We start from the raw sequence: 72,089 nt of genomic DNA on the forward strand, positions 1-72,089 counted from the left end.
AAAATGATAGAAGTAGCATATGTGTGGCCACCTCTGGGTATTACCCCACTCTAACTCCAGGCATCCTGGGGCTTACTGGGACTGAACCTCCTTTGTCTAATCCTCGGTGCAAACAACAAGGCCTGAATGACTTTAAATCCCTTAGGTATTGTCATTTTGTCCATAACACTCTGTCTTGAAACTATCTCACTTGTCTATCTGAACAAAACATTGACTTCCTTGTCTCCCTCAGTGTCTCTGTTAAATAATACACTGTTTCATTGAGCGCCCCTAAAGGCTTGGAGCATGTCTGTACAAGACAGGATTTAAATCATTTGACTTTTTGAAGTTATGTTTCAACACATAAGTTTCAATTCTTTTTTATTTACTTTATCTTGTTATAACATTTGCTGCATGTTTGATGTTAAAGGCAGGGTTGGTAATGTTCTCCAGATGCACTTTTTAAGATTTTGATGGAAATTGTCTTTAGGTCCTGACAGAAATGAATAATTAATTTGGCAAGAGGCAGAGGCAAAATCATGCTAGTTTTTGAAAATTACCAAATTACCAAAATTGCCTTTTTTGTTTTGGCTTCTTGCAGCACGTGTTCCATTTGCATCATGTTTCAGTCTTTGAATTTGTTTGGGACTTTTCATTTGCATCGCTTTCAAAAATGCTGAATGTGTTTCTTAATGTTAGTGGTGTTGGACCCTTGCTGAGCTTTTGCACTTGTTAGCCACCCTAGTGATCTGGTTAGTAATCACAAAACCAAAATATCAAGTAAAAACACAAGAATTATTAAAGTGTCATTCATCTCTATTTTATTTGCATGCAAGTAAGATTTCTAGCTATATGTGGTGGACCTAAAAAAGGCTGAAAGGTGTATGTTTGGCTAACAGAGCTTGTGTACGTCAAAATATCATGGATCAGTTTCGATAAAGTGGGTTATGTTGTTAATAATGTTAACATTTGAAATAATAATCACAAGAATATTGTCAGTGTTCTCTTCCAAAGAATATGGCTTTTGTCTTGATAAACTCTTAATTTAAGGTGTCATATGGTCCCTTTTGTTGGGATGATATCATTTGGTAACTGATTGATTGATTTATTTTAGGAGAACACAAACAAACAAGACTACTGTTTACCTGTAACAGGAACTGTGTCATGAAAGAGACAATACCCAGGTTTGGATAGTTTGGTAGTCTACTCATTCCAGCCCTGTCTCGACTGCCACTCAAACTTAGCCTAGTCCCTCCACTCCACATCCGAAACCAAGGAGCTAATCAGCTTTGAACTGAACTGTCTGGCCTCTGTAGTGCCAGAGTTTTTGACAGATGCAGGTTTGCAACTGGGATTAATCATCCGGTACTAAAGTATCTCCCTGGCTGCTGTTAGCATATGCCACCCAGCCCATTGATTTGGCCTGTCTGTGAAGGCGGTGCTGCATTATTCTACTTAATGTACGAGGAGTGTGGTGGGCACTGGGCCCGTCAGTGTAGACCAATCAAACTGGGCTCATGCTAATACCGCCTGCCAGGCCTCCCTCAGAGAGAGCCTGGCTTTAGGGAGCACAGAGGAGGACTCATTCTGCCGGAGCCATTTCATCAAATAGGAGAGGAGAACTGTATCTTCAGGTGATCTCAAAAAGCTGCCAGACAGTTTGACAGAAAAAGAGAGGGCGAGACAGAAAGTAAACAAGCCAGCAAGAAGAAGACATGGGACAAGAAGATAAATGCCTCTGATGAGAAGATACATTGAAATATAAGTACTATTGTACATAGATTGTCTAATCCACGGAATTAGTTTTGTGTGTGTGTGTGTGTGTCTCTAAATTTCCAGTAGGTGTGACTGTGAGTATGGCTGGCTATCTGTCTCTATACAGTATGTCAGCCCTGTGATTGACTTGCAAATAGCCCATCGTATTTATCCTGCCTCTTGCCAATGACAGCTGGGATCAGCTCCCCGAATGGGAAAAAGCAGCAAAAGACTACGCGGTTATGATGTCATGATTATTTTTAAAACATAAAACTGAATGCTTTTACATTAACTTCATATTCTGTTGGTACTGGACAAACTCTTGAACACTTTCCAGTTCACTTCAGCATTGTGTAAGTTTTCCTATTTTCTAACCTGACCACTGCCCTGCCAATGATTCATTTAAAGAAACTCCATGAAGAAGCATGCTGTGTTGTTTTTACATTTTATTAATAGCAACATCAGAGTACTAAATGTACAGAGGACGAATTCAATGAGAATCGCATTTACAGTGCTTGCAAATACAGAGCTTAGTAGTACAAGAGTAACCAAATCAAAGTTACCTGGAAATCGAAACGTTTACCAATAACTACAAAAGGAAAAGATGTGGTTCATAAGACACAAAATAAAAGTTATACAACACTTAGTCGTCTCAGTGACAGACTGGAGTCCCTTTTGTGTAGGTGTGTTATATGTGTGTTTGTGTTTGTATATACTATAGTCATAGGTTTTATACAAAAGTTAACAGAGGTACTCATTGATATATTAAACACAAATATAAAAAGTTTAAGAGTCACAAAGTACAAACTCTTCATTTTTATGGCAACAACACAACTCGAGTCAGATTCCTTCATGGGAGCTATGGTTTGTGATTGTATGTCAGCTCCAACGAGCGTGCCCCCAACCCCACCCCAAAAATCTAAAGTTATATTGTATAAAACATACATCACTAGGAACAGTATGTGTGATATGAATGATTTTTTTTTGACACCTCTGTCCACTCCGATTTTGATCAACCCGCAGGAAAAAAAACCTCAACCGTGGATGGATGTTTGTCTGCTATTCCTCTTGTTTCTTTGCTTTGTTTCTCATTCTGAGGACCACACTCTCTTCTGAATGCATCACACAGCGTTGGGGAACCTCTATTCAAATCAAATGCTGAAACGGCAGATTTGGGTCATGCAGCTATAGTCTGCATCTGGCAGAGGGACCATGGGAGAATTGAGATTTTGCAAACAAAGTGTTGTTTTCCTTTTCATGTTTCTCATTTTTCAAGTCTTTGACTATATTGACAAGCACTGACAGTGACAGTGCCTTAGCTCTTGTACATAGAAAAGTAAAAACATGACCCAAGAGGAGAGTCGCAGCCCTCCACTTTAGATTACAGTAAGCGCACAGTATGTGATTTTGTGAAACAATGAGGCAGAAGGGAAAGAACTATGGATTTCTAACGGATGAAGAATGTATTCAGTAATAACTGTATCAGTTTATATAGATTCTCTGCCCTGTCTCTGTCCTTTCCGCTGACTTCAACTTTACATTTCAAAACCAATTTTTTGTTGTGCTGAATCTTACCTTCCACAGCTGTTTAAAAGCAGTGATAACATCTGCACACAAATAAATGGACAGATGCAGGGCATTCCCTCTGGCTGTGATTGAGGTTTAATGGCTGTTGCCAAGTAGCTGGACATAGCCAGCTTGTTGTACTCCCCTTAATTACTCCTATTTCAAGAGGTCCCATGCAACCACACAGATCTGTCTGGGTGCATTAGAGTGTACTTAACCCCCAGGGATAGCATCACATAAATAGCACTAAGAGACATCCGCCGACCATTTGTTTGCAGTAGTTAATGCTCCTCTAACTGTCCACACTGTATTTGGGGTTTTTGTCTGGCTTACAAACCCCACCAGTGATGAACAGCTTACTTTCTAACCAGTGAAGATGAGAAACGTAGTTTTGGGTATCCACGGTAAAATGTTTTACTCTTCTTACTCATCAGATTTGGGGGACAAAATACTCTTGAAATGGGCACTTTTTTATTATTTTCTCAACCTGAAAAATCCAAAGCTCCTACAGATATGCAAGAAGCTTTGGTCAAACTGAATGCAAAAGTCAAAGGCCCTGAATACGCACACAAAACGTTCAACATCTTTCGAAAACCATTTGAAAAGAGGCCTCTGAATGCAGAACACGTAACCTCTCAGCTTGTGGCCTTTTTTTTCTTTTTTTTTTTAACTCCTGTGATGAAACAATCTACACTGGAATTCATGTTGAAATGATGTTTGAGAACAGACATTAATTTGATTCCAAGCCAACCATGAAAACAGCAAAAGCCAAGATGTGATCCCAACATCTCCTCAAACCACTCAGCACTCATTCATTCCAACTGATAATCACTCTCTGAAGTCTCTGAGCTACTGCAGCGTCTACTGAAGTATTATACTGGTTAGCTTGATATATAATACAAGAACTGCTTGAAAGTGCAGGTAGGAAGCTTGGCACAAGGTTAGTTTTTTTTTTTTGTTTTAAAAGAAATACCATTGTACACATGTAAACAAAGACACTATCCCCAACCTATCGAACCTCCCCAAAAAAAGGAGAGGTCTTGAAAAACACACCTGTACACAAATAGAAGCAAATATATAGAAAATACATTTACATGTGTGTAATATACAGTAAGTTTTCATAACCCTCTGACTAGTAAGATAACACTCTTCATTCAAAAAAATATATATATGTCAAAGAAGCAACTCCACAGCCTGACACACACTGAGAGGCTGAATCGGTATGGGTCATTCATGAGAATGGTTTTCCTGTTGTGAATGGGCAAAATCCAAAGTTTCTGCACCACAGTGTTTAACACAAGCCGTCTCTGAACCTCCTGAATTACTCACGTCTAAGGGGGGGGGGGGGGGGGGACAACCTGTTTTCCTGAATCCTTTATGAAAGTAAGCCTAAAACCCCCTGTAAGCCAAATATTGGAGATCTACTGATACACCCAAGAAAACACCATCTTAAATCTTTACATATTGCTGTCTGCAGCCCCAAAAAATCGTTTACAATTACAGAGGTTTTCTTGTGCTTTGTACAAACCCACAGCACAATAAAAATGTAGACTCTTAGGTGGCTTCCTCAAAAAGCTTCTTCGCTCAAAGATAATCTGCCTTCCAGAGCTTGAGGTCGATAGAAAAATTATCAGTGCTAGAAGGCTCTTTGATGAGCTTTAGTGTTCTCCCTGACCAAAGAGTTATCCCACCTTGACTTAGGAGATAGTTAAAACCAATTTGGCCACGTCTTATTGGTTTTTCATAATCCCCTCCTTTCTTCAGGAATACATTAACATGGTACAAATGTTTCAGGTTTTTAAAAGAACAAAATTGAACTCTTTCTCCTTAGTTTGATATTCATTTCCACTCGGTTTCCCTCAGCACCAATTAAAACCTTTTGATTTGTGCACAACTGCCAACTACCTGGCTGTGATAGCTGAAAGTTTGATATGCTAGAAATATTCCTCCCAAGAATTGAGTAGAACTGGCTCTTAAGAGATCTAACACTTACTACATGTTTTGGTATGGGGGTGGGGGGCTTGCATTAGAACACATGTTCATAATGTGGGACACTCATTTGCTGTACCATAATCACAGATTCTTCATCATTCACATCATCAGAACTGAGAACAATTTCAGAAGCCACCTTCAGAAAATCAGTAAGTGTTCTTTCTTATCTGACTGTCCTTCAGACATTTAGGTTTCAATATTATGTATCAAAAGTGAGGAGGGATATCTACCCAAAATTTAATTTAAATTCGAACAATTCAAATTATGATTCCAGTTGTCTGACTCTGAAGCTCACACTGAATCCACTCCACTCTTTTAGAGATCAAGCTCAGATCTGAATCAAGACCCCGTCACTTATCAAAAACAGCCAGAGCTGGACAGACCTGAGGCAGTATGAATGTCCTGTCCAGCTCCATGCAGTTTGCCCTTAGTCTGAGCATGAATTTTCTGCAGTGGGATGTGTTGCAGCAGTGATCCTGCAACAAAGTAGCCTTTTGTTTGTCTTGTTATTAAGTGAATCAGGTGTAAATCTTAAATAATAAGTAAGTTTGGCTGTGCACCATGCACATGCAGGTGGTTTTCTTAGTATTAATCTCAGCTTGGATTGGAGTTTTAATGTAAAGCTTGGGTAGGCAAATTGGAAGAAGCTATTAAGAGTACGATTTTGAGCGCGCCTTCACAGGAACAGCCACCAAACACAAATGTAGGTGGACTGCATGGACACCGGCGGGGATCGAGTCACTGATCGAGCATAGTCATCAGTGCTCATTCTGGGGTCACACCACATGTCTGAGCCGTGTCTCCAGTCACCTGCAGAGCTGCTGCTGAGCTGCTGCTGAGCTTAACACTGAATCTGCCTTTATTTATAATTGTAACGTTTAATCTAATTTAGGACAAATTACCTTTTAGCTTAGGCAGATATCTGAAACGGATACATGCAGTTTTTCGTGTGTTTTCTAAAATTCTTAATTAATTCTACATGTATAGTCTTTACCAATCAATGATACAGTGTGTCTTCAGAGAGAATCATGCAAGGTAATACAGAATGGGAAGTTTATTCTCTCTTTGTGCTGTGCAGCAGCAGCAGTGTCTGGACAGAACACCTATGCCAGCTGTGTGGCCGCTCTGACCTATTATGTTGCACGCAGAAATGAAAAGCAAGAGGTTTTGGGACACGCTACTTAGTCATGCACAGTGGAACAAGCTCAGTCATATCCTACTATCTCTTTCTGCCTTCTTTTGTGACTCGCTGTTGAGCTTTAATTGGAGAAGACTCTGGTAAATGAGCCTACAGGCCCCGTGCACGCAGGTAGACTGGAAGGAAAATCATTCCATGTAGGCTAAATGAAATGATTGAACGGGGCTTATTACAGGCCAGCCAACCATACTGTTAGTTTTACTGATTGCTGTTCAGATTTAAAGAGAATTTTACAAATGTAACCAAAAATGCTTCTCAAATCTTTTGCCTACCCTCGCTGGAACAGTGCTGGATCCTTAGTGCTTTGGACCTCTACCGTAAGGTCTGTGGCAGACTCTTGTGTAAAAAAATAGACTTAACTTTTCTGTTTTTTAAAATGGGACCAATAGAAACAGGCTTTTAAAATCAACACTTCAATAAAGCATATACCGTGTCTTTTCTCCATCTCTCCCCCAACTAATAGAATAGTGCTTCATATAAATATCTTTTACACACATTTCTTGAAACTATTTCAAAACATATTCAAATACATTAGTCACATTTTTTTAATCTTTCAAATTTCTTTAAAAAAACAAAACGAAATGTAGTTGGAGTTGATACAGGGTTAATATAGCACTCATTAAGTCCATAAGTTGATGTTGAATCTTCCTGCTATCCATGTTGTGGCACATAGTGGCATTATTGGCACATTGTTCAGAAATACAGTTCATAACTTCCATCCACAGCAGCTCCGTGGATTCCTTTTCCAAATGTTAAGTGTTTTTTTTTTCTTGAGACGTACTCAAAGTCCACAGTCTTGCTCCCCAAATCCTGTAAATATACCTATATATAATCTTTAACTAAATGACTGTACGTTCCTGGAAATATGGAGTGGCAGCAATGTGGCTGCTCCGCTTGTCATCTCTAGAAAAATAAATATCTTAACCAGTGTCCAAAGAGTGATCACACTATTTTACAAAAGACGCTGTTGTGTGTGTTTCTTGTTTCCAACCCGATCCTGTGGAGAGAAAAACGCAGAATTATAATGGATACACTAGAACCAGTCTGCTTTCCCGTAAATTAGCAAGGCCTGAAATAGATGCAGCCCAGGGCCTTTCTTGCACTAGAAGAAAAACCTTTCCTGTATTTTTATTGCCTGCTTTAACACACATCATAAGCCGAGGCATACATTACATTTGCAGCACAATGGTAAGTGATCTTGTGTCTTTAAAGACATTGGTAGCATGCAGCATAGAGAGGCGAGATGACTAAGACTAATGTGTGTCCAGACAACGTTATGGTGCTCTCCTCTCTCTGCGCTACCTGCAGGCAATTTATTCCTTTAAAATCTGGGTCAATAGCAGACGTTACATCTCCCCTCGAGCCTCCACCAATAACACTGTGGGGCTGGAGCATGTGTTTAACTTTCACGCTTTGAATTTCAGATGCAGGCCATTCTTGCATAATTAGCCTTGCATAAAAAATATGTCACAAGTCAAGTTTAAGTGCCTCTTTACTCGAAATATTCAATACATTATACTGTTGGGGAGAGAACGAGAGTGGGTCATATATTACAACCGGAATCCCTATAGTTGGATTACAATGGAGCACTGATAATATATCTGCTCCATTATCTGAACTTGAGGCCTCTGATAATGCCCTGGCCTGGATTTCTCCGTCCTTTTTTCTCATCACTGGAAAGCAGCATAATTATGTCAAATGTAACAAACATATGCCAAGTTTCCGTTTATTCCCAAAGTGGGGCAGGTGGCTAAGGCTCAGACGGTGATTTGCAAGACGACAAAGTGGCACAGTACCCACCAGCGTGTGTATGGAGGAAGTCTCTTCCACCCACATGAAGTGAACAAGACCTTTAGCTCGTCAACATGAAATCTCGAACCATTTTTCGGACACGAAGGCCACAGGAATCAGTTGTCTTTCAGTGGGGGAAGGCCTGCAGAATAAAATGTAAGAGGTTAGAGTTTAAAGTGGACTTCTGTCTCAGTTTGATTGGTTGGTTAATCAATGACATGAAATTAAACCTGAGATGTTATTATTACAAAAATTAAATCAACACCATATCCTCTTGGTTTTCCTCTTTAAAAAGAGACATCCACTTTCTTCACTAATTTATGAAAGACAGACCATATGCTTGCACTCCAGTCTGGTTGCTATGGTAATGATGATAATGGAAATGGTGACTCTCTTGTTCCAGAACAGTATCAGTAAGTACTGGCTGCGAGAGATAGTTAAAACATTTGGCAGCAGCCCATTGGCTGACTGTAATATCAAGATTTTGACTGAAAATAATAATAAAAAAGACAAATGGTGGCACACAGCAAAATGAGTTTCATAACTTTTTTTTCAGAGCAATTCATGAAGTTAAATTTTGGTTTTACATGACTTATAATTAAAGATAAAATGGAACAGTAAGGGCCTGTGTCCACTAAGCATGCAGTTTTTTGACGCTGCACTCACAGCGCCCACAGTTGAAAACAGTTGAACTTTTCGCACTCTCATTAATGTCACTTCTCCCTAACTGAGAAATCAATATCAACAAGGGGTGGGACTACTGAAATGAGATTTTTCTCAACAACAATAGCGGTGAAGCTAATCTTTTCAAGGGTACATTTCCCAGGTCTAGAGCAGCTTCCAATGTCAGGACAGGAGTCATTTTAGATGTAATTTATTTTCTTCTTTTCATGTTCATTCTTCAAAAGAAATTCCTTGGATAAAGATAAATATTAAGCACATGGAACTATTAAAACAGTCTTCACAGTCAATACCAAGGGAAGTTAAATTTTGTCACCTAGTAACAATGAGTGCTGATGAGATGTGGGCGATGCAAGTGCAGAAAGCACAGTCAATGGACAAACTATCCTCAAAGATAGAATACTTTTGCTTTTAACAGTAGTTAAAACAACACAGTTAAGGATAAATGAAGAACATCATTTGCTTGCATTTGTTTTATGTTCTGTGTTTTCATTTCACTTGGAGGTAAATAGAACATTTCCCCCCTCATAAAACAATCATAATTTGGAGACGCTGATTCCTTAAAGGGATACTTCACCCATTTATATGGAAGTTTTCTTCATGTGATACAATATGACGCTTTTTGCATCACATGAAGAAAACTTTCAAGCAAAGAAAAACACATTTTTGGATTTCTGGATTCACGACCATTCAACACTACTACCATGTTTCTAATGATACACAGCTTCATGTAAATGGGTGAAGTATCCCTTTAACCCAATTGATCGATCTGTGTCACTTCACTTTGATTTTTAAAAGATTTAGGCCATTAGACTCTAATTATATTTGTGATAATAACTGTAGTAGACACAGATATCATTATGGAAAAGGGTATTTGGATTATAAATGCTGGCTGACTGCAGTGTTTTTTCGAGTGAGCATCCACCCTCTGCAAAGAGTTATGGGTCCTGAGAAAGCATACCTGTTTCCGTTGTAAGTGGTTTTGTACACAGGCGTCTGCTGGATCATCTCATCAGTGTAAATCGGCACGGCAGTCCGGACACACTCATGTGAGCACTGTAGGCTTTCGTTGTAGGCAGTGAATATGTCCACCTTGCTGGGAACCCGGGCTGGGGTAAAGTCTGTCAGGTTTTGGCAACTTTCTTCCTGCTGGTGGATCTTGCGCTGATGGCTATTGTGGCGGCCATTTCCTGACTGCGCACAGCTACAAAAACACGCACCAAAGAGAAGAAACAAACATAAAATCATACCTTGTACCTACAGTCTCCTCAAATGCATGTTTTACAGAGTAAAGGAATCTTTCCTACCAGTTTTTAAGGACGAGTGTCGTGATCAAGGCTGCGATAACCATAATGAGAGACACAGTGATTGTGATTATCTGGTGAACTGCCAAACCTGCGAAAAAGACAAGAATGAAAACAAAAGTATGTGGTTACAATCATTTCTGAAGCGTTTTGAAGTGTTTTAAAGCTTCTGTTGCTCACATCAGAGAGTGATGCACTCGTCTTGTCTTTTGTCTTCTGTACTTTACGAACCCACTACACTCTACAAAGCATCGAGGGCAGCTCACTTCACTACCCCGAACAATTTTGCTCTTCAGTAAATATTGATGACATCCTCAGCCAGTGCTTTTCATAATTGAAGGATGATATAAATAATTCCATTACAGCATAGCCAACTGTAATGGATAACCACATCCAAGTTTTCTCCAAGTATACCCACACCACTCTTTATTCTTAGGGATCAAGTCCAAATCCAAATGTTTTTAGTAAATGTTTATGTGTATCAAACAGGATGTAGCTCATTCAAAAAGTAATAAAGTACAATAACCTCCAACTCTCTAATAGGTGGTGTTCATTTTTTTTTTTTTTTAAGCATTTTTTCACCTGAAATTACAGCTGTGCCTTTTCGCTCGAAGGCTTTTATTGCAACTCTGAACTGAGAACAAATTACTGGATATGTTAGATCAAAAAGCTTTTTGATCAAACACAATCCTGATGGGTAGTCTAAACTCTTTGAAAAAGGTAGCCTGGTAATGAATGCAGGAAAGAAGAATGAGAATAAACTAGTGCACGAGTAGTAAAACTGGGTAATGCTATTCTTGAAAACAGCATGGGAGACCAATTTAAGACAATTTTGTTTCTATTTTTTCTTAAAATGTTTGATTATTTAGTAAAAAAACAACAAAAATGGGGACAATATTTAGACAAATACTTCATCTGAATAAACAGCCAATATAAAAGGAAAGAAATACTGAAAACATGGGAAATAAAACGTGGGATATCAAATAGAGAGGAGCATGTCAAAATTGTGTGGCCAGGGGTGGCACACCTTCAAATTGATGCCAGATGCCATCCCAAAGTCTTTTACCATGATTGGCTATTTGCCTTGTCAGAGGTGGGACTTGTGTTGAAATCCACTATTTAGACTGTAGATGTCTGTTTGCAATTTTTGAACTACTGCAAATCAACATATATATTTGTTTGAGTCCTCCAAAAATTAAGATTAGAAAATGTGATTGTCACCTTTATCCTATGTAGCATAAAAATGCAGCATGTAGCATGATTAGTGCAGAAGGAAGGGGGTAAATAAATGATATTCATTCATGTGTGTGCATACAATCTTCAGGCCACCTCTGGGGCACAAGTCAGTGTCCCAGTTAGGCCACCCCAGTATTAAAAGTCTGGACACGCATCTGCAAACATAATATTTTGGTGTATGAAATGCTAGATCTGAATATAAATGGCGTAACACCAAAGGCACTACTTCTTTCACTCATGTCTAACTTCATCATTAACAGAATTTGCCATTTATAACACCTTCTTTGACAGATTTGGGTTAATAATGTGAACTATACCATCAGTTACACATCTGTAAACTGTTATGGGACTGAAAAAAAAATGTGATGATGAACATGTTGTCTCTTTATTAAGATAAACAAACAGCACAAGCCTCTTCAAAGCTCTATTCCCATTTCTGAGTCATCCAGTGAGAAAAAAAGGCACTTTGACTCCTTCATTTCCATTTTGTTAGCCAGCTGCTGTTTATTATTTTTCCTTTCTGCTCAGCATAGCTTCTAAATTACAGGGGTTTTATCTCTAAATATCTGCCCCTTTTATATGTGCAGTGGAGTTACCAGTTATAAAAGCAAAACATTGTACTTAAAGGTGTTAAACTATAACAAAGTTAATAATTCTCTGTGTCTCTGTCACACACTCTTAGGAACATATAGCTAGCTCATGAACTGTAAATACTTTTGAATTGCATTGGTGTTGTGTGATTCTGGAAAGCTTTAAGCAGCCAACTTCTGTATAATCGCACATTTAACAACAGCAGTACGAGCCAAATCTTCATAACTTTCTTGTTGTCTTGTTTCACAAAGCAAAGCCATAATAATATGAGTAAAATTGCAATTGAACCTACACATGAGAGTGGATCAAAGCATCCCTGCTTGGCCCCCTTGGTCTTTTTGACAAGTACAAAAACATTTTCTTGTTTAAAATATTAAGAGTTGTGCATGCTGATCTCTCACTTTTGCCAAAGAACAGTAATCGCAATACAAAACAGTTCTACATGTCTAAAATAAGGATGACTGGGAGACTATTAAGCTGCATTGTATGCTTAGTGTGTTGTGTGATGTGTGGGTGAGTGGCAGAGTTGAAAGTGGCTCAGACGCAATAACACATGGCAGCCGGTGACCTGCTGCATGAAGAAAAAAAAAAAAAAAAAAAATACAGAGAAAAGCTGCCATGATGAAAATACCCAGGTGGACCTAATACACCTCACTTCTATATCAGCCAGCTGCCAAGCCGCTGATCCAAGGCAATTTGTCTTTGGAATGCTCAAAAGGAAGTGCTGCCCCGTCATTTTGGAAAAGCACATAGTCTCGCCTCTGCCTGCATGCTGCTTGGACAGCCTCCTCTTGGATAATGAACTTCAGTTGGCAGGCCCATGCAAAAGGCAGGCCAGGTCAACCCTGGATTAATGATATCTCTGGCTGTCTCAGGAAAGCTTTACCTTTGCAGCCCAATCAGAGTCCCTGCCACTGCAAAGGCAGATTAACTTATCCTTTTCGTTTCACTCATATCCTCTCTCTATCCTCCATCTTCTTCCTTCCTCTCTGCCTGTCTCCGGCTGATATCAAGGCTGTTAAGTTAAAAGTGTTTAGTCATAAATTAACATCGGTCCAACTTCAGACATTAACGAGCTCGCCCCTGACCTTAATCATAAGCTTCGGTCTGACAATTGTTCCATTTTAAATTGATGTTAGTAGGAAATGGGGCTCTGAAAAGTCAGGAGATTTTATATCAAAACCTTCTCTTTGGACATATATCCTGTAAAGACATGCTCGAGTTTCTAATCAAAAAGTTGCTATAATATCACTTTCATATAGATAGGGTTAATGTTACGTTACAATATGTAATGTTGTGTTAAGATAAATCACATCATTTTTTCTTTTGTTATAGAGTGCTGTGCAGCGTTGATCTGCGTTGCGCTGGCTTGGACTGCGTTCTGTTATGTTACGTGACATTGTGTTTTGTAGTTAACAGTATGTAACATAATGTTTGTTGTAAAACCTGCTCTGCTCCTGTCACTGTAAGTGACTCCTCTGCTGTTGGATGAAAGGTAGAATATGAAGGTCAAAAGAAGACGGGATGAAGGTGAGGGGTCGAGAAATGCTGAATGAGGGATGAGAGTAAGGGTGGAGGGCTGTGGAAGCAGGTTAAGGGCAGAGGAATGAAAGGAGGAGGGGAGGGCTTAAAGGATGAACGGACAAAGTTAAGGGTTGAGGGCTGTGGAAGAAGGTTAAGGGTAGAGGAATGAAAGGGTGAGGGAATGAGGATAGGGGTTAAGGGATGAATGGACAAACGTAAGGATGAAGGGATGAGGATACTGGTGGAGAGATGAATGGTTGAAGGTAAAAGTTTGAGAGATTAATACAGGAAACTGCAGGTACAACTTGAAGAAACCAAAGGTTTAGAACTCCTGGCCGAGCTTTTCTGATATTGTTTAGAATGTTATGAATGCTGGATGATGTAAGAATCACATTTGGTATGGTTTATCCCTTTCTAAGTGGGTTTAACAAGTATTTGGGTAAACCAGATTTAAGGATATCTGATGTATGCTGTTGATTGCATCATTATGAAATGTTGAAATAGAAGATGTTCAGAGGCAAAGGTCAATCATTTTCATTCTCTTATTTCATTCCGCTATACTTTTGCATGCTGAGAGACAGCACGTGTGTCACAGTTTTGAAAGAAATTATCTTTTTTCTGTGTAGATTACTGTAACATTGGAAACTCCAAATTCCCTTTATGTCGTAATACCGCCATACCAATAAAGCAAAATCAAACATTAATTCAAGCTGACATTTGGAGCCAAATACAAAAAAAATGTTCCTGGTGAAGCTCTGAAATGGAACAACAACATTTCCTGGACAGTACATTTAAAGGTGCTGGGATAATAGTCCACATAATGACATGCTGACAAATGTGACTGCAAAGGCAAGATCTAATTTTGTCCAGGGCTGCCAGTTAAAGGCATGGAAATCAGCCTGTCTTATACGCAGTGTCCAAGCAGTCAATTTAAAAAAAATACTTTTGGTAAGTCACCTTGCTTTACAGATACCCTCATAGATTTTGTTTGGTTAAACCTGTTCCCTGGCTGAGAGGCAGATAGAAGGGGACTGAGACGAGAAAGCATACTGAGAGGAGGGGACAGCTAGCTTGTGACCTCATCGGCTGCAGGATTTGAGCCCTCACCACATCTCACAGCAAGAAATAAATGAGATTTGGACCTTCATGGCCATGACAGTTTGATGAACACGTCAAAGGAAAACATGGGGGGTAAATTAAATTCCTCCTTGCTGCCTACTTTTAATAAAAGATCTCCAGCTTTGACCCAGAAGCATAGCCTGGAATAGCAACTAATGTCTGATTTGTAGTTCCTTTAAAAACTCATCAGAATGTTTCTTCCACCTTTGCCACCTATTTAGACTGAACAGGTCACAGATATGTTTAATAAAGCTTGATTTTCTTTCTGTCTGCCTTTCTCTGTCTCTCTTCTCAACCATCTAAGCAAAGTAACACATGCAGGCTAGTCCAGTTCTGCTCAAGGTTTCTGCATGTTAAATGGAACTATTTCCCTGGTGTTGCCAAATTTTGCTCAACATGCAATTTATTGGGTCTCCTCACATAAGAGGATGAAACGTTAATTTCTAACCTTAATGATTTTGCTTAACGTCACTACCACTGATTTGTTGATGACACTTTTCAATTAAACCTTTTCTTTCACTAAATGAATGTGTTTAACAATCAGATGAATAGCATGTGCTATGCATGATTGGAAGACTGTAATGGATCTTGACAAGAGAAATCCATTAAACCATTTTTTCAAAGCAGCAATTTCATGGGTGTTATTGTTTAGTGTTCGGCAACATTATGGCAAACAGCTTACACAACAGAAGAGGCTAAATGGAGGAAGAACTTTCATTTTCCTACTATGAGATGTCAAAATGTCTTGGGTGGAAAAAATCCTGTAAATATACAACAGGTAGAAGAAGAACAGCATTAACATTAGCATTAGCTTCTTACTCACATGGAGAAACCATGAACATCCACTTCATGAAAACAGACACTTAAATTCATATGACCTATACACTTTAACAATAAAAGTCATAAAATGCACAAGTGATTTTACAAATAACAATTAAATACAGTGTAGACTCTATAAAGAACTTCAAGAATGAAGCCAAAAGATTCAGAGATCTCCTTGCTGACAGGCTGCATTATAGCTAATAAACCCGCCTCCTCCATGTTAACAAATAGAACCATGGGAAATTGGAGTAGCAGGTTAAGCAGAGTAGAGAAGCAAACTTAAAAAAACTATCCAAAGACTCATTAAACTTTATATAAGCATGACATCTGCTTCAAACCACCAAAGGAATCGGTTCTGCATGCGTAAACGTGTGCTTTGGTTAGCAGATGTAGGGAACATTAACACTGCAGCAGAGTCTCTAGAGTGCAAGGCTTCCTCCAAATGACATCATAAATGCAATGTCAGCACGCGCCGTGGGGGTATTTTGGCTTTAACTTTCACAATATAAGGAAACATAAGAAGATATATTGTCAACATTGGCTGTATTCAAAATACAACATTTTGTATTTTGAATACAGCCAACCAATTTAACAACAGCCGTTACAGCCATGATGTACAACTGCTTTTTGGGGGGGGGGTTTTAATTTTATATATTTTATATATATATTTACACCTATCTAAACCATTTTTTTCCTAATTGCTGGGTCAGGACCCGAAAATGGGTTTCAATCTGTGCCTGTGTCAAAACATGTTTATTTAGTTCTGTTTCTTTTTTCTGGTAAATGTATTTTACTGTCTGAGGCCCAAGCTGCATAATTTTCATTGGAGATTGGTATGATAAACTTGGGTAGCGATTTTACTTAAAATAGTTACTGGCGTATCCTGAGGCCACAACAGTGTTCTACACTACAATCCATTAACAAGAGAATTGCTTCTTATTTAGTATGTATGTATCTATCTGTATGTTGCAGTAAGCCATATCAGGTATCCACTTGTGAAAATTCATTAAGGATTAATAGTTGCCACACCCACAGAGTGTTGGCTAAATAGCTTCTTATAAATGTAACGCATGGTAGCAGCCTGCAGATGTTGAGCCAGCAAACCCCTTCACACAATGCACAATTGTACGGGCGTATTTAAACATGTAGCATGATCCTTCTCAGACAAGGCATCTGAGCAGGTCAGGTTGTTGGAAGACTTCCGTCAAAGGTGGCCTGCTGATGGATGGAAAATGCCAATTAACTGTGGTGTCAAAGTGTCAATCTTGGCTGATTTCCACTGAGTCACCAAGCAATCTAAAACACTTATTGAACAAGAGGGTGCTTGGGGAGGGAGGGAGGGGGGGACACACACAGAGAGAACGTGGAGGGGAGAGTTGAAGAGGAGATCAGAAACAATTACTCTACATGCCTTTTTCTCTCAATGTCAAAGGCATTGCTGCATAATTCAGTCAGGCTGGAAGGTTAAAATGTCCAAAAAGGGGTCATCAAAGTAAATTGTTTCAATAATGGCATCCCTTAAAGGGGGTTACACTCGGCTTTGTCCATCTGCCTGGAGGTATCTTATCCTGTTTGAAACAGAAAAATACCTGCAGCTTTCAGGTGGGAATAAAATGACATTGATAGTAAGTTTTATCAAGAAATGTGTGAACTGTCATGCTGACAACTGAAGGTAACACTTTAGCGAAGGTATAGCTTTCTGGAATTGTTTTGTAAATGGGCTGGTAAGCACGTTATGCTACTGCAATGTTTTTGATTTAAGCCAATACTTGTGCATGGTCTCGATGAATGTCCTGTCAGGTAACACTCAATAAACCAACTTTTTGTTTTGCTTTTATTTTGGGCTTTTCATGCCTTTATTTCAGAGACAGGACTGGATAGAGTTACGGTAGACATGGAGAGAGAAAGTGGGGAATGACATGCTGGAAAGGAGCCACAGGTCAGATTGGAACCTGGTCCTCCTTCTTTAGAGGACTTAGACCTCTGTATACTGGACAGGCACTAGCTGCTTGGCTATTGGTGCCACCAACTCCAGAGAGTTTCGAAATTGCTGTTCGTGCGAAAATCCTTTTCCATCATTAAACAACATCTTCTGTACTCTCAACAGTGTTTCAGTTCACACGTGCATTTCTTTCTATGCAGTCCATGAAGAAAGACATGAACAGCATCTGGTCAATGTGGTCCCTTCATCTCCTCTTGGCTTTCAGAGAGAGGGGGTTTGACACTTCACGCCTGTCACCAGGCATCATCGTTTAAGTCGATTTAACGCTCAAGCAAAGGGGATTCAGTTTTACCCACTTTATTGAGAGGCAGTACAGAGAGTAATGACAAATTTATTGGATTGCCATGGTAACACTTGGGAAAAGTGGTTCCTCTCTTCCTGTATGTGTATCTCTCACTGTTGAGGAAGCTGTTTCGTATGCCTCTCCAGGTCTTTCACAGGTCAAAAAGCTGCATTACAATGAACACTGGGCTCGCTTCTTTAAAAATACTGTAGATTCCAGAGACACTTAACATACATTTTACATGTACTCACTTTGCTCTACAGGCTTACTTATGTACTACATGAATTTAACCCTCTCTCCACTCTCAAGCTTCATATAAATAGATCGGAAATGTTTCCAGAAAGATTAATTTACTTTGAATTACTCCCCTCTCTTACACTGGAAGTCTTCTTTTATTTTCAGCATCCACTACAAGTGTCTGCTAGCCACATAAGATTCATAAGTCTTCTTTCAGGAACACGTTACCTAAAGCCAAACAGACCTTAAACACATAACATTGTAAACATCAGATTTAAAATGATCCAAGTTACTTGCTCTGACTTTTACTGACTGCAGCTTCTTTCAACTCATATCCATAATAGAGCTGACAGCTACATCTGTGTACAGTCACAGTGACTGCTACAATCATTGGGAACAATCAGTAAGCATCTGGAGGCAATAGAGCCATCAGCCCCCCATTCAACCCACACCCAACTCCTGATTGATGGCAAGAGAGTTGATCAGCCATCCACAAAGATGCTGTGCAAACTGACTGAGATATACACAGAACTTACACATTACAGCAATTAAAACTGAGTGAGATAGCATGCATTCAGAAAGTGCAACTTTCCTTGAGATTTTGTTAGTTAAAGAACTGGTTTTCAACCAAACTGGTTTCGAAAATATCAAATAAACAAAATAAAATTATACTACAAACACATTTTGCAGATGTGACCTAATTTTCTTTTATCAAAAACAAATCACATACTAATTAAAGTTCATGTATTTATTCAGGTTTGAGACAGTACCAAGCCTAAACCACACTTTCAATTGCCTTACAGGCCTACTTATACCAGGCCTTCTTATACCTGGTCACCTCACTCCACTCTGTTTCAGTTCCTTCGACCCCCCCTCCCTTCCCTCCCTCTCATTTATTCAACCTACTTCCTTTTCAACTTGCCTCATTTGCCTCCCCATGTCTCTCTTTTATTAGTCTGGGCTGTAATCATTTCGGGAGGATAAGTCCCTGAAACGGAACTCGCCCCACTCTCTTGCTCCCTTTGCCTGATCATCTGATCGACCTCCCAGACCAGCCTGACTGCCATCTCTCACCAACATGCATATAAGATTGCACGTTTGGTTTGTGGGCGTTTTGCGGGTGATCTACTAAGAAAATGTGCGTAAATGATAACAGGTGCAAACCTTGTGAGGCTTTTGCGTGTTCTACTGGTTTAAATCACTGAGAGTTTGGACAGAAAGCAGGACGACTGCAAGCGCAAAATTGGTATTAGTGGGAGAGACAAAAGTCCAGTATTTTCGAGTTATAGCAGATAAATCTGAATATAACAAAAATAACATTTGGCTTATCAGAAAACCACGGAATTAAAATGTTCCTCTCTTTTCTTCCTTTAATTTTTTCAATGAACTGTTCTACATTGCGCAGGAGGTGCCAGCTGTGGCACAGTGCTCAGGCGCACCGATAGGACCATTGTGCACCAGCGCTGTGTGTGATCGGACATAATCGCACACCGGAGAGACATGCAACATGAGAAAAAGGAAATGCTCAGTTTAAAATGTATTTTACAGAGGGAAATAGGAAGACATAAATGTCAACATTGCAATTCTTTAGAATGCAGAGGCTGTGAATTTTCAGTAATATTAGTTTAATCATGGTGTTTCTCTTTGTTAAAAAATATTGAAGCAAAATTAAAAATGCATGGCATATATTTTATAGAAACACGTTAAAGTGTGTGGGGGGAACAAAAGCGATCTTTTCGTCTTCTTTTATTGAGCCTAAGTCTCCTCCTAACTGCAGCCCGTTGTGCGTAACCCTGAGCACCTGGATTAGCACGTTCCTTTCAAAAGGTGTTAAATTTAGACACTGTCACAATCACCGCAATTTTTGCCTGGTTTGGTAAATCAGTGCGTGTACTAAATGCGTACTACATATGCATTAAGGCAAACGTACTAAATAAACAATATGTGTCGTTTTGCTCATACGAAAGACGCAATTCTCACTGCACGCTGTTAGTAGATCAGATAACACATTTTTTGCTGGTGGTATCAAGTTTGCACACGTTTTAATAATAATAATAATACATTTAATTTCAAGCGCCTTTCAGGTCACTCAAGGACACTGTACATTACATGTGCATACGCAAACGTTCACTAAATCAGGCCCTAAATGTTTAAGCAAATATACTGTATATATATATATATATATATATATATACAGTATATATATATATATATTTGCAATTTCATCTGTGCTGTATGTTTAACATGGAGCATATTTGACAATAAACAACCTTGAATCCTACTGGCGTGGTCCTTTGCTTTGAACTGACCTTTTAACACTCATTAACAAAGCCACTGGAATACACTTTACAGTCCAGCTGAGTGGTAGAGATCTTATAAATATGACCATGGTGATATTCGTCTTGCAGTGATAAGAACATTGTCTGATCAGACTCTCTTTGATGGTCTAACGTCTGTGTTTACTGGGCAGTCAGAACATCATAGTCATCTAAGAGATGGGAATCTTTGTCATCTCTTACAATGAGTTTTGAAGTTTTCATTCTTTGTTTCTTTTTTCTAAATTCAAAGTGAATCCAGTATAAAAGGCTTATGCATCTTTTCTTGATTCATTATGGGTAGCATCCCCCACTGTCAAACTATCAGTATTTTACAGTATTTACAAGAAAGCCATTATGGAGTTTACCGCCATCTCTCTACCAACACACACACACACACACACACACACGCACACACACACACACGCACACACACACACACACACACACACACAGCTTGAGATGCTTACACTCATATTGCACTCATATTGCACATACCTTTAGCTCATATCCAGCTAACTGCGGCTAGCCGTACATATAGGGTTGGCTTTATCAAGACTCTAAACAGGGTAATAAGTATTTTAAATTCATCTTTCATTAATAATTTTTTAAGGAGAAAATATCCTTGTGACGTTTAGTGGTTAGGTTTAAATGATTTTCAGTTATTACTAAAATGTGATTATGAGAGACTAAGAACACAGAATAAATATATTTTCTTTTATGATAGGATTTGATCTTTTTACTGTTATTTCCTTTACATTTTTCAAAAGATTTGAACTGGGTTTTTTTTTTCAAGATGCTGGATGGCAATTACATCAGTAGCTTACATGCACACTGACAGTCTGATAACTTTCTTGAGGGTGATTTTTTAAACTATCTCTTACTACTGATTAATGAAGAAGCACTGGAATTTGTGTTCCTTACCGGAAATGCATAATGGCTTTTCTCAAGGATACCATATCAAGCCATCATTAAATGCATATGCAATCATATACATGCATGCTACTAACTTTAAATTTGAGATCATTTTGTATTTCAGTGCGATGGCTCGCTACAATAGAAATCTTTCTGGTAGTCAGGCTCAAAGCGCCATATCATGACAGTAGAAAACTGTCTTCACAGAATGAAATCTGAATCTGCCTGTGATACCTAGAGCCTGTATAGGTTTTATGGGAGGTAGAGCCTTCACCTAACAAGCCCCCCCCCTACTTTGGGATCATCTACCAGTATAGGTTAAGTAGACACACATTGTTGCCTTAAGCCTTTCTTTTCGTTAACGCTTATAGTTAGGGCTTGCCAAGGCCTTGTCTAGGCCCTAGTTATTCTGCTAAAAGCTTAGACTGCTGGGAGCTTGACGCATCAAGCTCCTGTCCCTCACTCGCTCACTTTTATGTTAAAAATCGTATCCAATTGATGCATGTATCTGTATAAATTTCAGGGAGTTTTCTCAAAGGTTCCTGTTGAACATTGTGGACTGTTGCTGCTTTTGACCTGCTACTTATCAGTCTTAATAATTAAGTCTGTTTTATCTTCTGTTGATATTGTTGCTCTGTTTGTTGTCTCAATTCATCTTTCTCTTTTTGTCCCTCTCTCTCTCCCACTTTCTCAACCAAAACAGAATCAGCAGGTGACTGTTTATCATGAGCCTAGTGCTGATCAAGGTTTCTGCCTGTTCAAAGGAAGGGTTGTCCTTGCCACTGCTGCCTAATGTTGCCAAATGTTTGCTCGTGGTAGACTTGTGTGGTGTCTTTGTACTCTTAGTTATAATTTTAAAGAGACACCACACAAGTCTACCACAAGCAAACATTTGGCAACATTAGGCAGCAGTGGCAAGGACAACCCTTCCTTTGAACAGGCAGAAACCTTGATCAGAACCAGATCTGTTTGATTTGGATGGATTGGTTGATTACAAATTGTTTAGTGAATGGTAGTGGACTAGAATTGTGTTTTTAATTATCATTTCGACTTAAGACAACCATTACATAAAAATTTACTTAGCATTTCCTTCACCAGCACAACAAACAGCCAGAGCTCTACACACATGCACACACGCACACACACACACACACACACACACACACACACACACACACACACACACACACACACACACACACACACACACACACACACACACACACACACACACACACACACACACACACACACACACACACACACACACACACACACAAAAAGCACAGAAGTGGGATCACCTCTTCCCCCCATTGTGGATCCATGATATTAATATTAAAGGCGAGCCATACATATCACAACTTGAACTGGCAGCCTGAATAAGGCTCATGATTTGATGCCCCAACCCTCCAGCCTTACTTTATTATCTTGAAGAAAACATAAACAATTGTGTGTCAGGTCTATGTCAGGCTTGACATCAGCAACCGGTATAATGCATATATGTCTTGAGCCCTGCTTTATCAGCTCACTTCTTTTCTTACCTTTATGAGGTAGCTCCATAGCATTGGATTATCAATCAGGATGTGAAAAGAATGTTTCTCATGTTGTACAACAATTTGATATTATTTATTTTGTTACTATTTGTATCATCTTTTATTTGGTTTTCTCTATTGACTCTTTTGACCAAGAAAATGAAACGTTTGACAGATCCCGGGTCTGTGACGTGATAACTTTAATGAATACTGGAACCAATATGAAAGATAATTGTTATAGATTATTGTAAAATATCCCCAAACTTTGGTTGTAATTCTTTTGGTCAGAATTGCGAAGCATCAATAGGAATTCAAGATAAATTGTTACAGTTGAAAATGCTACCTAACGTAATATTCTGTTTTGGTCAGGTGTATGTGCCCAGTTTGGGGATCTTTGTGTTCATGATGTGAATGAGTTTTGGCTTTACACAAGTACTTAAAAGACTATGAAAATTATCGAGTGTTACTGAAATTTCACCAAAAATCAGGGTTATAATGAGGTCAATACAGATCAACATAAACAAACATCCATCCTAGATAGATAGATATAGATGTATATTTTTCACACTGAAACATATTGTCTTCCAGCTCTACTGTACCACCCCATAGATTCTCCCTCTGTGTCTTCAAACATGTTTCTCTTTAATTGAGTGGGAGCTAGCCAAAGACTTTCATCAACCTTACTGTAAGCTGCAGAATTTTATGACATTTATATTAATGCACCAAATGGGAAAGCTTCAATTAGCATAGTGCTTGTTCCTAAGTTGTAAAACATGACTTATAATTTATGTCTACCTGTATGGTCCATTTAAAAGCTGTTTTCCTCCTGGACCTAATGAAATGTTAAATCTAATATGCCTTACAGGGAGGATTGTGTGTCCACAGCACAGGGAAACTATTCATAAAAATCTCATGAGCCCATGTATTTCAGGCCTGATAGCCACAGTATGGTCAAGGACATTCTTGGAGTAAAATCTAGTGTTCTTCCAGCTGCAATAGCATATCAGTCAACAGTAGATCATGTTGTCATTTTCTACAGCGTAAAGGGGATTATACAGTGTTGTTTTGTTTAGTACAGAAAAAAACTGGGAGAAAACTATAGCAATTTAACAGTGCACCATCCCTACATCATCAATCCAGTTCAAGTCTATAAAGTGGAACAATAACATTTAGATGCCACATTGGCTGCCCACGTGACCGTGTTTGGTAGACTGCACAACCTTGAAGGATCAACTGCTACCTATAAAGACCTTGGTTTCAATGTGGAGGATGTGGAGGACAATGGCACACATTCAGCCCCTATTTTGAGACATAAAGTGAATATGAAGAAGAATATTTCTGATACCATCATGCTGTCTGAGCTTTTTATGATGTCCATATGTCAATCTTTTGTCACGATTGGTCTTCTTTGAGTTCAGGTTTGCATGTTTTAATTTCTATCCAAGTGTTGCTTGTTTCCCAGGGGAAATCAAACACAGGTGAGATCAACAAGACACAGGTGAGGACAATCAGGGCAATCAGGACTGGAGGGAAACACACAGAGGCAGGAAGAAAATACAAGACAAGAAACACTGAGGACAAATACGGTACAAAGTAAATCATGAAACACTGAAGACACAGAACTCACAAAACAATACACACTACAAACCTTACAAAATAAAAATGCAACTCTAAGACTACAAGTAAACATTAACCAAAAACACAAGGGAAACAAGCAATACTAGGATAGAAATTAAGACAAGGAACCTAAACTCTAAAATACAAAACGAAATGAGACCAAATAATGACGTCTTTAGTAACATATTTGTCACTGACTTCCATACATTAAAGGTTCTTTGAACATTTTTTTATAACCTGAAAAAAATTGAAATGACTGTATTGTAAGTCTCCAAAGAGCTTTAGATATTGAAACACTTCACAGAATTCATGAGTGTGTAAGTTGTCTTGTTGAAAATGTACTGAGCTATGCTTTGTTAACATGACACCACTGGCAGCTGAAGAAATAGGCCAAGCCTGCTTAGTGTGACAGGAACAAAACATGAAACAAAGGCAATGACAACAATATCTTTTTCTAAGCATTTTGAGTTATGATAAACAATACAAATTGATTTTTATGCTAAACAGTTTTTGTCTTTTACCTGGTGGGTCCCCATATGGCTTTTGTGGTTTGACAGTCTCCCCGAAGCTGATATTGGCCTTGGTGGTGCTTAACCTCTTGGCCTCTGGTGTGGTCACCACAGTGAACGTCCTTTGGGAGAGCTTGGTTGTAGTGCTAGTGGTTGTGGCCACTGTGGTAGTTGAGACCCTTGTGGACAGCGTCGCGTTAGGCTCCAATTTGTTATCATCATCTATGCTATCTGTCCCTGTGGGTCCCCAGTCAATAAATCCGGCCACTGTGGTAGTCCGCCCCTCCTGAGACTTGTCGTTTTCCCATTTGAGCTGCCTCTTTGCTCTGAGTAACAACCTCACGGTGTCTCCTGTTCTCCCACTGGATAAAGCTCCTGGAGCATCAGCTTTTACAGCCAAAGAATCACTTGTCTCCTTTGGAGAGTATCTCAACTGGCAATCCTTACACGCAGGTTGTCCTTTATATGCTGGCTTCCAATGCAAATGACCCTTTGCTTTCGGCCCTATCCCTGCCCTATTGTCTTGGGGTGGAGGAATAGGGTTCAGGAGCCGGCGGGCCAACGGACTTACTGTTCTCCAATGAAGCTTGTTGGGCATGTCCCAGAGAAGCTGCCACCGAGGTCGTGATCGAGGCACTGATTTAGGGTTGAGTCTAATCCCTAGACCCTGGCTAAGCGGGCTGCACACAGAGAAGTCCAGGGTGAGGTGAGTCATAGCCAGCAGAATCCACACCCGGTGCCCCACACAGCTGCCTGGCCTCATGGCAGACGGACTGCAGAGAATAGAGAAAGTAAATGAGTAAAAAAACATCAGGCAATACAATCAGGTTCTTTCTATCTCAGACCTTCAGGTTAACTGCATGCATAAAGATTCACATTTTCCCATCCTTCATAAGCACTTACAGCAAAGTTTTACCCCTGCACGTCTTTAACTCTTACTGAATTAGGCTGAGATAATGTAACTTAACAATAATGTAAAATGTAAAAGATTAAGGATTTGAAGTCTCTGCTCTCAGCTTGTCAGTCGTATTGAGAATCCCTTGATGTAACAGATTCATATCAATCCAAGGATGAATACACCAACATGTAAGGTCAGGCCTGGTTTGACTGATCATCATATTCAACATTATCTCCCTGAGACATAAAGTCATCTGATTCCCAAAGGGCAATTTGATTATGCATTGCAATGATCAGGGGGGAATATTCCTTTAATTTATTCAGTACCGATCTGTGTCCTAAAATGTCCTTTTCCGTACTGTATAGATCTCCTCCTCATCAACAAGATTGCAAGGTGATAGATAGCCTGGCGATTCGGGGGAATAGGACCATGCAGTGGACTGTTTTTACAGACAACCTTCAGTGCCCCCTGGGACAAAGCTCCTCATTGATTGCTAAGGGAGAAACCTCATTATGGGCTATCTTTCATCTCTGCTGTCCTTGGCCAATTTAAGCCCACGCGAAGGACTAACGTTGAAAGCATCACAGAGGTGTCGACAGATGGAAAAAGTGTGAATGGGCTCATCACCTTTAGAGGCAACACAAAGATGTCTGTTGATCCTATAATCAAGAAGCTTTGTTATTATAAGTCTGTAAGGGTTGTCGAGCTATGCTGTATTGAAATCCTCAGTTGCATCTTTGGTCAGAAGTAAGTTACAAATGAGATTTTTTACCTATGACATATATTCAATAATTCATTTTTAAGCTAGTCAGTAAACCAAGGTATTGTTACTCTATTTGCTGGCACAGAATGGAGAAAACATTTAGATATTGATTTGATTTCTGACAAGGACAATGGTAAAAGGCTTTTCTTAGAGTTTGTTCAATCTAACTGTTTGACAATAATTTTCCTTATTATTAGATTAATGATTATTTGCAACATGCAGAGTTCAGCCACACACACAAACGCACACAGTATATGAGAGACAAAAAGATGGAAAGTTGACTAAGTCATGTCCTTGTAATATTTTGCAAGAGAAAAAAAGGTGCTTCAAGCTGAAACAACAAAGGAGTCTCATTATAGCAGAAATAGCTTACACTAATCAGTGCGGTAAAACTCCCCTATTGGCCCTGATCAGATCTTTCAGATTAGATTGACACATCCCTCATAGTAGGTCTCAACTACAGTAGCAATGCATGTTTCCCTTATCATAAAGTGCACATGGTTAATGACAGAACTAACTCATCACACTCCTGACTCCCAGTGGGTGTGCCCTGCCTGCAACCTACACTGGTGTACTAAAACAATTGTGGAGGCAGCTAAATGATTTAGCACTTGAAGTACAAGACACATTTCCCAAGACAGCATCAAGTAACGTTTTATGTTGTGGTGTGGCATACTGGATTATTACGAAAGAAAAAATGTAGAAAATGTCCCAGAAACTAGGTAAACAAACAAAGGTGATGCGGCTTGGACCTTGTATTTATCAAAAACCAACTGTAAAGTCTGTAGGTTAGTTTAATTCTGTTGATAAAGAACATTTGTGGTAGTTGTATAAATCTCCAATATTTTTTTTTTTCAAATGATCGCATGTTTTGGCCCCTTCTATGTTTGATGAATGTATTTCAAGATATTGTGAGTCAATAGATTCAACCCACAGGCCTCAGTAAGCAGTAACTGTTGTATTCCAATGTGGAAAATTTAATTTAGACTATCATCCTTTTAATGTTTTTAAAGGTATTACATCCACACATTTATTTCTAAAAGCCTTGCATTGACAGGTGTTGCAAATGAGCATTTTGCTAAAAAAAAGAAAAAGAAAAAAAGAGCAGCGCATCAGCATTGTAAAATGAAACAGCACCAATGTTACTGTCCATCCATGTAAAATCAATCAATAAATACATATATTTCATTTCTTCAGTTCAACCTGTCTTTGAATTTTACAGTAATTACCAATACAAATATGCCTTCTCCTTTTCTCGGTTATTTTTCACATTTGTTCCACTCTGCATGCAGGACGTTGAACACATTTATTTTTTGTCACTCCATTTTTTGGTTTTTGAACGTTTGGAAAGAACCGCCCACTATTAAAGGACAATATCATTTAGAATGGCATTTTAATTGATCCATAAATGGTGATTGATGTGGTCATAAGACATAGTGACAAGGTCGGAGTAATATTGACAGTTAAAAGTTCTGTGTGTGCATGGGCACTGACCTAAGACTGTTCAGCAGGCACGTTGCCAGCGAGCACACTGAGGAAACTAAAATTAAACTTCTCAGGCCAAGCTAATGCGTTACCAGATAAAAAATGGAAGTAATGACTGCTGAAATGATCCTGAGTAAGAAGATGCTGTAAAAATTTGAATGGACATGTTTTTAAGCACCTTCATAGTTCTGCACATATTGTAAATAGAGGGCGCTATAGGGCACTGCCCCACCCCTTTGCACAAGGGAAAAGACAGACCTTCACTGAACAAGGCTTAATATAAACATACTTTATATAATGCTACAGAACAATACTGACCAATTTTGTCTACAGCACTCTGCATATACATTATAGTCCATATCAGTGCTGCAGACAGAACGGACAGTTCTACCCCTGTAGCTAAAGAATGACTCCTTAATATTCTTTGACATTAGTCAAAATGAAAAGATTGTTTGGAAGTAAACTGCACAGATGGCAGATTAAGTGCAGCACTTACAGCATCAACATACCAGATTGCTTTCTGGTGGGAATGCGTGTCTAGTGTCCTATTTTATGAGCAAATGCTCCATCTTTCTGTCATGACTTCTGTTGTTAAACCTAAACAATATGGCAGAGAATCCCTTTAGTGGAGATTGTGACGTCTCCTGATTCTGAGCTTATGCTGGGCCTGTCTCACATTTTTCAACACAAAGCATGGTGTTGAAACACGTGTACATGCAGTAACAGGGAAGATGGGCAATCACATTTTGACTAGGAAAAAAATACAGATTTAGTTGGGAAGTTGACAACCTGGTATGTTACTGTAGCAGTATGTTCTTGTGCTATATTTCTTAGTTTATTCTTGGGAAAGTTAAAATTAAGTATGAGCTACTTCACACACATTATTTAGCAGTTTTCTGTGACCCAGTAAGCTACTTTCAAGTCCTGAATCTCAGTAGCATATGAAGTCCATTCTAGAGCCAGACATACATGAAATGAAATTACTTTGTGAATTTATGCAGCAAACTGTTAATTAGCGTGCCTGTTGGCCTGATTTGAAGCCCATGTTAAGGCTTGCTGGAATGATGATTTTAACCAGGACTTTAGACAGCAGATGAAAGCCACAGCCTGAGAGCCTGCTCACAAACACAGCAGGGGGAAAAAATCTCTATGCATTACATGTGAAACTTCCTCAGGTCTCTGCTATCAAGATACACAATATTTTTTGATATTTCATGCTTGCTGTTTTATCACTTGTTTTTCCTATTGATCCAGCAGCTATAAACTGCCATACAGTATGTTTGGTTATAGCAAAGATTGTGTGTGAGTCAGTGTGAGTTCAACTATTGTGTGTGTTTGATCCCAACCTCTGCTGTCCTTCATCAAGCTCAAGCAAAGCAGAGTTTCAGCAGAAAGCTAGTGATGTAACAGAATATTTAAAATGTGATATACAGAGCAATATATTTGGATTATGGGTCTCGAAAAAGCGCTAGAGGAAGGTTCACCAAGCTTGACTTTTCTGTCTCCTCTGTGCCAGTTTAAGCTGTACTATATTCAGTAAATCTACTTCCAACTTATTCTGCAGCTTCCTGCAAAATGCCACTGTCACAGGGGTTAGGATTAGGCCTTGACAGGAAAATTAAACACGTGATCACCAACAACTACGTCTGAAGCACATAATTAAGGTTTCCCATTTTAATACGATATCATTGGCACATGCCTCAGCCTCTGATTTATGTTGCTGACTTGTGTTTTGAGAGCCAGTCATAAATAATGTACTGTACATGTTTACAACATGCCTATAGCCAAAATGGGTGTCCAAAAAAAGGCTACACTGGAAATTTAAAATAATATTTAAAAAGTAGAAATGAGGTCTTTGCCAACATAGTGACAGACCAGTCAATTTCTGTCTCCCAAATGCTGCTGCCACAGCGGAAACTTTATAATATCCATGTCACAGGCTCCACACTGCAGTTCTGTGCAAACAGGGAAAACATTAGACCCAGTAATCCATTGCACACATAACTTAATAACATTTACTGGTCCTTGAAAAACTGGAAGCCTCACATAACCAACATAATACCTTCAAAAGCCTGAATTGAATGAAGAGTGGCCTTTGAAGTCTATGAAAAAGATTTGCAGCATTATCCTGAATTAAATGCTTGAGCAAAGAGTGGGCGCGGTTCATAAAAAAAAAAAGAAGGCCATTCATACAGACGGTTCTGCCTTGCCGATACAGATTTCTTTGCATAAGAGGATGTTGTCCACATCCTTCATGTCAGATTGTTGACATGTGGGATGTGGATGAAATCCTCTTATGCAAACAACCTGGATGTTCTCGTTAGAAGTGCTCCTTCTTGTGGTTTGCAGTGTTTTAAGATCACTGGGTTTCCAGTGTTTCTCTTTTTTTTCATGTGCTGTTAATTCAACCAAAGCAGCATTCGAGAGCTCTTATCCTCAGCTAGACAATGAGTAAGACCCTCCTGATGAAGTATTTATGTGTCTCTACCTTTCACGTCAGCCAGCAGGGTTTAATGTGAAGATCTCAAACGTATGGATGCATTTCAACGACAGCCCAAGGAAGTTTTCAAGTGTTCACCATTAATTATTGATTCTCTGGATGCCATCCGTTGTGAATATTTTCAGCTACATTTTTAACAGCGAACATTTTACACATCTTTAATTAAATAATTTATAACGTTGGGTTTTGAGCTATTAACTCCAAGCCCTGATCATCATGATATGTCTAAAAGCATTTTATTTAAAGTGTATTGTGACTGATAGAGAAAGTTAGGGCGGCTGTGCCTCAGTTCGGTCGTCTCTTAACCAGGATGTTGAAAGTTTGATCCCCAGCTCCTGCAGCTACATGACTGATGTATCTTTGGGCAGGACACTTAACCCCACTGCTTCGTCTGTGGCTTGTGCATGTGTATGAATGGGATTAGTTACTTCAATTCTGACGGCCCCTTTACATTACATAGCAACCACTGCCATCAGTGTGTGAACGTGTAGGTGTGAAATGTGGTGAAAAAGCACTTTTCGAAAAGAACTCTACAAGTTCAAGTCATTTACCATTTATCAAACTTGTTTCACCTATGGACGAAATTGCTTGACTTTAAAATGACATTTTCTCAAAAGGTTATAAATCTGTAGACAACAGGAACATGCTATTTTGACATTATATAACCTTGGTGGTTGGCGGATGATGGTGGAGCTGAAACTGACAGAATAATCTAACCTCCATGTAAGATAAAGTTAGCAGCAGTCATGGTGGTGAAAATGAATTTGAAGAAGGCAATGAAGAAGGCATCCCACTCACGACTGACCACATACTGTCTCTGAATATAGTCATTTGAAGGAGGAGGCGATAAAGGGCACATGCATAACTCATATTATTACAGCCGAGCTTGGTATAAGCTCTTCACAACAGTGAGGGTGATAAAATGATTTGACAAATTGAAAGGAATGGCTTTTGGTAAGCGCTAAGATTTGCTTAAAGCCTTTCTGAATCTCTAAATGAGATTTTATTCTCAAAAATGCTATCAATAGGAAACCACACAGTGCCATACCACACAGTTAATGTTATGCCTCTCAATGTGTGGTTTGTGTAATAGGGAAATAATTAAGACACATTCAATAAAAATGATCATTTATCTAGATTAAAGTATTTTTGATGATTTGGTTTCTTTTAAACTCAGTGTCTTTCTGTAGATGAAAACATTTGTTTTTTCTTAAGAAGAACAAAATGACTTGGTGCAGCTACATTGACTGGCAACATCACAGAAAAATAGTAGAGGCATTATGGGTCCTCCATGTGTTCCCTGGTGAACTGACAGGTCATGTCCACCTGTCATGACCATCAGATCATGGATGTAGTAAACATGGTCTGACTCTGCTGCTGTCATTTGAAAGCCTTGTTTCAATCATCTCAAAGGGTTACCTGTCAATAAATGTACTCCCAGTGTTTTCATCTTAATGCCTGTGCCTTTGTGCATGTGTTGCCATTTGTACTGTATGTACAAGCATGCCAAAAGGTACATTTGCAAAATGTGTATTATCACCCAACCTTTTGAAAGAAAAGGCCCATTCAATATCTGATTCAGAAAGATAACACTGTTGGTTGTAAAGCTGAGTATTATTTTTTTTACAGACAAACACAAAGCCAAACATTCATCTGGATCCAAGTGACAAAAGATTAAAGGTTTAATATGCTATATTTCAAACGTTAATCGAGCATGTGTCAAATATATATCCTATGTAGTTGAGTCAGCAGAATTAGAAATGCTTTATTAATCCCAGAGGAAAATTTGGTAATGAGTCATGATTCTTTTAAAAAAGGAGTGGAGCCTCAGAGTTTGTTGTTTTTAGATCTGTGTTCAAACAGACAGGCCTGTGCTTCCTCCTGCTTGTACTATGTTTCACTAAGAGGCTCAAACATGTTCCATACATGTTTTTTTCCTGCCTCATCCTCCTTTTAGCCCTGTCACTACGATCCCCCTCTTAATAGACAGGCGTCCCCGCCCACTCAGGGACCCTGCTTGTAGAGGCATAATGCCAGATAATTATCACAAGATTAGAATTGAAGTAGAACCATTTGACTTTCAAACCAAACACAAGACTTTGTTTCATCGAAAATACTTCAAAGAAACAAATTGAAATTGGGCTCAAATCTGAACGGAGAGCTGTTCTACAAGTGGTGGAGGAGGAGGGGAGCTGGTGCGCTGAGGCAGACTTGTGTTGAAGTCACCATAATTTGTGATATTTTTCTGTCACATCATGACCACAAAACTGAGCACAAGAGTGTTTTAAAGCTGAAGTTGTAACAGCCTTTATATTTTGAAAGTGCACCAGATTGATGCAGTTACCTTCACAGTGAGTCTCCCTCAGATCTTCCTGTGCTGTGCCATCCACACTGGTTTCCAATAGGGAAACACTGTGCCAATACTGCACAGTTGAAGGCTCTGTGTTCACTGAGTTTATGTGAATTAGTCAGCATGATTTGGTTCAGGGTACTAAATCATGCATGGCCACGGGTTACAATGTAGCTGCTATGAAATTCCCATGATGACCCAAGCCTTAATCATCATCTTACTCATAGTTCACACTCACCATTGTTTTCTCTGTATCACTGCGTACTTACATGACTGTTATCTCTGTGTATTGACTCAATTGTATAACTCATTTCATGACTATGTATGATGTCAGCAGTGATATGCTGTAGAGAAATGTCTAACCTTTATGTGTGCAACGTCTGCTACATTAAGCAGCATCACACATGTAGAGGCATCACTGTTCAGTCACTATATTTAGTCCTGTATGTCCATGCACGCATAAGAAGTGACAAACTGAATATTAAAACAATGATGCTGAGTGTCTATTGCTGCTGAGAAAATGGTGTTCTTTATTTTATTTCCTTCATTTAACCAGGTTTGTCCCATTGAGATTAAGGACCTCTTTTTCAAGGGAGAACTGGCCAAGACAGGCAGCAGTGAAAAAAACAACAACAAAAAACACAACGTTGCAGACAAATACACAAATGGAGATAAAAGTATAATTTACATAACATTTTGCATTATACTAGGACTATGTATGAGCCAAATCTGAGAGTCAGCAGCCCAAGCACTCAAGCTAAAAAAAATCAGCATTATATACTGTAGAATCTGTTTCTGTGTCTTTAATTTTCAATTTAGAAACATTTAAGGACACCAGCGAGTTTAGTCATTCTGTAACAGATTTCTACAGAATCCTTCTTTTGTCAGTCCATCTTGTGTTCTATAAAATTTCCCAGAGCAACAGATCCCCAGCTGCACATGAGCTGGGAAAGAATTATAAAAAGATATACCATACTGAAATTATGATCATTTGCATTGAATATAATTTATGTTTTGGACCGAGCACTGACTCACAGTCAATCCGACCTATTTTAGCATGGCATTTTCACAGTGAGCTCTTAAGGGGGGGGATTCAGGGATAATTTGTGACACATTTCTACTATTTGTACAATTCATTTAGCAGACGCTTTTATCCAAAGTGTCGCACATTAGAGAGTAAGAACAACGCAAGCAAAGATCTAGAAAGGAGGAAACAACGTCAGTAAGTGCAAATGAACACCTTTATGTCTGATTGGACAAAGGTGCTGACAGGAAGTGCAGTGCACACATATTTCCAGCTTTCTTTACAAACATTTCATGTTGCTTGATTGTATAAAGTCTTGATTTGCAGCATTATTTTGCAGTTACATGTTATCTCTTAGGAGGAAATTCCTGATGTCAAGCTTCTTGAAGGACAAGTTCATGGTAACAAACACCTCGTTCAATGGACAGTAGATAGAATCTGAAATCAAGGAGAGAGAGTGGGGAATAACATGCGGAAAAGGAAAAGGAGCTGCAGGTTTGACTCAAACCCAGGTGGCCTACCCTGAGAACTAATACTCCCCCCCACCCCAACCCCACTACGCTAAGAGCGCCCCATGATCACCTATTTAAGGCTTCAAACATCCTTCAAGGATCCTGGAAAAGACTTGCAATGCTTGATGGTTTTACTCTTCCCAGAGACAGGATCAAAGTAAGTGAGTGCTGTGTCGGCTGATATGAACTGCAGTTCTGCAAACCATGTACTATAGTTGTGCACAGATTAGCAAAGTAACAAAGGGCTGGATGGCATGTCTGTGAATGAGGCCAACATTAAAGGCTTTTCTGAAGTCTTTTAATGAATCAAAAAAACACAATGTTTAAAGAAGCATAGGAATTCAAATTCAAACAGTTAAGAATACATGACAAAAAGCATCCACCACACATACTGAAGGGACTATTTACAAAAGTCTATATTTAGAGCCACATTTCTTCCTTATAGTTTATATGAATTGTCATGGGAATACCAGGGGCTAATGAAGGATTATCTGGGTCTTTGAATTTATCTTTCGCCTCATGCAAGACCCACTAAAACAAAACTATTATCTTTGCAGTTAATCAGATATTGCACCCAATTATTGTCTTCTGCACTGGATCTCTGGCCCAGTTCTTGTGACATCATCACAGTGTGATCACTTGTACAAAGTAGGTCTTAATTAGAACTTCTTGGGAGTTTGCAGAAGTGAGGCCTTGGCAGATTTTTTTCTTTCCACCTGAGGGAGGTGAAAAAGGCATGTCTTCGTCATCCCCTTGCCCTTCCCCAGCCAACAATAGAAATGTTATCACTTTGGTCTTGACAACCCTGCCACTGAGTACACATCATTTTCTAGCTGACACAGCCATTGACAATTTGCCTTGTTAAAGGTGACTCCACATCTGATGGAAGGCTGGTGGCGATAGAAGACCCTATCTGCTCAGCAGGGTGTAGACTAAATCCGTGGTTGGATTTTTTTAACTGCTCTGTGGAGTTTTCCTGTGTAAAGAATTTTGGAGTACAAAAAATAAACCACTGGTGATGTATTCAGGATAGAACTTGCAATTGATAGAGCATTTCCACTCTGAACTATGGTGTCCATGTACCTCCCACACATATCTAAAAACAGCACTTTGAAAAAAATACAGATCCACCGGGGAAAAGGTTCACCAGCTGTAGATCATGAAGTTTCAGGTTACAGTGGGCGGTTTTCTGTATTGAGTCCAGAAAGGCACATCAAGAGGTTAAAATGAGATTTGTTTTAACATATTCAGAACCTTGACAACAAACTTGGCTTCTCGAAATAGACTTTTTGTCATGTGGATCTCAGTATAAGACAGGTGCACACATCAGCTCCCATGAAGTCTTTTAATAAAAGTTATTACAATGAACAGATATGTTTGTTACAAATGGTAAATGCCTCATAACTAAAATAAAATGAGCTACCACACTTGCAGAAGCCAATTTTAAGGTAAATGTTCTGCCCCTTTATGAAGGACTCTTTAAAGCATTTCACCACTCAACCTGTTCAGTCACAGATATCTTCCTAGTTTAGTTTATTAGTTTAGTTGTCAGGGGCCATGTACAAAAATAACATTAGTCTCATAGAGAAAAGATGCTTCGTACCAGATTATAGCAGTTTGCTCATTTCCATCTGCAGTCCCTGAGCAGGTCAACACATCCTAAATTCTTTCTTAAATTTGTTCCTAAGACAGTTCATACGACAAGGCAAAGAAAGAGACCGTTCTGAAACCGCAGATCTTTGCACTCTGTATTCTTAAAGTGGTAGAGGCCATGTCCCTGAAACTGGGCCCATGTAAGGGAATGAGGCAGAATGCCCACATGTCAGTGCTTAATGTGCATGAGCATGCATGCTTTCAAGTCGTCGAAGAATTCATTCTTCGTTTTGTTTTATGTATTCATTCTTATTATCTGGGATTGAATCCCCGATACTAAAAGAAACAATCATGAATGTTAGAATTTTCTTGAAAACGGTGCATGGCCCCTTTTACCTTACACTACAAGCCACAATCACCCTCTCACATGCCAGTGGTTTCTATATGACGTACTCTATGCCCATCAGTACTAATCTTACACAGAAGTAGCTGCCTCTGGGAGTAATTTGGGGTTCAGTGTCTTGCCCAAGGACACTTTGAAATTCAGTATGCATTAGCTGGGTATCAAACTGAGAGAGAGACAATCCACTTTACAAGTGAGCCAAAGATAGAGACCACATCTACCCTTGGTTATCTTTAACTATAGTAAAGGAGTGTAAACACATGTTGGGTCTTTTGTTTATTTGATTAAATTAAGGTGAGTATTATTTCCGAGCAAAGCTCTGAGCAGTGCATTGATTCATTAAGCCCCTCCATCCCATGTCATCTACCACCCAAATACTGTGATTCAAAATCTGTGGGAAACTCTGAACTATCAATAATTATTGATATTGACTGAAAACATTTGATCCTGATACATCTTTCAGCCACATTTCCCAGCCCTATGATGCTGTACAGAATCAGTCCAGCCAAGTATCTTATTCAACCTCAATAAAGGGAAAACATGTACAATAAAAAACCTGTTTAAGTACGTCACTGACAACAGCACTGATATCAAACCAAGGAGGGATATGTTTAAAATCAGTATATATGTTATCTGTTTATCTGGCTTCTATTAGAGTTCAGAGTCTAACAATAGAAATTGTACAAAAAGAGATATGTCTTGAAGAAGTCTTAATACCGCAATGAGCCAAAATATTTGAATATCTAAAGTCTGTTGCAAGATTTCCTTTCATTCATATATTGATTGAATTAGGACAGTGCACATTAATCAGCACATCAGCACCTTGCCATATTGTACAGGAAGTGTGAGGTACAGTGATAATGCATCAATCTAATTGCAGCTGTTGGACCAGATGTATTTGATTTTACTGGCTAACTAAGGTTACTTTCAAGTGTTTGCAATCAATGCTTTCCCAATCTATGTGTTTTAAAAAAAAACCTTAAACGAACAAACTATAAAGGAACTTCTCCAACAGTGGTTCATTGTGTGTGCGTGCGTGTGTGTGTGTGTGTGTGTGTGTGTGTGTGTGTGTGTGTGTAACCCTAACCTTTCGAAACCACATTTCATTTTCAAACTCCTCCAAACTCTCGAACCGAGAAAAACTAATTATACTGCTGGTTTAAGAATTTTTCATAATCTGTATTGAATGTCCTCATCTGAGGTCACCAGCTTTGTAACACCCTGCTTATCTGTGCACATTGCCCTTTCTATTGAGTAAGTGTATCATCTCCTGCTGTCATTTTTGTTTCAGCCTACCCTCAAGACTCTGACACACCCTCCCTTGCTTTTATGAACATGGCTCAAACTCCTTTTTTTCTTTTCTCTGCTAGATCATTTAAGTTTGTCCTTGTGGGTTCAAAACTTTCCAGCTGTATTCTAGTTTTTCTCCAAGGTTTTTGGCATTGCATTGTTACGCAGTCATTGTATTTTTACCTGTTACAAGACAGGATTCGTTTGCCATTCTTTTTGGACTGACTTTGTGTGCAGCTGCCTTTGAACCATTGAAGACACCATTGTTTTTCTGCTTTGCCATTTTTTTCCTGGTGTAATCTCTGTGTTTGTGTCACAGGACAATGTTAACAATGGTGATTTGTTTTATGTGTTTCATTCAGTCATTCTTGAGAAACAGTTTTAATGTTTTTTATGGGAACCTCGATAGTTCTCAAAATAAGGTTTAGACTCATGCTATCAAATGCCTCTATTTTCCTTTTTACAGAGAGCTGACAAACCTCCACTGATCAGTCTGTTTCAGATTGCCTCAGGGTCACAGAGCAGGCCAAGCACATAATCAGAAGCTAATACTAATGGACAATTCTTGACAGCAACCAATTACCTACCGGTTTTTAAAGACTATGCATGGCCACACTGCATGACCCTATTGTGGATTCTCTAACAGCCTGTCCTAATAACGTGCGACACCAGCGAGTGTCAGCAGCCGAATCAACTTGATTCTATTGTTTCCTGTTTGAGTGTCCTATCTGCCCACGAGCAGTTAGACAAAGCAGTGAAATGTTGTGCTTTGACTTTGGTTAACACCAGAGAAGACATTTTATCCGCTGTTTGCTGGCCAGCCTCTGAGTGTCTTTAGTCAGAAGCTCATTAATACAACGCACCACTCTTCTGTTTTTCCACCTTCAGAACAAAAGAATTTGATGTCATTCTGTTTGTGAGGGGAAACTGAAATTCACAGGGCACAGAATTAAATATTCAACAGAAGAAGAGTGGACAGTGAGTTTGCAATGTGAGATCCAACGCCCACATGCAAACTAAAAATAAGTAATCTTTTGTATGCTCTGCTACTATAATATCTTCAGTAATTAAACAGGATATGTATATGAATATGAATATGTAATTATATGATAAGTAATCTGAGCATATCAAAATGTACTTGTTAAAGACTGTTAAAGTATAAAACCAAAGATACACGATACAAACAACGTGATGATAAGACTGTTCTCCTGAGCTCATGCTCACGTCCTGTTGCTGTTCCGCCCCTCACACTCGGGCCTGCGGCGCCGAGGGGAGCCATCAGGCCACAAGCCTGGGACTCAGCAGCTTGCTGCCTGAATAGCACAGAATGTGCAGCATCCAGCCAACATTGGATTCAAGGAACTTTAGAAAGAAGTCTGTTCAGGGCATGTGTTCACTCTCAACAAAGTTAGAACTATACAAACCTTGCAGCTCGCACTCGGACGAGGGCTCATGCTTGTTTTCTGATATGATAAAAGTCAGACCTTTAACACACTCTGACCAGCACTGCTCCTCCAGCAAAATCGTGGGTGAAGATGGCATCATCAGGCACCCTGCAGAGGCTGCTGACTAATGCCGAGTCAGCGGTCTCCTTCCTCTGAGAGGTTTCATCACAGTATAATACCATGGAGGTTATATTACAGTTTAGGCCATGCAACAGACCTGAGCCATCACGTGGTTTAAGAAAATCACAGCTGTGTTGATAGTCAGATCGACAGCATGACCAGTGGGACTGTGATATTACACAACAGTTCTACATGATGTGTCAAAAGTCAAAAAGTGATCAGCATCAGATTATTCCTTTTTTTGTTCATTTAATATTATGGGCTCCATCATCTCAAAAAGTTCAACAATATAACTGCAACTGGACTGCTGCTGAGAAACGCAAACATTTTGCTTAACTATGGATTTTCTGTTTGGTTACTTATGTAAGCAGACCTTTTTATTACCTGTACAATTATTTACTTTTATGTTTAGTCCATCCATCAGCACCTGTATTAAACCACCATTCTCTACCACTTTAGTCAATGCTTCTGTGTCTCTGCTCCATTACAAATAGGCTGCAAGTCTATTTTTTTGAATGAGCCCACTGCAAGCCTGAATAAATTAACCCGGAATGCAAGTGAGACAAGAAAACACACAAAGCGTCCTGTCAGTTTCTAAATAATTAATTAATTAAAAATTTTCTAACACTTTTTCAACATTAAGACAAAACAGGCACCAAAAAAGAACAACAAAGCAACCTCAGAAAGACTACACAAGATGCTTTTTCCTCTCTAATCCCATGTGATCTTGTAGTTCTCTTGTGATCTGTGAACAGTTGCTCATGGCTCAATCACGTTCCAGAAAACGGAGCCCGTGGTGCTGGGCGCGGGCCGTCTGAAAGAGGAAAATCCGTGGGGCTGACGGACTGCAGCGCGCAGGGGCCATGTGGAAATATGGAGTAACACTCAGGGCTAATTTCTGTAATAATATGATTCCCATCTTCTCTTTCAAAAGGTCAGTACAATTAAGATTGCCATCAATTTGAAAACCTTCTCCTGGCAATCAGTGTCCGTTTGTATTAAAGTAGACTTTATTCATAGCCAACATGACACTGTCATTGTTTTCCTCACAAACCTCCTCGACTGATATTTGGTTAAGACTTCTTTAACACTAAACACTGGGGCAAACTACAGTTCAAGTAATTTGTTTGAAGAGCTGGAAAGGATTACGGATTAAGAAATACACCAAAGACAGAGGGGATGCTGGTGAGAGCTCATACAAAGTCTTTCCATTCATTCTGGCTTCCCGGATTCTGCTTGCCCTGAGCCCAGCCTTTTCACACTGGGGACAAGACTCTTAAAATAGAGATGGGGGGGGGGAGGGAGAGATATGTAGTATGCATTTGCATTACCCTGAGAGAGGGACGGAGATGGACAAAGAAAAAGGGAGAGCAGGGAAGGAGCTGTGTGGCAGTTTACCCCTCTAGGGGGTAAAATTTTCTTTAGCATCCAGGCCACAGAACAAGGACATTTCTCTTTTCAAATGTTACATAGACCCCACTGGCGAGGCAAGATGCATTTGACTGCTTCATCAAATTACAACAATGGCCCCACAAATGTGTGTGAGAGAGAAAAGCATTACATACTGCATGCTGTAGAATCATTTACATTGTCATTTATCATGTGCAAACTTTAGTCTTAATCAATAAAATGACGTTATAATCAGTACTGTCAAAGTTAACCCTTGAGTTGTTGTGCGATTAAATACAGAAATTAGTGAATGCATAATTTGTTACTGTGATGATTGCTTGCTAATTTGTCCTTTTAAGCGCACCGTAGCTAAGCCCCCGCACTGACTGCCTTATCTTCCTGTCCACACAGTAATGGAACGACCCACCTACGCCTTTTAAAAACACTCCGAGATGGTTCAATTGACAAGTCAAAAATAATATCTACCTCGTAACATCAAATATTTCACTTTTTTTTTAATGTTCTTGTTAGGTGTTTTCATTTATTTTTTAAGTTGTAATAAGTTTCTTTTTTTCTGTGGTTAAGTTTTCTTTCTACCACTAGTTCCTTATTCAGGTCAAAACAGGAAGTAAAGGTTCCTTGTTTTGGCCCTTACAAAAATACAAAATAAAGGCAATAAAAGGATTTTTGAAAAGCAAAATAATGGAATTTCAAATGTGATTAAAAATGTAAATTACATAGCAATTAACATAATTAATTGTTGACAGCCCCAGTTTTAATTCAGTGTGATATAGTATGCTGCAAATAACGCTTGAATAGCATGTGTTTATAGCAGTGTCTTTTCTATCTACCTATCTGAAATATGTTTCAATGTTTTGTCTTCACTTTCCAAATACTAACACTGATGTTTTTCTGTGGCAATAAAAGCGGAGTTTCAAAATAAATGTTAAAAATCGGAATATGTAATTCTAACCACAGCAACAGCCTTTTTATTTGCACATTTTAAGCTCTAAATCTGCTAGAATTAAAAAAAGAAAATGACTGCAATTGTTTCAATGTTGCAATTAGGGTTTGTGGAAATTCATGCTTGTTAAAATTAATGTTGCAATTTGGCACTTGGGACAAAGCAGCACAAGAAGTCATCATTTTAACAGAGTCCATCTAGACAAATGTCAGAGTGCTGCGCTCCATAAACACATGATTGAAAGAAGCAGAGAAGAGCTCTGCATATCAGTGCCAGTGCAGCAAGCCTCTAGTTACCGTTCTCTGGCTTTCTTATTAAAGCTATTTTTTATTTACTGAAAACTATTGTCATGTGCATTTAGCGCACAGCAAAGTGCACTCAAGTCTACATGTAAATGTTTTTTTAAAAAAGCAGGTCAGCCTGAGAAAGCATTACCTGGCTTAAATTACCGTAAATTCCGTACTATTGAGCGCACCTGGATATAAGCCGCACCGGCTAAAAATAAGGAAATAAATGTATTTGTACATATATAAGCCGCACTTGATTATAAGCCGCAGGTGTCCACGCTATAACAAGAGCTATTTACACAGACGTAGGCTACCGGTAACATCCGCAAATACTGTAGCGTCCGTACGGACGTTAAAGGACGACGAGAGCGTTCAAATAATAACTTTTAATAACCCGATCACTGTCGGCCGTGACCACGCCGTTTACAGCGGAGAACAAAACCATAACTTGCCGTAACAATCCAACTCTCTCCCCCAGCGTTCTCTCATACAGCCACTCAACACGTTCTCGCTGGTGCATTCACTGACTCTCCACATAATCGGAATTATGAACACATTATCAACTACTGACTTTACAACATGAACCGTTACAATACGAAGCCTAGCCGACGGTGTCTGTAACACGGCTGATGAAAAAGATGACCGTAATATATTTCACAAGAAAAAGTCCATCCATTCACTGCCTCAGAATGACTTCATTACTCACTTCCTCAGTCTCTGTTGTCGCTGTCAGTGTCATCTTAACGTGCAGCAGCTCTGTTAGCTTCTTTGACAGCCAGGTCGATCGCCTTTAACTTGAAAGCTACATCATATGCATTTCTCCGTGTGTTTTCCATGATGAGGGTGCGTGCATGAAGCGCAAAATGACTGATATTAAGATCCGACGTGACGAAGTCAAATGTTTTTGCGGCAGAAGCTCATTGTCCCCCATAAAAAATCCATGCATTAGCCGCACCGGAGTAGAAGCCGCAGTGCTCGAAGTGTGAGAAAAAAGTAGCGGCTTATAGTCCGGAATTTACGGTAAGTCTTTTATGTAAAGATTCCTGCCAGGATTTAAAGGCAATGTCTAAAAGGTACAGCACTACAAGAAATAACCTCTTATCTTGAAATTATATTGAAAAATATCTAAACCAGTCTAGACACATTTTGGGAACTGAATTGAAAAAGCTAAGATTCATCTATAAATCTGAGAAGACAATACTGAAGTTCTGTTTTAACACTGATTCCTTGACTTACTGGATTTCCAATGCATTGCACTGTTCCACTGTTAAGCATGGTTACAGACGCATGTCATCAAACCTCTCAAATAAATATCATAAAATGATGGTCCAACCCATCCTAATACTGTTCCACTTCTTCCGTTTCTTTAGCAGGTTATCTGTACGAAACCCACACACCTCACAACCACAGCTGACATCACACATCAACTGAACACACTGCTCACCCCACGTCTCTCAGGACAGAGAAGCACTCAGGTGCAGAAGGGCTCGCCTTGGAAAAAGCCTGATCCCTGCTGTCATAGCATGCTCTGAGCAAAAGATCTCACTGAACAGGCCAGAGTGAGAGTTCTTGATTGTTGTTTAACCCAGTTTAATACTCTTTGTTTTTTGTATGTACTGTTCTTTGGTGTAAATTGTCCATTGGACAAGTCAAAAGTCTTAAAGTCTTATGAACTAATTTTGCATATTTTGTTTTTTAAAGATGTATTTGTTTGCATTCCTGACATGTGGAAATGAGCCACAGGTTGGATTTAAACACGAGCCACCCGCTTGGAGGACCTAAGCCTCCCTTACATGGAGGGCGCAAACTAACCACTGTGCTACTGGTGCCCCAATTTTGCATTGAACTTTAGCATTGAATCATTTTTCAAAGTATTATTAATATGATTCTCATGGGGCTGTTATTGTTGTGCATCAGGTGGTTAGATTGTTTATTTTAGGTTATCGCTGAGTCCAGGAATAATATCCATGTCTTTGTGAGTTTCCATGTTGACAATAAGTGCACCTCTTCACTGTCCAGGAAACCTCTTCTGCTCCTCTGAGCAAAGCTCACTCAGCTGAGACTAATGAGTAAACAGAACATGAATGACATCATGCACTGTCACTCTGTGAAGACAAACTTAAGCCTTCAATAATAGAGGAGGGTTCATGCCATGTTAGCATCATGGCAAAATCACAAGTGCATGAAGTCGTAGTGGCTGGAAATGCTGCTTAATCTCCTAAACAACGGATGTGACCTCTAAGGATCATGAATCACAACGCTAAAGGCGGTCAAAAAAGTAAAATGTATTTCACTTGTCGAAAAATCCCTAATTATGCAGATCTTTTTTTGCTTTATGGTAAACAGGTTATGGAAATGAACTGGACCTCTCTGGGATTAGTGAGGGGGACAATGTTCTTTTTGAAGGTATTTTGAACACATTCAGAACATGCAAACAGTCCATCTCTGTATCTCAAAGTTCAACCAATAACAGATGGTAACTTTGAACAGCTAAGACAGGAAGTATGGCAGCAAGAGATACATTGAACAGCGAGTTTTTATATTCTTTGCCAAAATATTGGTTCTTTGGAAAAACTCAATGACTTTGATGGGGGGTTTTTTTGTTTTGTTTTTTTCTAAATTAACTCTTTCAGTTCAGTATTTGAGATGTTTCTGTCTGTAAGAAAGTGTTTCACCCTTTTTGCATCTGAAAAAAGATTTGGCAATCATCCCAATGCTCTTTGAATATGCGGCATAGAACAAGTTTGGACCTATCAAGAGGCTAGATTACACGTAGTAGCCTGTTAAAGAGCTTCGAGGAGAATGTTATTCTAAGACTTGATATCATGTACAGGGGATGATATCAGGTCAGTACAGAATTTCTGAACAGACACAGATTTGGGCCTTCAATTTCTCACAGAGGATATTTGAATAGGAAATGAAAACTCCTGTATGAAAACTGCTTAGGTTTAAGAATCTTTCTCTCCTTCCCTGAGCACATTTTAATTTGTTCCTCAAGTACCTTTGTAAATTAAACTTCCCCTTAAAAGGACTCCCCTACTACAGGGCAAACAAAAAGACCAAGCTGCAAGAATGTTCCTTAGAGACAAGCTTCTCTTTAAATCCTTTTTTTACACTTGAAATCTTTAAAACAGCTGACGAAAAATCACAAGAACTATACATTGGCTGCAACTTGGATAGCGTACCTCAATTCTCAGCACCCAATACTGACATTTACAAAACATCTGTCCATGGATTCTCATTAAAGAGTATATAAATAAGAGGAGTATATAGATTAGTTTGAATATGCAATAAAAAAAGGCGTAAAAGAGGAAGAAAACCTTGTATGAAACGGTAACAATATTTCTCATTGCAATCTAGTATATTAGCATATTTCTGTAACATAATGTGTAATCTCTCTGGCAAAGTGTCTTTGTGTTGTGTATCTGTATTGTATGTCATGTGTTGTGCTGTGATGTCCTTGTATTTTGTCTAGACGGCAACTTTCAACCACATTTCAGTGACATTTGATTCAAGCTTTATTTAAAGTGAATATATAAATATATATATAAAAATATAGAAAATATCTGTGAAGTATGACACAACAGCACCTCTAGAGTTGGGCACAGTTGACACAAAAATGTAACTTAACTCTGCGTACCATTAATCACCAAAAATAAGATGAATAACATTGAACAGTTTACTTTTGTTAAGCGTTATAGCGGCCTATATCACATGCAATTAACAGTTACCAACAACCTCTCCAACCCTATCCTTTTTCTGTGCTGCAGGTGTATCCCCTGAATGCATAAACCTCAAATCACATCTGCTCTTTTAACGGTCTGCTTAAGTCAGGTGTATAAGGTAGCAAAAGCACCTGGCTGATGTGCCAGAGATAAAAAAAAAAAATTGCCTCACATACCTTTACTTTGCAAAGCCTGCCTCTTTCATCCATGTTGCATCATCTGTTACAGTAGCCCTGTTGCATGCATGTTCACAGTCTCTGCAAGCACAGTGCTCAGTTCCATAAATTCCCTGGTGATGGGAATGAGTTTGCAATGAAATATTTGACAGGCATTAAATGCAGATCAGTTTGTTCAGCAGAAATAAGAGTAGAAGCATGAGGTGTGAGACTTACACACATCGTTGATGATGATTCTAAAACACTGTTAATGTTGTTTTAGTTTGGGGATTTTCAAGGGCAGAATATTGCCAAACTGAGTTTTCTATAAACACCAGCTGTTGTCTGGATTTTCCAAAGCAGGATGTAGAGCACGTCATCTGCTGATCAGAAGTTAAGCAGTTCAATCCACATTTCCAAATGCTCTTTGGTCAGCAGCTGATCCCGAATTTTCTGGAACTGTAAGATTTATGGGAACCAAGGAGATCCAATTCTGTAATTTTCAAAGAAGTACGTTTTTACAGCCTTGCTTAATGAATGAATATCAGATAAACTGTTAGTCTTATTGAGAGTTTCATAATACTACAAACATTTTCAATGGGTGACATGCAGAAAGTCCAGTTTATTATACAGTTTTCTGTTGGAGTAAATGCAGAATGTGATTTGGCAGTCTTTTGTTGAGAGTGTCCTAACTTTTTTTTAAACGTGTAACCAGTATCAAATTCAAAACAATTACATTTAGTCTTTGAACTATTTCCAATGAAATATGGGTTTCTGTGTTTTGCTGCTGTTTGGGCTGTGGCAGCCGTGTGGTAGGGTAGGAAAGAGTTTGATGTGTGGGTTTATTCTATGAGAGGGAGGGCTGTGGGATGCTGGAGCTCAGTCCGGCCTTCTCGAGCTGTTGATTCAACCCCAGTGATTACCTGGCTCTATTTTATCCATACATGTTGATTTGTAGAGGCCAGAAGTATAAATCTGATAGGGTAGACAGTATCTATCATACCTGGAGCTCTCAACACAGTCTGGGTCTGTTGAAAGTGTCAGTGCTGTTTGGTTGCAGTGGCAGGGCCATAGGGTAGGTAATGTCATGGGCATAGGAGCATAAATGGGATGAGGAAAGACTACACTGTAGCCTTCTCTTTTAAATTCAGTCTTAAACAAGTATTTGTAAGATAGTGGTAGTTTTTCTTTGTATTAAAAACCTGGAATTAAGCTGTCAGATTCCTCCTCTATTGAAGAAATCAATGTTGTTGGTGTCAGTGGCAGAGCATGCCCTTTTGAATATTGGAACTTTATGAATCCTAAACTTTCAACAAGCTGAACTCTTTAAAAGAAATGGCTTGATTGTTATTGGCAGCTCAGTTTTATCAGAGGCACAGATCTTTAACAAGAATCGGCTACACTGAGTGCTTTAACCGGATTTAATTATCTATTATAACATAAAGCACAAACTGTATAGCTGGATGTAAAAAAACATTGACTGCTGACGGCTGCTATAGCCACAGCTAACATTACACTTAAAGTTTGAACAGTGGTGGGTTTTTTTTGCTATCATATGTTGATGAATTACCTGAAATTACCACACAAACAGTAGTTGAGTCAGTGTCAGCCATGATTGATCCACGGTTAAAGCACAGTGCTGCTTGCTGTGCAGAATGCTGCTTTGGAGCAGCAAAGAAGGATTCAGTCCCTGTGAAACATGTTGACTTTTTAGGATGCTAGTAAAACGTTGTTGTTGAGTCGGTGCATAAAAGACATGCCAAAATCTGACAGACCATTTCAGGTTTTATCTGAGGAATATCTGAAGCAGGTTTAAATATTGGAACGACTCTAGGAAAACGTTGACTGGAAATTCACCGGGGCATACATTTTCATTGTTGCACTTGCACAGGAGGCACTTTAATGAATTCAGTAAATTATTTCTTTGTGCTTTGCGTACTGAAGTTATTTATAGGCCTACATCCTGGTGTAGACTTTGCAGTACTTTAACTTCGGTGCAAATGTGTGGGGTAGAGTAGACTATTATGCATGGGACTTTGGGGAGATTTATTAAAGAGAAAAAGCAAAGGTATGCTTATGTTGCATGGTGGCTGTACAGAACAAATGCTCTGGGGGAATATGTGACTTATGGGAGTTTGAACTCAACAAGCTCAAACACACTTCACACTAAAGTGTTTGGACATATGTTGAATAAATTATCATTACATTCGGTACAGACATTAAATGCTCCCCAGGATAAAAACTGTTGGTGAACATTTGACCTTTAATCTAGTGCTTGATCTAAAACCCCTTTCATACTCTATGGATCAAGTGCATGAGGAAGCCGTTATACTGCAATCAATTGGCCAGCACAATATTTTCATTTTTTCCATGCTTAAAAGCAAATTCGATGCAGAGATGTATATGGATATTCATAAGCAAACATGGCATGCTTTTTGAACACACCATTTACCTATCTGTATATGGTACCATGACCCTCCCATGATGTTCAGTGTTTTTATATGGTCTCCAAGGAGATAAAACCTTATTTCACTTGAATCCCTCCAACGTGCACAAGAAAATCTCAAATGAGTATTATCATACGTGCACTTAAGAAACACCCAGCTGTCTTTGAGGAGAATAAATGGCCTTTATAAAGGTCTGACTTCCCAGAGAAATGTGTTATCCATATGAAAAATATGGATAGATTGCATTTCCAGTCCAATGAACTCAGTTAAGTGTTGATGATAAAGCCAATTGAAATGTCAGAGGATATACACAGTGCTGAAAGGAACCTCTAAAAACTTGATGAATTGAATGCACATTGGATATTTATGATCTACGAGGCTTCATGAAGCATTCCATTATTGTATTCAAAACCATTTTTAGGCAGTGTACGGTTTGGAACACACTGTTTTTTATGACAGGGGAGGCAAATAGTGACAGGAAGCCCTTCCCCTTTATGTCAGACTTAAAGGTAAATTCTTCACATAAGAAAAGCAAAGCCCAATTCATCAGAATTGTCTTAAGTACTTAGACAAGAGGAGGAGTGACAGTCAGCAAACGTGTACTATAAATGTCGCGCTCACACAGTACAGCATGCAAAGCATATGGACTGGAGGCATCAGCACCTTTTTATCAAGCAAAAACTCAACAGACAGTTTCATATTTGGACAGCAACTCAAAATGAACCATTAGCAAAAATGCTCTATTGTAATGTTAATTCAGCTCTCATTCTTTTTTTTTGTCTGCTTGGCACTTTACTCGAGCTTCTCTTCCCCCATTGTGTAAAGCACTTTTCTAGGGATGAGGCCCAAACAGCCTTTTTTATTTCTGAGCAAAGACCAGGGAAGGCAGATTCTAGGATGTTAGATCTGAAGGTCTGCCAAATGAAGGTGATTTTAAATCCACAAGGCTGACACACTTTGTGTTTTACGTGAACAGACATTAGTAGAAATACATTAAATGATCTAATTCCTTCACACTCACAAATTCTTTGAGTATGTGAAAGCAGTATTTCCCAATAGCAGTGTGTTTGAAATCAATCAAAAATCACTGTGCTCAATGACTATGACAATAACTGTCTTCAATTCTTTTAATTTCATGGCGAGTTACTACCTATTGTTTCGCTGCCCAGCCATCAACTTTACTTGTAAGATGTTTTTTTTTTTTTTTTTACTATGAAGACACATATGTTTGGCAGAAAAGGCTTCATCAGACTTTCTAAGAGAGCAGGTGAGCCGAGCTAACAGCAAAACACCACATATAATATAAGACACTAAACCAAGCGAAAATTATATATTTATCTTATTTACCTTATTTTACTCCACAAATGCTCTGGGGGAATATGTGACTTATGGGAGTTTGAACTCAACAAGCTCAAACACACTTCACACTAAAGTGTTTGGACATATGTTGAATAAATTATCATTACATTCGGTACAGACATTAAATGCTCCCCAGGATAAAAAAACTGTTGGTGAACATTTGACCTTTAATCTAGTGCTTGATCTAAAACCCCTTTCATACTCTATGGATCAAGTGCATGAGGAAGCCGTTATACTGCAATCAATTGGCCAGCACAATATTTTCATTTTTTCCATGCTTAAAAGCAAATTCGATGCAGAGATGTATATGGATATTCATAAGCAAACATGGCATGCTTTTTGAACACACCATTTACCTATCTGTATATGGTACCATGACCCTCCCATGATGTTCAGTGTTTTTATATGGTCTCCAAGGAGATAAAACCTTATTTCACTTGAATCCCTCCAACGTGCACAAGAAAATCTCAAATGAGTATTATCATACGTGCACTTAAGAAACACCCAGCTGTCTTTGAGGAGAATAAATGGCCTTTATAAAGGTCTGACTTCCCAGAGAAATGTGAAGACACATATGTATCAAACAGATTTGATTTGTATTCATAATTCTTAGTTAATACATTGAGGAACAGCTTAAATTCAGGCAATTGTTTCATTATGCATTGCACTGCTTCATTTTCAAGTATTAAAATTGATGGAAATAACTTTATGATGGGTTAACATTTATTAATGTATTCCTTAAACAAATACTTGATCACAAAAAAACATACATATTTCTTTGAATTTCCTTTAGAGGAAAAATAGGTTTAAACTGTGTTCTTATAATAAACCCATATTGTTTCTGTGCAGCTAAAATGGATGGAAGGAGGGATGGATAGATACCTTGTTGATCCAGAGGGAAACTTCAGCATCTAGTAGCAGCTTACAAAACAACACACATTGCCTTGTAACATTTGTTACATCTATAAGGCTTTTCACGTCATCACAGTGAAAAGTAGGAAATGGCCCTTTTTACTAGAACAAATAACTTCAATTCATTTATGATCATTCATGTTTCATTCCCTGGTGGCGGCCACAACCTTCCCAGTGTCACGGTCTAAGTGAGTTACACGCCCCCTGCACGCAAGATGATGATTTTTTATTGACATTTATGGTCTTGGTCTTGTCTGGGTCTTGCCCTGCCTTGGTCTTGGTCTTGACTCTGTCTCGATCCCTAATATATGTCTCGGCATTGACTTGGTGTTCATGCATGGTCTCAGGTATCTCTTGGTCTTGGTTAGTGTGGTCTTGACTACAACACTACATGTATACTATGTCCAGGCGTAGTTCACACTGTGTGCTTCCCCCCTGCTTCAACAGACACACTGTACGGCTTTATGGTCAGGAAATATCGGTAAATGTCAAATGACTCCACTTTTAAATCAGGGCCGAGAAAACTGATCACGTGTGAGCCATTCGACTTCACCTAAATTCACCAAACTCATGATTTAACACATTTCTAGACTGCTAAAATGCCAGAGACACTGTAAGAGTAAATCAACAGTTCAAACGTCTCACTCCTTTTGGTGATTTATGACTATTGTGTTTTTATTGCATGCACTTCATTGTTGAGCAAATTAGATTTTGCCCCATGTTGACAGATGTTTTTGAACCTGCAGTATTTGCTTTTCATCCAGTAAAGCTTCGACAGTGCATCCTCTGTCCAATGAAAAGAGGAGCTGTGATACCTCGGACTCTCCATTTGCAGCCTGTTGAATATGCAATCATGTCTTTGTTGAAACTGTGAGGCCTTGTGTGCTCAAGCTCTCAAACTAAGCATCAGGGCAAATAGAGCCCAACATGTATACACCCATAGACACATGCAAATGGATCTGTGGCAGAAAACCTTAGTTCCAAGATAAACAGGAACCAAATTACTTCTTTTCATTAAGTGTGTTGCGTTCTAATGTCTTCCTGGCAATTTCCTTCTGAGAGCCTATCCTCAAGCTGACAACCAATGTACAGTATATAGCCCTTTTTGAATGATGTATTGTCGAGAATACTTGTAAACAAACAGATTTCCCAGAAAAAACTATGGCAAGAGGAGGCTGAGAATCACATGTACTGTTTTGAACTATGTGTGTTTGTTCAGCTTTTCAGAATAACAGCTGCATTTGCTTGTGCAGCTTTGAAATAAACATTCTCCAAGGTGCAGAGGCTAAGCTCTCCTCTGTAGGTGTCCTGTATTAAGGAGGTAAATACCACAGTTGGATCTCAACAGATTTTCAAAAAGACGTACAGATTGCTTTTGCAGCAGACCTCTGGGAAGAAAATATTCCATGAAATCTTACTCATAAACACCCATACACACACACACACACACACACACACACACATACACACACACACACACACGCATGCATGCACACATAAACAGTACAATGCTCCTATTGCTAGTGAAAATTGCTTTTTAACTATTATAAAGCAGGGATATGATTGCTCCCCAAAGTCCATTTGAAACATTGGTCAGTCACAAAAATGAACACCCATGCAAGCGAAATACACTAAAACAATGAATGGTAACGGCAGTGCCAATGCCGCCATGGTGGACAAAAACAGTGGAACGTTTAAAGTGCTTCTCACTCAAGTGTTGCCTGGTATATTATTTACAGAGAGGCTCAGGAAGAGCATCTACCCGAAGGCCTTTCGGATGCTAAATGAGGTCACTGCCTACTGCCCCTCCAATCCCCCTTCCAACACCAAGACTCATTTTTCAGTTCTAATTATTAGCTTTTCCTCTTGCTATAAAACTCTGAGCATACATTAGTGGAACTTACAAGACAGCAATCCATCTTTTTGTTTTCACATGCAGTAACGAGTTACATTACTGGCTTAATCATGCAAATTTGGCAGTTCTCTAAGGTCTTTGTTCACTAAAACAGTTGTGTAATACTCTCATAAAATGCAAAGTAAAAGGGCACACTATGCAAAGTTCTATGCAAAAGTGTGCTAAAGAGAAGGCATATCTTAGCTGCTATAGTCAAAGAAACATTGTTGCGTTGCTGGGGATGGAACATCATTTGTAGAGGAACAATGTAGTTTGGAGGAGGTCTAACATGCTCACCCAAGGCTGTTGCATCATCCCATTAATTACTCCCACTGTGCTATGTCCTCACTGCAGTGTACATGACCCACATGTTCAGAAAGATAAGCAGGGCTGAAAAGAGCATGGGAATAGGGTGAAAGTGAGAAAACAAAGGTCAGGCAAACGTACCAATGAACATATCGACTCAGCTCCTCACTGTTCAGAGTTTCATATGGCCTAAACCTTATTTCGCATCTTAACACTTGCCAGTTGGGAACAAAATGAAGAAGAGGGTGATTCAGACTTTCTCATGTGTATTTATGAACTACTTTTGAGGAAAGCGAACTGCAGAGAATCACCCAAGAGCCTGAAGATGGCCAGTTAGTGGGAAGGGCGCTGACGGATAAATCGTCTTCTTTGATCAGGCCGTATTGATCTAGCAAAGTGCACTACATGAATCAAGTATGAGCTCTCTGTGTTTTTTTTTTACTCTGTTGGATGGTTGTGCCGCTGTGTTTTAGAGCAATGGTAAAACACAGTTTCTCATGTTGCCCAAGATGGACACGCTGGTCATTAAGCCCAATCAGGCTGACAACTACTGGCACCATGTTGTGAACTAAGACTTGAAGTTAACAAGAACTCAATGTGGGTATTTCAGTCTTGGATGAAAGCAGTCTTTTTGTTTGCCAAAAATAACACATGGAAGATGTGTGAGTAAAAGGAATCAGCAAAGTACAGCATGATACTGATGGCACTGCACAAAAGTAGAATCTTACCAAGCGTACTTGTTTAGTTTCTGTTTAGGTATGTAACTTATGTGGTCTTTGTGATGCGTCTTTAACACGTGACTGTGATACCAGGATTGATGAGCTTATAATGCAAAGTTAATTTCCTTAGTTGTGTTAAAGTGTTATCTGATTTTCTCTTCTATAAAGCTAAACAATAAGAGATACATTGCTTTTAATAAGTGCCAGTTAATGACAAAGCAGAACCGGTTTTTTTTTTCTTGAATAAAGATAAAGATGTCATTTTAAGAAATTTAACAAGAAAATTTTGGTAATATTTTGGAATATTTTCACTCATTGCAAGCAATTTTAAAATGTTTTTGGCTTCTTGTTTTTTTTTTTTGGAATAACATTTTTTATCTCGACTTTTCAGGCTAAATGAATTAAACTTAATGTCTCATTCTGAAGGATTAGCGATGTGCTTATGTAAAAAGGCAATCAGTTTAATTTGACAATAGTCGTAACGGTCATATTGTAGCCCATGTCTTTGCTCTGCTAATTGGTATGAAAGTCAATGAGGAGTCATTTATGGTTCACTTGTGTCCTTAGCAACCACAATATCTCTTTTTACTCTCGTGTTTCTCTCTTTGGTGTACCTCAAGCACTGTCACAATGACCAGCATCCATATTTGTTTTGTCTCTTAGGCTATTTCAAAGGGACAACCTATGACGATCCTTCTGGATTTGACAGACGGCTGAGCACACACACACACATACACACACACACACACAAATCTCCTGAGGATAGGATCTCAGAGAAGCAACACAGTTGCAAATTAGGTTAATAATGCTCAAGAGATGCCTGGTAATAACCCTCATAGAGGCTATTAAGACAGCACCTAAATCACAGGAACATCTATCCGGAATATAAGTCAGCCTCGGAGTTCTTGGTGAAGCCATCTGTAAGGAAGAACCACTGGTCATAAACATCTCTAGAGAAAACATCTAGTTGTAGAGCAAATCTACATTTTCTGAAGCCGATAATATTAATGAGAATTAGGCTAATACTCCATCTCAATAACCATCTGTTTTGGATTGTAGGCCTCCATCTCTGTAGTTATGTCAATAGCCCAGCCCCCATTTCATTAAACAAGCTTCCCTGCAGAAAAATGTAGATACATGCACAGTACTTAACAGACACCTAAGACTAACAAGCCTGTTGTAGGCCAGTGGAAACTGAACTGATGAAGTCCTTTGGAAGGCTGCAGTGTGCTTCAGCCTGATAGCATCTCTCGTGGCTCAGCGTTATAAGAGCAGCTCACCGTGGGGAACCTCAAACTGTGTGACGTCTGTGAAAGATTAAGCCCTAGATGCAAAGCCTGGGAGAGATGAATCCCTGCTGGTTTAACCCTCCAGTGAGACACTGTCTGTTTTGAGCTTTTTATGTCTATAAAATTGGATTCAATTTAAATGCATTTAGAAAAATATATGTGTGAATGAAACACTGCATGGAAAAACCTTAAAGTGGCATACAGAATCTGTTAATTTGTTCCAACAGGCACTTCAATATATTTTTATTTTCATTTGCAAACTATAGCTTTGATCCTGGGTTGTTTCCTATAGTGGGTACTACAAACCCAAGACCCCAAAAAACAAACTTGAATTTGCCAAAGTAGACATCTTAGGTCATTTTTTAAGGAAGTACTCCAAATGTTTCCAATTACAGACTGTATCTGTTTCCCAAATCCCAACAGGTTTTTACTGTCGGTTGGACAACAGAAATAAATTATTAATATGGGTTTGGCAAAGTTATGACAGAATTTTAACTTTTGACATTCAAAAAATGTAACATAATTTTCTGAAAGATAAAAATGCTTCTTTAGTCTCTCCATTAGAGCTAAAATGCCTCTCACCCTCCTCCACTGATTGGCACAGTTGAAACACTGAAAATATGGATAAAATAATCCTCACACTATTGTATGAAATAAATCATTGAAAGAATACGCTGCTTTATCTTGTACAAGTCCAGATGCTAAGAGAAACCTTCCCATTTAAAAACAGACAAAGATAAAAAAAATCAGCAACTTTTAACGTTATAATGCCCAGATTACTGTGCTAAAAAATAACATTTAGAATCAGTTTTACATTAAAGTTCTGTTTTTTGTTTAGATACACAGCTTTTTTCTCTCTCTCTTCCAGGTTTGCTGCTCCATTAACGCCCACACATGATGTGTTTGTAGGTGGTCTGTTCTAAGTCTGTTACAACAGGTACAGGAGGTTTTTCTGTACATGTCAACTGCCTTTTCCTCACAAAGAAATCTAATCATGTTAAAAACATTGTGTACTTAATGGCAAGGCTTTCTCCTTTCCACCTTTGGAAACCTGCAATGGCAAATTCAATAAAACATGTTGAAGTGATAAAAAGAGGCAGCTCAGAATTTGCCGTTCATCCCACGTCACATTTTGGCATTCCTTATTGTGTCAGCAAGAGACAGGGAAATTCCTGAAACTGAAAATGGGTTTCTTTGTACCCCTTACTGATCAATGTAGAGGAATAAGACATAGAGGAATTGTATTTCATCATCTTACTGCACTGCCGAGCGGCATGCATCGTCTTTACCCTGCGAGGTCATCTCTGATATGTCAAGTGTGTGTCAGACATAATAAATGTATGGCCGCAAATAGGCAGGAATTAGAGCCACTGGTGGGAATGAGATCCAGCAGGTGGCTATAAGGAATCTCACGGCTCGCAGGTTTGGTATCAGTTCACTACATGTCATTACATTTAAAGCAATCTCAGTGCAAATGAATGGGCTCCATTTCAGCAACAATTCGCAGAGTTCTCAATCAATCATATTTATAAAACCTTACTGATAATTATTTGTCATAAAAAAAGTATCTATTTTTTGTTATTTTATGTTTTGTTTTTTTATTATTGAAACAACAACACAAGAACAGAAGGAGAAGAGAACCCAAGTGCATGTTTTTTTTTTTTGGTTTTTTTTTGTGGGGGGGGGATGGGGTAAAGCTTTGGAACTCCCTCCAGACAGTCTGCATGGCATCTTGAATCTTTAAATCTTTGATAAGTCACCCACTACTTTATTCACAAGGAACACACATCAATACAGCTTTTTCTTTCTTTCTTTTTAGGGGGTGGGGGTTACTATTAAAAAAGTGACAAATCATTGTCATACAAAGACATTTCCTCATGCATGTACATTTTCGTTGATTTCAACGGCTACTTTATTTGTCATTATGTGCTTGTCTATGGGCGCATGTACTTTTTTTGCCTTCAAAATAGTGCAGGAGCTGACAGACAGGCTGCATACACGAGTGTCTGTGCGCGCTGTTCGTGTGTGTTTGGGCTTTAAGTCTATCTGAGTAGCTTTTGCCATACTGTTGGCGACCCCCAGCGTATAGGATGTGTAACTTTTGGTCATATTCTATTTTTGAACAGCACAAACTATATCCATATAAAGCCTTCGCGTTTGCATTGTCCCTAAAATGACATTACAGTCGATGTATTAGAAGGACTTTAGTATCCACGAACCTTCATGTTCATGCTTTTACAGACCTTGTGATACAGAGAATTTATTTATCACTCCCAACAGGCTCACATAACTTGCAGTGGCGTATATTGAAAAACAGACTGTCGAAAAGCGGATCCAAATGTAAAACAACATGGAAAGAAATTACTCTTTCGGATCCGCTCATCATTTGCTGATGGGAATTAAATTATTGTGACAATAAAGAAAATTGTGCATTTCTTACCTGCGTGCAACACTCCGTTTTACCCACATTTTATCAACTGCCAAATCCGACTCAGTCCTGCAGGTATCCTCCCATTTAGATGGGTTTCCTCCAAAGTCGACAATATCTGATTAAAAAAAACACTCAAGGGACGGACCTTCCTCCAGCTGTCAGTAACGCAACCATTCTTTTAAGCCATATCCGTCAGCGTTGCGCACATCAGATACCTTCAATAGCTGTGCGAAATCCCACTTAAAATATACCAGAACAATAATCAGGTCCCTTCTAACTTGCTCGTCAACAGTTCTTATAATCGTCCTCGTTCTCGGTCAAACGGAGTGAGGTGCACGCGAGAAGCAGGGCAGGTGAGTGGGAGACCCAAAAAAAATCCCTCAAACTTTGCCTCCGCGCAAAGCTGTCATTACTCTCCCGCTGGAAAGACGAAGATGAGAGCAGCGGAGAGAGGAAACAAGGCGTGTGGTTGGCATCCTCGCCACTGAAATGTCAGCGCATGTTCTCCCACATTGTTGAAAGGCAGATGAACGTCCAAAAGATTGAATATATTGAGGGTGGCGGACGAGGATTTTCGGATCTCTGAACCATGGAGGAAAGAAGTCACCGCTGGCTGCAGGGGGTCCTGGTTATCTTCTCACATCTCTGCACGGATTTAGGGATGCGAATGGGGTTAGACAAAGTAAAAAATAGGAAAAAATAGGTTCAACTGAAAAAAGAAAGAGGGGAGGCAAAGCGGTAAAGGAGAATCCTGGAGGTCGGGAGTTTTTTTTTCCAGAGGAGTTTGGGAGAGGGGGAATGAGAGCTTGTCATCAGTGAGGAGAGGAGGTTGGTCCGTCTCCTGCTGCTCCTTTTCTTTCAGACTGACGAACGACCTGCCTGCTCAGCCCCACGCTGCCGTGACGTCATTTTAAAGCTAAATATGTCATGTGCTGGAGTGTCACACGTCATGTGCGCGAGTTTTAGACTGGGCAGTACAGTACTGAGCTCTAAAAAGCTGAATGGTAAACGAGAAATGTGGCTCTCATGCCAATATGAGTGTTGGATAAATGGGTGTAAAGAGCTGGAAGTAAATCTGGAAAATTGACAGCGTTATTTCATGCCAGATGCACTGAGAGCCAGATGTTACACCCAATGTGTGTTTGAATGTGCTCTATTTGCATCTTAAGTCTTATATGTTGTGGTCAAATTTTAATAACATAAAGAAAGTATAATTTGACACACACCAGTAAAAATGCAGGAAGGTTAATTATGAAATTAAAAGGAATCTGCACTTGTACATTATTAATCCCTTTATAGTATCAGGTAACAAAACAAACCATCATTACACTGTGCAAGACAAAAATCTATAGAATTATAAAAAGAAAATCAAAGCCACATTGAGTTATTTTTTTTAGATTTAATAATATGCATGCCTTGTTTTCGCCGCTGAAGACTGCAAGCAAAGGAAATTTGGGTGTTCTGTGATATCAGCCAATCAGCGTCTCTCTCAATGCCCATGGATTGAACATAATGCAAATAGAGGGTAGTGTTGCGCTTTGCTTGTGTTATTAAGTCGCCTTGATGTAACCACAGGGAGGCACCAAAGGCAAAAAGTTTCTTCTTCTACTTATAGGGGCTGTAATATGACATTTAAATTATTTGGGTCCACTTGATTGCAAAGAAGTAAGTCCTACCATGGAGGGTAACTTTTTCATAATAAGATGAATTGTGATTTTCATAAGAGGTGGGGGTTGCTGCACTTTGACTTAAGTCTTAAGCCATATTAGCAGGTCTATGCTGCATGTATGTGGTATAGCTGAATCCTAACATCCTCATGCTCACATGCTTAAAGGGAAACAAGTTAAATAAGTCTCATACGTCCCCAAAACATGTCTGTGAAGTTTCTTGCCAAAATCCACCCCAATCCTGTGTTTGAGCATGTCTCTAAACCCCTCTATGTCACCCCTGCTCAGAACAGGTTGTTTCTGTGCCTGTAACTTTAAATGCAAATGAGCTATTATAGACCACACCCCTCTTGAAAGAATTGGGTGGCTTGGGCTTTCTTTCTTTCTTGGGCATCATGCCCAATTGTTTACTGGACTCAGAGGGCACAACAAACACCTAGCTGTGGAGGTGTCACCTACCTGGGGGAGGGGTTACTGACAATTATGAGGTCACAAAAGGAAAATCTCCAAAGGGACTGTTTGAGCACCATATTTTCTGAAAAGTGGGGCAGGCAAAAGATGATGTGATGGACTTTTCTTATAATTGGGGAGTTTGTAAACAGGCTGGGGAAACATATTAGTTTTTAAAAAAACATGGTGAAGTGCATTTTACATAATATGTGACCTGTAAAGTGATATGGCTAACATGCTAATTCTATGCTGCTATTATGTTTAGCATGTAACTGTCACACTCAAAGTGTGTCTTAATAACTGAAACACATCATGCCTAAGCAGATGTGTCAAAGCAAAATGGTGACAGAATACAATGCTAAAAAAATAAAAAAATAAATAAAAAATATGAAATATGGCTTTGCGTTATGCTGCATTCATGTGTTGCTCAGGTGGTCCAAGTTTCAGAGTTAAGAAGTCATTCTTACAATTTCGGTGTGTTCACGTGACTTCAGTTTGGAAAGTCAGAATGTTGAAACAAAAGCACAAAAAAAGTATTAATAAAAAAATATGTTAACATTGACATACTGATTAAGCCAGCTAATTGAATCATTGCTTCTAATCACACATACATATCGCAGCTCATTCTCACATCAAGGCAGCTCATTTAAACATACTTTCCATCTCATTGATCTCTGCAACACCAATCCTGCTCACAATGCTGACAAAGCTTTGCCTCCGCAATCCCAGCCGCCTCCTTTCTGAATCAAGCCTTTGGTTCAACCTTGTGGGGGGTTTAGCACTGTGCTCCCTGAAAATCTGTGGCATGATGCTCAGCGAGACAAGGTAGCATCCTTTTTTCTTTTTGGGGCATTTTGAGCGTTTATTAGAGAAATAGGTCAATGGATAGAGTCGGGATTCAGGGGCGAGAGAGAGAGAGAGTGGGGAATGACATGCCGTAAAAGAGCCACATGATGAGAGTGTTCCTCACTCAACATTCCTTTTCAAAGCGCTCCTGTTTTTTTTCCTCTTTTTAAATGATAAAAAATGTTTTGGTGCTTTGCACGGATGTCTGTCATATTCAGTCCCACCCTTTACTACCAAACACAGGATTAAACAATCACTTTACAACATGTCTGAATTCAACACTCCTTTGTCAGCCTGTGTATGAATCAGTGTGTCGTTCTCACACTGTTGTCAGCCAAAAAGTCACTGCAGGTCTTCTTACAGAAGCTCACAGCAATGAAGATCTCTGACAACGACAATAACAACAGAAATACGACATACGAGTTCATGCTCGCTGTATCAAAACTTGTTCTCTGTTCAAGTGTGTGTGCGACAGAGATGTATACATTCAACCTACAAAAATGAGCTTCCCATTCCTTTTGCCTTGCACTTTTGTAGCTCTTTCAAGCTTCCACACACATTCTTCTGGGTTGTCTAAATCAGTGTATCATAAGAAACAAGAAGCTTTCCACTCAATAGGGGAAAAAAGCAGCTGTGTATCAAATAAAATGCAACAAACATGATGAGACAACTTTCCCTTCCAAAGTAATTGTTGCCATAAAAGCGCTCTCCTGATAAATACCCTCATTACTACATTAGGGTGTATTCATACATACTAATCCAAGTATGTAAACGTAACTATGCTCTGTATGGTGAGAGGCACATAAATAGATCCCCTGCAGATGGAAGATCATAACTTCCTTTCTCTCTTATTCCTTCATCTATTCCCTTCTTATTTACACTCTGTCTTCCTGTTTTGTATCCAGTCTTCCTGTGTTGCATGTTTTTCTTTGTATATGTTCTCACATACTCTAAGCACACCTGTTTTTTTTTCTCTCACAAACAACAGGTTGTCATGTATGTTCAGGACTGCAAAGACATAAACACCGCACATTTTAAGGATTGTAATACTGCCGAGTATCTGGCCTTTGTTAAACCAGAGTATCTATGTATTAGTATAGGCAGGGTAAGCCATGGGATTTTGGTGGCCCCCAACAAGTCTTTCTTTTTTAAAGATTTGTAAAATATTTAAAACGTTGTTATTTTAGCAGTAAAGAAAGGATTTAAACAGAATGATCCAAATGATAAACATGTCTGCCTAGAGCAGCCAATTGGATCTTGAGGTTGGCTGTGGCTGGATAATGGGAAATGGCGGATAGAATATTAATAGCTTGAACCTCACTTATTAGCACTGTAGATGCTGATGGGAGAGGGGTAGAGGTTCCTGGAAAGACAGAGGTTGCTCATTCAAATTCTCTGAATAGAAATGTGAATAGGTTTAAAATGTAAATACTCTAAGATAGCGACTGGTTGGAATTCCAACTTCCCAGATCGCCTCAGCTTTGGCTCCTGGGGATAAAGGTGTTTTCAAGCAAACACTGTGTTTTAAGTATTAACAACTAGCTTAACAACATGTGCTCAGATAATTCTTAGATTTTAGAAAAAAGCAAAACATTTTGATGATGAAAATGTTGAAAGAAGAAATGATGGCAAAAACTGCTTGTGAAAAGATGCTTGGAAAGCTGAAATGCAAAAATGACACTTCTAAGGAGCAATGGGACAATTTTAGCCAGTTCATAACAAGAGAGCACAACACTACTTGCCATGGTGTTGATAGCCTTTACTTTTTTTGTAAGCACATTATGTGTCCTTCTTCTGGTCATGCACTGGTGATACTTTCTGCATTGTTGTTTGTAATTTCTGTCACACATTTATTGTCTATTATATTTCCTGCCTGTTTTGCTGTTCCCTTTTAGTTTTTATTCAAATGTTTTCTTGTATAAATTTGGTCATAAAAATCAATAAAGTATAAATTGTATTAAAAAATACTCTAACATAGCTTAAATATATAATAATACAGCATAATAAAAAAAATGCATGTAAACAAACAATAGGATACACAACATTTCATTTGAAAGAAATCCGGGTTTTTTCAAAATTCATGCAAAACTATGCCCTGTGCTGGTAAAGTGGGTCAGTGTAGCATACTCAGATTGTTTCTTTTTTGTAATTTAGTTGATTCTTGTAACAGAACTAGCCTGTTTCTATGTTCTCTGTTTGATTACACAGGATTATCCACATTGGATAAGCAAAGATCCATAAGCCTTGTTTGCCTTCATCCCCTTCGCTCCCTGGTTGATATATACTCTTCCCACTTAGCCTTTTTTGTATATATTTTTTTAAATCATTCTAATTGTAATGTTTTTTAAATCATATGAAAGACACAACGTTTCATACAACCATGTACATATAGAAAGAGATAAGTCGGTCATCTCATATCATGGCTTGCTTCATCGAATCATAACCATAGCTACCTGAGGAGAGGTTGTTCATGATGTTGTACAGATGTAAAACACTGCACAAAGAAGTCTTTCTGATCATGGAATGTCAAAAGTAAGGGCTTCCTTGACAGCTGGCCCACACCCTGGGGACACAAACCAAGTGTGAGGTCAAAGGCATGCAGTCCAGACACTGCTTTTACAGCATTCAGGTGTATTTTAGCACCATCTATATATGAATGTAAGAGTCATCCATTTCTATAAACATTAATAGAAAACATATTAGAACTTTCTAAAAGCAAGCACTAAAAATTAGTATATTCTTCAAATATCAGATATTGGACTGAATGCTTGTATTAATATATAGATAGATATTTGAAAGTAGATACATTTTCAAATAATTAAAGAAATATTCTTTTTTATGACAGTTCACGTTGACTATATGTACAGCAGTGAAACATGAAAAATTGTGAACATCAATTTAATTGGTTGTAATTACTCACTTAGCAAATCAAATCACTCGTCTCATTGCTCTGAAACAGCTGTGCCAGTAAAGGCTAAATGTGGAAACAGCTGATGATGTCATGATTTTGTCTTATTTAGTTATCTATTTCAGAGTTTAGGGTTTCATGTTTTAATTTCTAGCCTAGTTTTGTTTGTTACCCTTGTGTGTTTTCTTAATGTTTCCTTTTTTTTTTTTTTTTGCAAGGTTCTGCTTCTTGTGTTTGATGTTATACTCTTGAATTCTCTGTGTGGTTCTGGATTTATTAGTTCTTGTCTTCAACATTTCTTGTCTTGTCTTATCTTGTGTTCCCTCCAGTGTGATTGCCCTTATTGTCTTCACCTGTGTCTTGTTGGTCTCACCTGTGCTTGATTACCCCTGTCTCTTTAGTCTCAGTGTTCCTTCCCTCTTTTTGTAAGATCATTGTCGTCTGTTTGTCAGTGTTTTACAGTGACTTGTTCTCGTGTCTCACTGTGATTAGTACTGTTAGACATTTTTGTTAGCCTTTTGCCTTTTTTGTTTCACAAATATTTTTTCTTTACATCTGAATGTGGGTCTAGTTCCCTGTTTTTCCACAACCGTGACAGAGGAAACTGAAAGCTTTACTGCAAAGTAAAAAGAAATGAACACACATCACCAGAAAGTATGCAGCCAAAAGAAGATGACGTTTGATTTTTCACCAAGTTTGACAGAGAATAATTAAAAACAATGATCAAAGGAAACTGTGAGATTAAAGTTAACTGATTCATCAGTCATGCTAACTTGTTAGCCATGGAAACTTCCAATACTAACTAACTAAAAGGGTGTGTTTTTCTTTAAGGAATAAACTTGAGTTTGTATAGCACTTTTTCAGTCTGACTATACAAAACGTTTTTACACAGTTCATACCAAGTCTTTCACACACTAATGGCAGAAGCTGCTTTGTAAAGTTAATAAAGTTTACATGACAATGCCCCAAGTACAGTATTCCAATTAAATAGCCTAATAAGATAGACTTAACTGCATGTTAACCTAATTAGTTTTTTGTGAAAGAAATGTGTGAAGAGTTCTTTATGGTTAGACAGTATAGCCTGGAGTCATTTAGGGTGATTTATCCAAGTGAACACAGTGACTGAACACTGTGAATGGCTATCTGTATGACCATTAGTAGCATCTGTGGACAGCATACAGTGAAATAGTCCCTCATGTTAGTCCTAGATTACCACCAACACCACTTTATATCTCTTGTACATACTTTACCTACTCACAATATGATGTTAAAGATTGGAGATCGACCCAATTTAGTGCAGATAGGTCAATATTGGCATATATGTAGCATCTTGGTTGCGCCCCATTTACAGAGACTGTAGTCCTCCAAGCAGGCAGCCCAGGTTTCCTACTCTATCCACCATCCAAACTGTATCAATGCAAAAAATTTACTTAAACTATATAAACAATATTTCATGTGTTTTCACAGGCATTAATCTACATGAGAAACTGCTTAGAGACAACATGCTGTAAGGTCCCATGCCCACCTAGCCTTTTTTCTATTCAGCAGCATCTTTTTCCATTTTTTTCAATGTTAAGAGCGTTTCGCAGCAGAAAGTGGCTGCTTGAAGAAAAAGTGCAGTGCCTAGCGTATTGTCTTCTGAGCTTTTTTGTGCAGCCACTCCAAGTGCTCAAGATGAAAGTCTTTCCACTTTTCAGAAAGGTACTGTTGACATCATCAGAGCTCGTTTCGAAATGTATGATATTTATGATATTTTTGCCGCCTACGGATCGTGTCTTACACCCACATCCTCTTTGGTCAGTGTCTAATTGAGTAATAAACTATCTAACGTTTGAACATTCAGTAAAAAGTGACAGAGCACTGTCTGTCATACTGCAGCCATTGTCAAACGATTGTTGTCATGGAGACAGGATAGATGTGAAGCGTTTTTCTTCTCTGCGCTCAAACCCTTCATGCAAACACTCCCAAATGCACAGCCAGCACTTTTCCAACCGGAAAAAACAGGGCCATGCTCTTGTAAATAATGACATAAAAAGGAGGGTCATAAAAAGTGAGGTACATAAGCAGGGTGACTGGTGGAGAGTATCTAAGAGGGACCACCATGAATCTTTGACCATTCAAGGCTATGATACTTGACCTTCCATCAACAAGACACTGGCATCAAGCTTGACATTCACATAATCCGTCTTTTATTAAATACAGGCCCACACAGGCACAAAGACACACACAAAGGTGCCCTGTCAGCACACTGGGCTGTAGGCCAAGATCACTCAACTATTTTCAGAAGAGAAGTAATCTCCCCTTCCTTTAAAGACAAAACACATTTGAGTCAGGGCTCCTTTAGTCAAAGACAGCTTTAATTGCTATACAGTAATTCATATTTGGCAGTATGGCCCTGTCAGCCCAGTTTCACAGTTTTGCGTACAAATAACACAACATTGTAATGTTGTGCAATGCATACGCCAAATTGCAATTTTGTGTGCATATGATACGCCAATCCCTAACATTCATCAGGAGGAGTCAAGGGGTTACCCATAGACAACTATTCTAACCTCTCCCAATCCCGTTTCCTAACCTTAACCAGTCAGTATGTGTTGCATTGCACGACATTACAATGTTGTGTGAAACTGTGAGACTGGGTTGGCCCTGTGAAGGGACCTTCCTGCCCCTCCACATGGATGTGTGGAAAGGCTTATGCAGGGGGGCACACCTACCCTTCCATTTGTCATCATAAACAATCTACAGGAAGGGAGAGCAAAGCCCCTGCAGAACAAAGCAAGCATCATTGACAACATGTAAGACATTGATAAGACAGCCGCAGCATTAAAAGGAGAACCTGGGCTGAGAAAAGTATTGGTGCCAAGGAACTTTGATTTGGGAAGCTTTGAGGGTGTTCAGAGTAGCTGGTCTGGTATAACTTAATGTGCAACACCAATAAAAAGTTATATTACATAGTGTAAGAACTTGAGCTGTGTCTGATATGACTGAGGAAGGGAACATTAAAACAAACTTTTTTTTCTTTTCGACCTGTCTGTATACTTTGTAAGCGTTTCCTTGTATTAATGAAAAAGATTGTCTAAAATTGGAAGAATTGCTCAAATGAGTCATACTCACAAATCACATAAGCCCCACAAAAAAAGTGTATATATATATATATATATATATATATATATATATATATATATATATATATATATATATACTGTTTTAATGCACCGCTTTGGAAACTGCTGCCCCGTCTCTCCTTCGCCAAGTTGTACTGCTGGTTATATTGTGTCATATTGTGGAAACATACAAAGGCAGCCAGATAAATCTTGGATTTAAGCAAAGTCAGCGGAGCCTGTGGGAGGGTGCGTAGTGATGTGAAATGTGGTAGCTGACCTTGAAGAAAAACTAAATTTGTGTAAGCAGCAGGGGCTGTATTTTGACTATACAGCTTATTCCAAGCCCACTGAAGGACAATATTTTTTAGTGGTTAAGCAGGATAAGATCATTTAAGAAAAGCATTATATGTATGGAATGATAATTCAACTCTTGGCTTTTCATTTCTCTTGATATTTATTGATATTTACCTCTTATTCAGCTTAACACAAAGAGACAAAGGTAAAAAGTCACTTTGGTATGGTGAATGTTAATACTGAAGTCTTTCAACAAGATATCAATGGAAATTTATTGGCGCACACTCAGGGACAATTGATGTACTGCTAGAAAATTTCACTTTGGTCTAGCACAGGAGCTATAATGATGAGAAATTCTTCAGTGAAGCATTATTACCCCGTCAGTGCCTACCTGGAAGCAGAGAGTGTGGGAGCATGGGAGTCATTGCCATGGAAACAAGCATAACACTGAAAGAGAGGCAAACACAGGGCATAACTTAATGCAGAAACCGAACAACAAAAGATAGAATCCTCTAATTGATTGGTCTATAGCATTGACAGAGGTGCAGTGAAAATACCTTGTTCCATTTTCCCAAGTCACACTTGCAACACTTTTCTCCCCCACATGTCTAGACGGATGAAAAGCTGTTGTAACAAAAGGAAACACTGCAGCAGAAGGTAGATTCTTACTGCACACTGTGCTCTAGCTTTAACCTGAGCAGTTTTCTTGTACACTCATAAACTGTTCTAAATAATATCAGGTAGGTTGTCATGGAAATCTTCCCTGACATAGTTTGATATATACTGTATATAGGTTAATATATGCGCAATGCCAACAAATGAATTGAGAAGAACATACTGGGGGACTGTAAAGATACAGGCACAATTTCATTATGTCACAGAGATCACACAGACTGCATGCTATACTTGTCTGTGGTTGCTCGCTGGATACAAACAATCAATCCTGCCCACTCAGTGACAGTGAATTTTCCTGACTATTTCTTGTGTTGTTCTCCCATTGTCTCACTCCAATTTCATAAAAAACTGTTACTAGGAGGCTGACAATGAGGAAAATTGAAGTGAGTGAAGGCCATTCCTTTTTTGGCACGGTAGAAAATCTGAACTTCAGTATGCTAGGAAATAAGGAGCAGATGGGACCATTTGAAAGTTCTTTATCACTGTTGAGGTTACTGTTTGAGGGCGGCTGTCATTCGTGAAGTCTCATTTCATGGGTAAACAATAGTGGACATCTTGAAGCATGCAGATTTAACAAGGGATAGGCTGAAAATCATTGTCATCACTAGCCTCTTTTAGTTAACACATGGATAATGGACCTGCCCTCTGCTTGCTCCTGTAACGGATGCTTCCTTGGTGTTCACATGCTTAAAAGCCCTCAGGGAGCCATGTTCAGAATGGGTGATAGATAGTTCTAAGTGCATCTAATGATTTACTAACCTGTGCTTTAGCTCCTTTTGCTTGTTGGTTGGCTCAAAAGACATCATGTGTATGTGTTGAATTCTTCATTGCTCTTTGTTCTGAAAGTCGATGCAGAGAATTTCAAAGACAAATCTTTATTCTTCAATTAGAAAAAAAGTATGAAGTATAGTAGTCCTCAAACATAGAATTTGTGGAGGCAGAGCCTGACAAGCTCTTTAGCTCCATCTTTAGACACATCAGAGAAAATAAAGACTGTAATTTGCAACAGGAACATTTGATTGAAAGTCATTTCTATCCACAGCTCACCTAAAAAATAAAACATAAAATAAAAGCTCTCCTTATATGCAAGAAAAGTTGGGATAGAAAACCAAAGCTTTCCAGAGGAAAAATTCTACTGGAGTGCAATTGGGTGACAGTAGTCATTGGAAAGCCAGCATAGCCAATATCACACATGGGTGGCTTTGGTAGCTTAAGTAGGATGAAATATCTATGGAGTGAGAGGGAGGGAGGAGGAGTGGACAGATCAAGAAGTTGTTCACATTCTGGGAGGACAGCTGATAAAGGACTGGCTTTACTGTTCAGAAAATGGCCTGGGCTATAGAGAGATATCAACAACATAGAAATACATTAACAACATCTAAAGCTATACAAATGTACTGAAGTAAGTAGTTCCATAATGTTGGAATTAATCACAAAAGCTGCTCTAAAAAGCAACTTTATTGTAAAAATGGACTTGGGCTTTTTTTAAAAGCAAAAGCAGTCACTCAATGTCACTGCAGCTCTGGGGTAGGGGGTTTTTCTGCACCCCTCCACAAACCAGCATCCAACTTTAAATGCTGTATGCTACTGGATATGTTCTGGATCGTCTTTTGATTCTCATTTCAATGATATGGTAGATGTTTTGACAGTGATATCAAAAATTGTTGTCATGATAACACTCTAGGACATTGTGCTTCCAACCCTAACTCTTCGCTGTTGGCCACTTAGACTGTAAGGGCATCAAAGGCAATAGGTTTACCCAGTGTGAGAGGTTTGTCACTGAAACTGAATTAGGCCAAATTGATGGTATTACTCTTAAGGCTGCACAACTGGGATGGTGTAAATCACTTCGCTGCTGAGCAATAAAAAAAACGTCAGCCACTGGATTAAAGATTCTCTGGCTATGAACTTCTCTGTTCTCTTCTCAAGCTTTACGAATATGACATTTTGAAGGAACAAAACCCCTTGAGGTAAAGAACCAATCATCCTAAAAAAAATATCCAACCATTCCATATATCTGCTGTTGGTTGCCAGAGGCAGAATGATATTATTTTACAAGAACGTGAGTGCTACAACTGTATTTTAGTTTAATCAAGTGTGAAAAGAAAAAAAGGCAAACACATGATACTGTGTTGTAATATCCTGATTCTAGCCAGTGAACATAAGTAGTAGATATATTCAGTTCGCAGGCTTCATATTCACTTCACTCTTCACCAAGCTCTGTGTACTTGCTTGAACACTTTGAAAATACTTAAAAGGCGTTGAAGTGATATGCAAAATTAAACATCCATCATTGAGTTGAATCCATCAGCATGTACAACACTTTTTACCAGACCCTTGTAGTAAATAGGGATGGGCATGAGCACTCGAGTACTTGCCTCTGACTCGATTATTCGAGTTCCAAGTCATTACGCGCGCACCTGTGCGAGCACTGCTTTTGGCTCATACAGCATTATTCCTGTAACCCAGCTTTTTATTTTCGCCTCACTGAACATACTAGCAAGGAAAATAATGAACGGGATACAAGAGTATGACTTATCCGGCCACGGCTTCAGCTTCAGTACACACGAGGCAGATGTCAACAAAAACAATAGGCAGCTACGGCAACTCTCAAGGGACAAATCAGACAGAAAGAAAAAGCATAACAAATACAGAACAGTCTGCTACACTTGCGACATGTCAGCCAAGAAACGTGATGGCAAAACGATGAAATGGATGTTCAGTGCAAGATTTGTGGCGTTAAAATTGCAGACCAAAGAAATACTAGTTTGATGCTTAAAACACTATTGGAAAACAGCGGCAGAGACCGAAACATGCAGTCTCGCGTCACGTCATTAGCGCTGTTAGCACACGTCGTTAGCCTGCTACCCGTTACCTGCTACTTTTTACCAAAACGGTAACTGGAGATATACTTCAATTAAGTTTTATAGAAGGAGCTTCAGAGAGTTCAAGGTGTTTGACGAGCCGGAGTACACTACCATCACGGCGAACAACAGGTACGGAGTTGCTCTTTAAGAGTTTTAAACAACACAGCAAGTATATAGCCTACGCTGCTATCGTAACATGACGATCGCTTTCTGTTGTTGGCTATTTATTTATATTTATCTTTAAATATTGTATGTTTATGTCATTTTACAGGAATAACAGGTATAAAGGCATTTTACTGGGTGTTTATGTCATTTTACAGGCATTTACATTTATGAAAAAATCTCGGGTCTGAGATTATTTTTTCGATAAAAAATAATAATCATGCAAATAATAATAATCTGTGAGTACTCGAGTACTGTTTCATTAGGTAATTAGAGTACTCGACTGCAGAGATAACAGTAAATTGGCATCCCTAGTAGTAAAGGCAATACTGAAAACAAATGCAAAAATTTAAAAACCTTCCTGAACAAAAGTGGCTAAAAGAAACCCCCTGCAAAATACCTAGGCACTCCCATGACTTAAATTGTGCACATCAACCAATGCAGCATATTTCTCTTCTCCCTTCAAAGACTATTTGACATTTTTAATATCCCCAAAATTATTCATGTATTTATGGAGGGCTTAAAAGCTCAGTTAGACACCCCCACTGGCGACACCACAGTCAACGTGACCTTCCTAAGCCACACCTTACAATCAGTTCCCTCAAGGTTCCGAGACAGATGATTTGAATGATTTATATCTGTTCTCGCTTCTCAGAATTAGCTCTCTTATAACTCAAAATAGATTTGAAATTCATCTCCCTCCTACAGAGGTGTTTTTTTTCGCTAAGGCACCATCATATCTTTAAGAGCTTATTGTGCCTGGTTACCCTTCTAAAACACTGTGCGTACTAAAAGTTGTGTAGGAGGCAGAGCCTTCATTTAGTAGACTTATCTCCTCTGGAATTAACCCTAAGTTTATAACAAAGACACCCTTTTATTTTTTTCAGATTATAAACTTTTCATTTTGCTAAAGTACATAGTTATGGCTTGCTTAGGATTACCTTGTACCATCCCTTACTTTTGCTGATAGATTGTCAAAGGACACAGTGAGCTTCTTCTCTGCTCCTCTGCCAATCCATCAAATCACTAAGCTACTGATGCCCCTTCAGTGATGTTTTTGTGCCTCTTTGTCTCATTACGTACTTTCAATTGTTGTTTCATGCCACTGTTGGCTTACCATGCACTTACCAGTGCAAAGGACCCTATTGTTTTTCGAACGATTATTGTTATTATTATTATTCGTCTTATCTTCATTAATGCTACTATTGGTCTCAATATGCTATATATTATACCATGCTTCTCTGATTTGTAATCTATCTGACTGTCTGATTCTCTGTATCTTTTTTCTCTCCACAAACACAGTTGGCCATGCAATAAGAGTCAAGTTGACTTCAAGGTTTCTAAGTATTTTCTTGTCCCTTTTGTCAAGTACTTGAACATGTTGAATATAGTACCGTAAATTCCGGACTATAAGCCGCTACTTTTTTCTCACACTTCGAGCACTGCGGCTTCTACTCCGGTGCGGCTAATGCATGGATTTTTTATGGGGGACAATGAGCTTCTGCCGCAAAAACATTTGACTTCGTCACGTCGGATCTTAATATCAGTCATTTTGCGCTTCATGCACGCACCCTCATGATGGAAAACACACGGAGAAATACATATGATGCAGCTTTCAAGTTAAAGGCGATCGACCTGGCTGTCAAAGAAGCTAACAGAGCTGCTGCACGTTAAGATGACACTGACAGCGACAACAGAGACTGAGGAAGTGAGTAATGAAGTCATTCTGAGGCAGTGAATGGATGGACTTTTTCTTGTGAAATATATTACGGTCATCTTTTTCATCAGCCGTGTTACAGACACCGTCGGCTAGGCTTCATATTGTAACGGTTCATGTTGTAAAGTCAGTAGTTGATAATGTGTTCATAATTCCGATTATGTGGTGAGT

At 38.9% G+C, this 72,089-nt stretch overlaps 1 protein-coding gene across 1 annotated transcript; it reads right to left on the bottom strand.

The window, feature by feature from the left end:
* Positions 1 to 2,143: 2,143 nt before the first annotated feature.
* On the bottom strand, positions 2,144 to 58,267 carry ajap1 (adherens junctions associated protein 1). The gene is made up of 6 exons (XM_079359108.1): positions 57,238 to 58,267; positions 24,981 to 25,741; positions 10,270 to 10,357; positions 9,924 to 10,166; positions 8,291 to 8,423; positions 2,144 to 7,487 (listed from the first exon to the last, which is right to left on the bottom strand). Exons 1-5 carry the CDS (start codon positions 57,264 to 57,266, stop codon positions 8,351 to 8,353), a joined length of 1,194 nt encoding a protein of 397 aa, XP_079215234.1. The 5' UTR covers positions 57,267 to 58,267; the 3' UTR covers positions 2,144 to 7,487; positions 8,291 to 8,350.
* Between the last annotated feature and the right edge of the window lie 13,822 nt (positions 58,268 to 72,089).

This window comes from Symphodus melops (genome assembly GCF_947650265.1).
Source record: "Symphodus melops genome assembly, chromosome: 13".
NCBI classification, from domain to species: domain Eukaryota; kingdom Metazoa; phylum Chordata; class Actinopteri; order Labriformes; family Labridae; genus Symphodus; species Symphodus melops.

What these genes read in the sequence shown, in the direction of transcription:
- ajap1 (XM_079359108.1), bottom strand. Translation starts at nt 57,266, where the DNA reads ATGTGGGTAAAACGGAGTGTTGCACGCAG. An exon ending in GCCATATGGGGACCCACCAG is followed by an intron (nt 10,358 to 24,980) that starts GTAAAAGACAAA and finishes TCTTTTTCGCAG; the next exon opens with GTTTGGCAGTTCACCAGATA. An exon ending in ACCACTTACAACGGAAACAG is followed by an intron (nt 8,424 to 9,923) that starts GTATGCTTTCTC and finishes TTTATTCTGCAG; the next exon opens with GCCTTCCCCCACTGAAAGAC.